A 64010-nucleotide genomic window follows, 5' to 3' on the forward strand; every position below is an offset into this window, starting at 1 on the left:
ATTAAGCAGCATCCATATCGTGTGAATCCCAGGAAGAGAGAAGAGATGAGGAATGAGGTAGATTATCTGATAAAACATGGACTGGCCGTACCCAGCTCGAGTCCATGGAGTTCACCATGTATCCTAGTGCCAAAACCTGATAGTTCAAGTAGATTCTGTACTGATTACAGGAAAGTGAACAGTGTCACCAAACCAGACTCTTTCCCGTTACCTAGAATGGAGGATTGTATAGATCGCGTTGGTGCCGCCTCCTTTGTGACCAAGTTAGATCTATTAAAGGGTTACTGGCAAGTGCCACTTACACAACGTGCCTCAGATATCTCCGCATTTGCAACACCAGATAATTTCCTACAATATACAGTAATGGCCTTTGGAATGCGAAACGCTCCCGCAACCTTTCAGAGGTTGATGCAGAAGGTATTGTCTGGTGTGGAAAATTGCGAAGCATATCTGGATGATGTGGTAATTTATTCCCGTACATGGAGTGATCACCTGAAAACGCTACGTGAAGTGTTTGCTCGTTTCGAAAAGGCGTCATTAACTTTGAACTTAAAAAAATGTGAATTCGGAAAAGCAGTGGTCACTTACCTAGGAAAACAGGTCGGACATGGACAGGTGCGTCCTGTTAATGCTGAAGTTGAAGCGATTATAAATTTCCCTGTACCCAAGAGTAAAAGGGAGTTGCGCCGTTTCCTCGGTATGGTCGGTTATTACCGAGGGTTTTGCAAAAATTTCTCCTCCGTTGTGTCCCCTCTGACAAATCTATTAAGTGGGTCCAAAACTTTTATTTGGAGTCATGAATGTGATGTCGCCTTTAATGCTGCTAAAGACCTCCTGTGTAGTGCTCCAGTCCTTTCGGCCCCTGACTTTTCGCGACCATTTAAACTGGAGGTAGATGCCAGTGGGTTAGGAGCAGGGGCAGTTTTATTGCAAGAAAGTGAAGCTGGAATAGACCACCCTGTGTGTTATTATTCAAGAAAATTTTCTAAAACACAGCAACGTTACAGCACCATTGAAAAAGAGGCCTTAGCGTTACTTCTTGCCCTTCAGCACTTTGAGGTGTATGTCGGTGGTAGTTCGCTACCTTTAACTGTTTATACCGACCACAACCCCTTAGTCTTCCTTCTGCGCATGGCCAACTCTAATCAAAGGCTAATGCGGTGGTCTTTGATGGTTCAAGGTTTCAACATTGATATACGCCACAAGAAGGGTAAAGAAAATGTTATTGCTGATGCCCTTTCTAGGGTGTAAGAAGTTTTGTTAACGTTTTTGTCAAAATGGGATTTTGACTTTTATGGGTGGGGGTGTTATGATGAGACGTATTGTGTATGCTCTCTCTCTCTCTCTCTCTCTCTCTCTCTCTCTCGCTCTGTCACTCATGCAGGTTGCACCTCCCTAATTGAACGTGTCGAGAATGTGCCCCGTGATTGGTCAACCTGGAACTGTGCATCTTTCAAAAAAGAGGAAGAGACGTGGATCTGGCAGAGAGAGAAAGGGGACTGTTGTTGATGGTTCATAGCGTTGTGGTTGAAACTGTTGTTGTGTTGCTGGAAAGATACAAATCTCCGTGCAGTGACTTAAACACTGTGTTATTCATTGTCCTTTTACTTTATCCCCATTTGTTGTTCTTTTTTTTTCTATTTTTTTTAAGTGTTCTGTGAACGCTTTTTCTTGTAACACTCAACGTGTCTGAGTGTTTCGTTTCTTATTATAATTGTAGTAAATGTCATTGCTTCAGCACGTAAGCCGTCGGAGTTGGGGTGCCACTTTTGCTTTACTGTGATTATACGTTTTCTCCTGTTTTTTGGCTAGTTAGGGAGTTAGTTCAGTCTGTATGTTTGTTTTCTCTTTTTTTTGATAGGATAATAAGTTTTCTCTAAAAAAAAGGTTAGATTGAATTTTGTTTGTTATTTTGGCTTTCCCAACCCTGAAGTTAACTTGTTTCTTTTTGACGTCTTGTGCTACTTTTTTTCAATTTGAACAACTTGTTTCAAAGTAATAAAAGAGAAAGAAACAAGAAGTCAGTTGTAGCGGGAGTTATTTATGTTATTCTCCTGGACCCTAGACCTGGTACGTAACAGCAGACACACCAATAAATAGCTACTCGCTCATACATATAAACTTCCATGCAGACACACCTATAAACATTCGCACATACATATAAACTCGATGCGCGCGCATACACATCCATAAAACACTCGCGCATACATATAAACTTCCATGCAGACACACCTATAAATAGCTACTCGCGCATACATATAAACTTCCATGCAGACACACCTATAAATAGCTACTCGCGTATACATATAAACTTCCATGCAGACACACCTATAAATAGCTACTCGCGCATACATATAAACCTCCATGCAGACACACCTATAAATAGCTACTCGCGCATACATATAAACTTCCATGCAGACACACCTATAAACATTCGCACATACATATAAACTCGATGCGCGCGCATACACATCCATAAAACACTCGCTCATACAAATAAACTTCCATGCAGACACACCTATAAATAGCTACTCGCGCATACATATAAACTTCCATGCAGACACACCTATAAACATTCGCCCATACATATAAACTCGATGCGCGCATACACATCCATAAAACACTCGCGCATACATATAAACTTCCATGCAGAAGCACCTATAAACATTCGCACATACATATAAACTCGATGCGCGCGCATACACATCCATAAAACACTCGCGCATACAAATAAACTTCCATGCAGACACATCTATAAATACTCGCGCATACATATAAACTTCCATTCAGACACACCTATAAATAGCTACTCGGGCATACATATAAACTTCCATGCAGACACACCTATAAACATTCGCACATACATATAAACTCGATGCGCGCGCATAGACATCCATAAAACACTCGCGCATACATATAAACTTCCATGCAGACACACCTATAAACATTCACACATACATATAAACTCGATGCGCGCGCATACACATCCATAAAACACTCCCGCATACATATAAACTTCCATGCAGACACACCTATAAATACTCGCGCATACATATAAACTTCCATGCAGACACACCTATAAATAGCTACTCGCGCATACATATAAACTTCCATGCAGACACACCTATAAATAGCTACTCGCGCATACATATAAACTTCCATGCAGACACACCTATAAACATTCCCACATACATATAAACTCGACGCGCGCATACACATCCATAAAACACTCGCGCATACAAATAAACTTCCATGCAGACACACCTATAAATACTCGCGCATACATATAAACTTTCATGCAGACACACCTATAAACATTCGCACATACATATAAACTCGATGCGCGCGCATACACATCCATAAAACACTCGCGCATACATATAAACTTCCATGCAGACACACCTATAAATAGCTACTCGCGCATACATATAAACTTCCATGCAGACACACCTATAAATAGCTACTCGCGCATACATATAAACTTCCATGCAGACACACCTATAAATAGCTACTCGCGCATACATATAAACTTCCATGCAGACACACCTATAAATAGCTACTCGCGCATACATATAAACTTCCATGCAGACACACCTATAAACATTCGCACATACATATAAACTCGATGCGCGCGCATACACATCCATAAAACACTCGCTCATACAAATAAACTTCCATGCAGACACACCTATAAATACTCGCGCATACATATAAACTTCCATGCAGACACACCTATAAACATTCGCACATACATATAAACTCGATGCGGGCGCATACACATCCATAAAACACTCGCGCATACATATAAACTTCCATGCAGACACACCTATAAATAGCTACTCGCGCATACATATAAACTTCCATGCAGACACACCTATAAACATTCGCACATACATATAAACTCGATGCGCGCGCATACACATCCATAAAACACTCCCGCATACATATAAACTTCCATGCAGACACACCTATAAATAGCTACTCGCGCATACATATAAACTTCCATGCAGACACACATATAAACAGTCGCACATACATATAAACTCGATGCGCGCGCATACACATCCATAAAACACTCGCACATACAAATAAACTTCCATGCAGACACACCTATAAATACTCGCGCATACATATAAACTTCCATGCAGACACACCTATAAACATTCGCACATACATATAAACTCGATGCGCGCGCATACACATCCATAAAACACTCGCGCATACATATAAACTTCCATGCAGACACACCTATAAACATTCGCACATACATATAAACTCGATGCGCGCGCATACACATCCATAAAACACTCCCGCATACATATAAACTTCCATGCAGACACACCTATAAATAGCTACTCGCGCATACATATAAACTTCCATGCAGACACACCTATAAATAGCTACTCGCGCATACATATAAACTTCCATGCAGACACACCTATAAATAGCTACTCGCGCATACATATAAACTTCCATGCAGACACACCTATAAACATTCCCACATACATATAAACTCGACGCGCGCGCATACACATCCATAAAACACTCGCGCATACATATAAACTTCCATGCAGACACACCTATAAATACTCGCGCATACATATAAACTTTCATGCAGACACACCTATAAACATTCGCACATACATATAAACTCGATGCGCGCGCATACACATCCATAAAACACTCGCGCATACATATAAACTTCCATGCAGACACACCTATAAATAGCTACTCGCGCATACATATAAACTTCCATGCAGACACACCTATAAACATTCGCACATACATATAAACTCGATGCGCGCGCATACACATCCATAAAACACTCGCGCATACATATAAACTTCCATGCAGACTAGGGTGACCACCAGTCCCGCATTTTGCGGGACAGTCCCGAAATTGGGAGCTTTGTACCGCTTCCTGCAAGAGGTAAGGTGCGTCCCGCATTTCAATTATGTATTCTGTATGTTTTTTTTTTTTCATCCCAGAAACTGAAATACCAAAATAAGAAATACATTAAAAACTGACTGGCATTTAAAACCCCATTTGCGCAGTCGTCATGTTCTAGCTAAGAAAATAACCAACCCACACAGTCGTAGACAGGGAGTTTTCCGCAGATGACGACTGCGTGGACGGCACAAAGGATGTGCGGACCTCATCAAGGGCTCGAGCACCACCGACGGAAATGGTGGAGCGCACACGGAAAAACACGATATTCTCCTTTCATTGAAAAAACAAAAACGGTTGCAGCTTTCAGACACGACTTTCTTCTCATTTTAATAGTTCATTTGAGGCGGTTTCTATGGCGTTATTTTAATGAAAAGTGTCCAGAGCGCATTCTTGTAATGCGAGAATGCAACAAATGTCTCTGTTTGCAGGATTCTCTTCACTTTCACACAAAACAGATGCGCGCTCTCTCTCGATCAGACATTAGGGCTACGTGTGCAAGCTCAAAACTTATACTCTCTCCTGGATTTAATGTTGCCAGAAGCGCAACTTGGAGTGTGGGCAATGGGCATCCATCGGCAGAAACATAAATCGGCACACAAGACAACGGATGTAATGTAAATCAGTATTTAAATAACATAACAGTAGTAAATGTATCTGTCTCACACGTGCCCCGCATTGTCCCGCAAAATCACATCTACTGTCCCGCAACAGATCTATTGCTAATTATCAGTTGCTAATGGCATGTTGCTCAAAATGTATAATATATTTATCTGTTCTATAATCTTACCTCTCAAAACATCTAGTCAATAGTTTATAAGTTATTATTGCAAATGCAAAATGGTTGATCTCCTGTCAAGCATATTTTCTTCACATTTCTATTAGACTTTTTATAAATTTGCCATGAATTGTTCAAGTGAATTCCTGACAAACCAGTTCTCTGAAATAGCTCAAAAGTACATCTCATCAACCTTCAATTGGAAAGCATATATAGACAGAGGACAACACAAGAGTTACAAATTCTGACAGTGGACTTTCTCATTTTTATTTTCACCTTTGTGCACATATTTCTTTTTCTTTTCTATTTCACAATGGCATTGTAATGTTGTTTAGTTTTTTTAGTCAAACCACTAGTAAAAGTGTAACTGTGAATCATATCCATTCTTTTTCAATCAATATCCCACATACAGTAATGTGTACATTTGTACTTTTGAAATATGGCATACATAAGAAGTGCAGCCTTCTGCATTTCACTAAAGTAACTGTCATCCAAACTGTTTCCATAGTTTGCATCAGGTATAGTGCACTGTTATATTGACAACAAGACTAAGCATTTGAGTATCTTGTTTGTGAACAACGACACAAGGACTTTTCATTCTGATGGCACCGATATGTTCATTGACATAAATACTTATTTTGAGAGATGAACTAAAGATTCTGAGTAAGTTACAGGCTTTTGCAGGAAATCCTTTGTGTGGTGCTGTTTGTACGAATTGTTTTGAGAAATGCACATACTTCTTAGCAAATATTACAGAAAGGACGATTCGAGAAATGCACCAAACCGACTGAGAAAATGTGTATTCAGGTTTGAAACAATGGATCCAGAGAGACGTGAAGGAAGAGGTCAAGGACACCACAGAGGAGGAGAAGTAGGGAGTACAGAAAGAAATGAAGGAAGAGGAAGAGTAGGAGGTGGAGGAGAAGTACGGAGAGGAAGATGAGGAAGAGGAGAAGGAGAAATATGTATGTATGTGAGAGGATTTTACCCCCGCTGCCTGGCCAGGACCAGTATAGTGATGTTGAAGAGGTTCTTTGGCCTGTCCCAGGCTACTGGGGCAGAATAATTATTTTTGTTGTCGTTTGCTGTATTGTACTGTACTCTACAGTACATTAAATTAAGAAATAAAACACTTGGGGTGTACCACAAGCAATACTTATTACCGTGTGTATGTGTTGTAGTGTGTGTGTTTTTGAGGGCTTGTGTGTCATGTCTGAGAGCAAAGTTTGGTTTTTCAGCAAGATTGAGTTGTTTTGAGTGGCAAAGAAGAGGCATAATTTCAAGAAATGTGTTTAAGCAATCGAGAAAAACTGTAATTACAAATAGTTTTTCTTGATTGCTAACACACAATTCATGAAACAATTCACCATTTTCTCACAACCATAAACACAATCTCAAAACGACACCAACTTGTGCAAACTTCTGGGTCAAAGTCAAACATTTTAGTCAAAAACATCTTCTCTTTTGTCAGAATCTAATCTTTGGGCTCAGATGACACACAAACCTGTCAAATACACAGACTAGAACACTAGTGAGATCAATTCAAAACACTGTTACAAAACCCTCCTTTTGGGAAACAGGAGACATCTTGCTATTCAACGACTATTACAGCATAAATAGAGCAGTGCAGATGCAGTAAAATTCAAGAAAAGTTTACTTTCATTACACGACTGTAAAGAGATCTTACAGTGGATGAATAGCACTAGAAGAGAACAGTACAAAAACCAAACAACAGAATATACAGTAAACACACAGGAATATACTGTCAGTTACTGTACAGCAATAAACAAATAAATAATCATATTGGCATCCTCTGCCAAGTTGCATTACAGTATTGGTAAAACCCTTATTTGATAGCAGTTTCTTAGTCTTCTGACAAAAGATGTTTCCTCCCCTAGACAGTCAACTCTCAGTTCTGCACAAATACATGTAAGAAGTACTTGGCTACAAATCAGTTCAACAGTTATGAGCTTGAGGCTGTGTGGTGCAGTATTTACAGTACAAAGAATAGCGAGAGTCCTCTCATCTGAAATACTGCTATATGTACTGCAAGTGTAATGTGTAAGTCGTGTAAAACCCTGTAGATGATCCTGCAGGCAGCTTTCCTTATGGTCAGTCCATGCACAAGAACATGCTCAACTATAGTGCTTTATATTCATCAGCAACAAAAGACCATTGACCTCATCCCCTTCATTTTTCTTTTATCCTCCTATTCCTCTTTGTATCCCATTACCAGGATTCATTTTCCAAAACACAATCACCTGTGTTCCTGTCACGGAACGCTGCGAGGAGTGCGTGGAAAGACGAGTCAGGGTCCAAATGCAGGTAAGGTACTTTTAATAAAAAAACAAAAAGCCAACACGGCAGAAAACTAAACAGAAAAGGTAAGAAAAAGGCAACACGGTGCATGCATCCCAGACCAAAACAAAGCAAAGCACAAGGAATGCAATTACTGCAACACATCACAAATCTCAATTAACGAACCCAGGCAGAGTGGTGGGAGAGGGGAGTATATAGTCTGTGGCAAATGGAGAACAGCTGGCAGTGTGAAGTGTACAGGTGTGTGCTATTATGTGAGATGAGTCCGGGAGGAAGGGAGATGGTGACCTCTAGTGGAGACGGGAAGAACTGCCGAGCACGGACTCGGGACAATATCATCCTGAGATTCTGAATGCTGTGTCATCAGTGTTGCTACTGAATGTTCACACGTGGATAAATGTGTGCTATTTGTGTTCATTTTGTGATTCATGAGGTAGTTATATTGTGTGAATGAGAACATGGTTAAACCTGTGCTAAATGATGCTGTTCTTGTGTAGAGCACAATTGAGCAAATTGGAACGTGTGTGAAAACAGGTGAAATGAGTTAAAAGAAACGTGTCTTTGTTTCGAAAACTGTATGAATGGTTTGGAATATTAAGTCAAATTAATCAGTTGTAGTGTGTTGGCAATCGAGAAAAACTGTGTTAATTAGATAATTTGTTATCTCTTTCTCCCTTTCCTATCAGGGGTCGCCACAACGGAGTGATCTGCACAGATGGTTTGACAATTAGATAATTTCTAATAAAATTATTCAATATTTTTTTTTATTGTTTGCAACAATTTGGTTTCCACAGTAAGTTGCTTTACATATTTTTTTTTTTTATGTTTATACTGTAGTATAAAATATCACAACAGATGCATGGGATACATAGATAAAATACAATTAATTAGTATAATTATATTTGTATAAATGTATTTATTTATATAAATAAATTATATATTACAGTTTTTGCCTATTGCTTACACACTAAAACCGAAGGCTTAGACCAAAGCCTCAATACCTAAACTTCTTGTAGCATACATTAAACACAGTGTCAACTTTGCACTTTGTTTGCAATTTTATAACACACTTATTGCGAAACACTACACACGTTTTCTTACATTAGACACTTTGTTCAAAAACAAAATCACCTGTTATCATTGGGAAAACACTCTGTTCAAAATGCAAAACTCATCTGTCAATTGTAGGCCCCTACATACACACCTGAAAACACTTGCACAGGAAACAGAACACCAATCGGTCTGAGCCTTAGCACTACAAATAGGCCTCAGGTAAGCCATTTTGAGAACTTGGCAAGCATGGAGGCAATGAGAGTCAGAGTAAGAGGAGGATAAAGAGAGAGAGGAGTCGGACGTGGAAGAGGACCAGTGTGGAGACGTGTATCAGATGGCATCAGGGCTACTCTGGTGGACCATGTGATAAATCATGGCCTGTCCATGAGGGAGGCTCGGCAAAGAGTCCACCCTAACCTCAGTCGCTACACAGTAGCAGCGATAATAAGGACATTCCGACTGGAGAACGGGTATATCGTCAAGTTTATTTTCCAGACTGTACCTACTGTATGTGTCACATGATTCTGTATCATATTACAGTATTACTGTACTATACAAAAATGGGTAGTGCTGTGAAGTATAAAGGAATACCATTGTGATGTTACAGTGCTGTACAGTGTACAGACCCTAACCATGACATCTTGTGGTGGCTTTTTCTACAGAATGGTTGGACGACCTTCTCAAGGTGGAAGGGAATGGCTCTTCACTCAACAACAAGAGCTTGCAATCATTGATATGGTGCGAGAAAATAATGCAATCCGACTTCGTGAGTTGCAACAACGCATAATTGCAAATAGAAATGTATTCAACAATATCAACAGGGTCAGCATTTCTACACCAAGTCGCAAACAGAAACATAAATTCAGAATGAAGCAGCTGTACAGGGTGCCATTTGAGAGGAACAGTGTCCGGGTCAAGGATCTGTGCCATGATTATGTGCAGGTATGTGTCACTTTACTTTACATACTATATACTATGATGTGGGAATGAGGGTTTATGCTGCCACCTGCCTTGCCTGTAGTTTTTGTCTATACTGACCCAACCCAGCCCCTACTTGTGTGAAAATATAGACGTTGTAGTTACTGTGTGTTTTCAGGAACACTATTCAATATTTTCTGTTACAGACAGTTCTGGATGTTGATGCCGGCGAACTGCCACATGAGTTCATCTATGTGGATGAGGCAGGCTTCAATCTGGACAAAACCAGGCGTCGGGGCCGTAACGTAGTTAGACAAAGGGCTGTTGTAAGTGTCCCTGGGCATCGTTTGGGAAATATCACCTTGTGTGCTGCAATTAGTGTCCAAAGAGTCCTGTATCACCATTCCACTCTAGGTCCCTACAATACAGGACAGATTATTGCATTTCTAGATGCACTACATGCAGTTGTGCAGGACAGACCACAGCAGCCCAGGTTTGTTGTCATCTGGGATAATGTTAGCTGTGGTCCGAGATTGGTTCAACGACCATAACCATTTCACACTTTTATGCCTGCCCCCTTACAGCCCCTTTCTAAATGCAATCGAGGAATTGTTTTCTGCGTGGCGGTGGAAAGTATATGATCGGCAACCACACGCCAGCATGACTCTTCTGCAAGCAATGGAAGAGGCATGCGGAGACAATGAGGTGGGATCAATCCAAGGGTGGATTCGGCACACAAGGCCATATTTTCCCCGATGCCTAGCCTGCGAGGACATCGCCTGTGATGTTGACGAGGTCTTGTGGCCAGATCCGAACAGAAGGAGGGATCCATAAGCCCTCCAGCCGCCCGCACGCGCACACACACACACACACACACACACAAAAGTATTTTTTTTTTTTTTTTTACCCCAATAGCAATTTATCCAGTAATTGTTTTGTTTTTTTACTTTTGTTTTGTTGCTAAATTTGATGATTTGTGACTCTATTTTTCTTTATTTCTGTAAGAATATTTGTTTTTTTTGTAAACTCTTGTTTGATTACTGCAGAAATTCTACTTTTGAGTTTTACAGAAGAATGAGTCTGAGAAAATGACAATAAAAATAGAAACACAAAGACCGCAGTGTTTTATATAAAGCCCATCAGTGTGTTGCTGGTGATATGAAAGAGTCATTCAAATGGTGCTTGTGTGTATGGTTTTGCTGCAAGAATTTCATTTTTAGAAAGCAGTGTTAAGTTTTGATTGCAGTAGATGCGAGTTGTTCATCTCCATGTGCTATGCCTGATTGGCTTGTGTGTAGAGTTTTGTCATGAGCCAAATTCTGCAAAAAGTGTGTAAGCAATAGGCAAAAACTGTATTATATTATTTATTTTCAGTTTTGGATTTTCCCTGTATTTCATGAATAACACTGACCACTTACCCCATATAGTGTGACAACATGCCCCTACAGGTCTTAATATGTGTTAAATTGTAGATCTTTTTCTCCTGGGCAATGAAAGTGACATTGTTCAATAGCTTTTTTGCAGTCTGAACATTAGGGTTTGTGACTAGTTAAAAGTCTGTATGCAAACCAGTGTTTTCCAGTATTAAATATGTGATTTTTTTTTTTTTTTTTGAGACTGTTCTTAATGCTTATATCTGGAACACATTTGTGAAAAGAGCGGAGGCCGTTTTTGTGTCTCCGTACATTTGAGAGCAGTGAGACCTTGACTAAACCGAGTTCACTGAGTAATTATTACATCTAAGCTTTAATTAAATGCCACAGTTAAACATTCAGCACAGGCTAAATCATAATGCAGATTTACAGTGAGCACTGAATCTCTTATTAATGTTACAAGATCATTTGAAATTCTAATCAAGGACTAATTATGAAGAGTGAAATAGTCATGAAAATCCTTCGGTATGTTCCATCCGTCTGAAAATAACAGGATGAGGACTGTACACCAAATGAATCCTTTTCCCTTCGTTTGATGTCTCACTGAAAAATAATCTTCAAGAAGAATGGCTTTGATGTTGACACGGGGAAGTTGTGGCCTAATGGTTAGAGAGTCGGACTCGTGATCCAAAGGTTGCGGGTTCGAGTCCCCGGCCGGCAGGGATTGTAGGTGGGGGGAGTGAATGTCCAGCGCTCTCTCCACCCTCAATACCACGACTGAGGTGCCCTTGAGCAAGGCACCGAACCCCCAACTGCTCCCCGGGCGCTGCAGCATAAATGCCCACTGAGAACAGTTCTTATGCTTTAAACTCAAAATAGTCATTCATATGCATATTTGACAGTGTTTTTAATTAAGTCCACATTTTTTAACAGACTCACTGATAATGTGATGCACATCTTCTCCAACTGGAACAAATTCCCCTTTTTATTATCATTTAATTTTATTTTTTATTATTTTTATTTTTATTATTTTATTTGTGATTTTATTAGTTTAATTAGGGTTTATTTAATATTTAAACATATTTTCCAGTGGGAACAAATACCACATTTTGCACAAAGGCCCCCTTTACATTTACATTTAGTCATTTAGCAGACACTTTTATCCAAAGAGACTTACATGAGGACAATGGAAGCAATATAAATAACTAAATAAATGTATTAATTTATTTTATTACCTTTATTATATTTATATTAATTTATCTTTATTATCATTCAATCAGTCAGTGTGTGTGTGTGTGTGTATTAATTCAGATGCAAAAGCCTCTAAATTCTGTCTGAAATTTTCTCCTAAAATTAGTTTTTTTTAGTGCTGGGCAAAGATTAATCGTGATTAATCGCATCCAAAATAAAAGTTTTTCTTTATATAATATATCTGTGTGTACTGTGTATATTTGTTATGTATATATAAATACACACACATGCATGTATATATTTAAGAAAAATATGTTATGTTTATATATTAAATTTATTTATATATAATATAAATTATATGAATATAAATATATACACGTAAATACATGTAAATATTTTCAAAATATATACTGTATGTGTGTGTCTTTACATATACATAATAAATATACACAGCACACACAGATATATTATATAAAGAAAAACTTTTATTTTGGATGCGATTAATCACGATTAATCTTTGCCCAGCACTAGTTTTTTTATAAGGCTGCTGTGTTTATGTTATTTCAAACTAAATAAAATAACCTATTCATTGCCATTAAAATGAATTTACTGAACCTACACAGGAGCCTGATAAAAATGCTAATTTGAAATGGCACTTTATTTTCTTTCTACAGTATATATATATATATATATATATTTACAATTATAAATGGCCATTGCATGCATGCAGGGATGTGTTCAGGCATGTGCGAGGGCGCCCTCTGCTGGATCGAGCTGCACATGCGCAGACCGCCGCTCCTCCTCAGCCAAGTAGGGCTCGCTGCATCCTGCGGTGGACATCCAACCCCGCCCACATCCAAGTGTGACATCATAAGCCATGCCACGTCAACACGTCACCTCTTGTGATTCCCAGTACAGGGGAAACCCGGAAGTAATGTTATGTCGAAGCAATTTACAGCCGTTTCTGGGATCTAAATAAAATACTGTTGCCTTTTCGTTTTACTAATACACGTTTTCTTATTTCTTTGAAGGCTAAAATGGCACAACTTAAGTCTAATATATTCAATATGTCTAGTGTACAGAGCTGATTTCTCATCACAACAGCCTGTGCATTAATTGATTAAATTAGGCTAATCGCAATAAAAAACCTCTACACCTTTCCTTATTCATATATATAATGTAAATTCTAATTTATTACTATCGATTTATCAAATTTAAAGGGGACAATTAGATTTTGTTACAATGTGTTCAACATCATATTCACAACACATTGTTATAATTTATAATTGTCATTTAAATTTCTAAAGATGTGTTGTTCCACTTATCATCAATGTTAGCATTTGACTGATAGGATTGCCAGTTCTCCGTATGCAGTAGTCTGGACACACATATGCTGAATAGAGATAGCTTGCTTTGATAGATTATAACGAGTAACATGGCATGGACTTTCAAGCCTTGCTCAGCAACACAATTAGATATGAATGTGTCCAGATCCTCCGGATACTCAAACAATCAGAATATTGTATTGTACAGATGTGCTATATACAAATTATGCAAGGGAATGTGGATAGATGTATGATATATTAAATCAAAAACATATATATATAATAAATATAAGTATGGATAATTTGGTATTGCACATGTTTTATTGCACAGTGGGGAGAACATTTAACTGTTTGTGAGGTTCCTGTGTCTGGTCGTTCTGGTGCTCAGAGCTCTGTAACGTCGACCAGACGGTAACAGTTCAAAGAGGGAGTGTGCTGGATGTGAGGGGTCCAGAGTGATTTTGCCAGCCCTTTTGCTCACTCTGGATAAGTACAGTTCTTGGAGAGTGGGGAGGGTTGTACCAATGATTCGCTCAGCAGTCCGGACTACCCTCCGTAGTCTTCTGAGGTCAGATTTGGTAGCTGAGCTGAACCAGACAGTTATTGAGGTGCAGAGGATGGATTCAATGATGGCAGAGTAGAACTGTTTCAGTAAGACCTGTGGCAGGTTGAACTTCCTCAGCTGGCGAAGAAAGTACAACCTCTGCTGGGCCTTTTTCACAATGGAGTCATATGTAAGTGAGTGTTTTGTGTTTTGTGTGTGTGTGCACATTCAGTAAACATTAATTTTATGTTGTAAAAATTAGTGCACTGATTTTTATGACATAAAATGAACTCTAACTGAATGTGCAATATTTTTAATAACCCTTTTTTTATAATACATAACACTCTTACCTATACACTCTCTGTCCCTCTCACATATGTGTTTATCTCTCCACACACATGATATTTAATGACACTGATCACAGAACCCTTGCACAGTATCTTGGTTGAGGAACCACATCATGTCTTGCTGGATAACACACACACAAACACAAATTTGCATACATATATATATGTTAGTGATATCTAAGTAATAACGTGCCTGTGTACAGTTGAAAACACATAAGCATGCTGAACTGTAGTTTACACACATGCACACATTCAAGTTGTCAACGTTTTAAGTCTTCCTAAAGATTTTTTTTTTTACTTACCGACACAGCAAACGGTTTGCAAACAATTCGACTTACCTTCTTGTCCATGCTTCTTCCTGTTTCAAAATAATAAGAATGTGACGAATGGACACAGGCGTGGCTTGTGACGTCATGCTTGAATGTGGGCGGGGTTGGATGTCCACCGCAGGCTGCAGCGAGCCAGCGCGAGCTTCTCTTCAGTCTGGAAAATACAACACGATGATTTGTTTTTAGTATCGATATGTTTTCATTACAGTTTGATTTGAGATTCGGAAGGGTTTGTGATCATCTGCGTGTGTTTGCTCCGTTCTGTGGACGTGTTTGGACTCGACAGTGACGCAGTTTTACAGTAAATGTTGTGGATCAATGTCAATCCTTGACTGATAATCAACTGGTAAGAGCTTTATCTTCGAGTTTATTGTTTATTACATACACTTGAGTTGAAAAGCCTGTCTGTTTTATTAAAATGTTGTCGACAGACAGCCTCCATGAAGTTCAGTGACTCAGTGGATTATTAATAGAAGCTCAGAGTTAAACATGAGATTCACTTCATATGCTGTTTATAACACTCACATTATTCATTCAGCCTAAGTTCAGATATACTGTCGAAAACTAGCATGTTTACTAGTTTACATACATGTACATCAGCATAGTTTCATATCGTGGAGGATATTTGTGTGCTTCTTTATTCTTTACAATAATATTACTATTAATAATTATTATAGTTTCAAAGGACTTGCTGAGCAGATCAAACAACCCAAAAAATCTCTATTGTTTATATAATAAATATTATATAATTTAAAAATATATTTACATATAATTATATTTAATTTTGATATGTAAAATAGTAATTTATAAGAAAAAAATGAAATATATTTATAGTAATTATTTATGAAAAATTAGGCGTTTATTAATGGTAAAAATATGTTTATGTTTGATTGTACAGTGTTTAATACAGAGATGCTCAAAACTTTTAATATGAAGGAATAATGTAAATGTTTTTTATTGTTTATTTTTAATAGTTTTTATTGTTATTTGTATAGTATTTTTAATTGATTTCATCAGATTCACAAATATATATATATGTACACACACACACACATAAATACAAATATATATATATATATATTCAAATATAAATTAGAAATTAATGAATGCTTCAATGGCATGTGTTCTTCCTATTTTGGCTTTGGTTTGAGCATGTGTAGTTTAATAATAATAAATGACCTTCTTTTTTTCTAATATATTTTGGTGCAAATAGAAGTCTTTTTTTTCTTTTAGGCTGTTATACAGGTGAGAACCTCTACCAATGTTTCACCTGAAAACATTTACATTTATTTACATTTACAAGTATGCATTCAGCAGGTGCTTTTATTCAAGTGACTCAAACATCTCATATTTGCATTTTAATTAAATGTTAAAAATCAATGCACAATTATATATGAAGAGTTTATTTGCAAAAACCGATAACGCCAAACTCATTTTATTTTCAGAAATCATGTTTTTTTTTATTGTGCGTTCCAAGTAATATCAATCAAACTGCAGCTGGGTTGTTTTGATTAAGTAATAATAACTTAAACAAGTACAGGTAACTTACAAAATTAAAGTTAATCGAAATTATGTTTATATATATATACATATATTAAAAGTTTGTTTTAAAGCAAAAGCAGATAACTCCACATTTCATGTTTTAGAGTTTAAAAAACACTCATTAATCTTTGTAATCTCCTCAGATGATAATGTAGATGCCTGACAAATGTTGTTGTTGTTGTGATCATAGATTTATGGCTGACTTGTTATAGCAGCTCTTTTGATTGCTTCTGTTGTCCTCATTTGTAAGTCGCTTTGGATAAAAGCCTCTGCTAAATGACTAAATGTAAGTGTTGTTTGTGATTGTGTTCAGCAGGAGTTGTTGTTATGGAGGCGGTTCTGAAGCGACTGCAGACGCTGACCGCGGATCAGCTGAGAGACGAGCTCACCGGCGCCGGACTCAGATGCGGCCCGGTCACGGCCACCACCAGGAGCGTCTTCGAGAAGAAGCTGGCTCGAGCTCTTCTGGGGGAGGCTGCGGTGCATTCTGGGAGCTCACTTCCTGCGGAGGAGCTCCAGCAGCCAATCAGTGAGCAGAACCGAGAGGAAGTGACTGGTGAAGCTGAAACCCCAGAGCCGCAGCCGGAGAGTCCGTGTGTTTATTATGGCGTGTGTCCTGACCCAGACGACCCAGCGGTTGAAGAAGGTCTGTGGAAAGAGTACTAAAAAATCATGCTTAAGTAAAAGTATTGCTACTTAAAGCTACGGTCCAAAACTTTTTTGTGGTTAAAAATGATCCGAAATCAATTTTGGAGCAAGTACATAACCAGCCAGTGTTAAAAACTATCGCCTTACTTTAGCCTGATTCACAACGGTAAGCTTATAATTAGTGCTGTCAAATGATTAATCGCGATTAATCGCATCCAAAATACAAGTATTTGTTTACATAATATATGTACTGTGTATATTTATTACGTATATATAATTAGACACACATGCATGTATATATTTAAGAAAAATATGTAATGTTTATATATTAACTATACACAGTACACACACATATATATATTATGTAAGCAAAACTTTTATTTTGGATGCAATTAATCGCGATTAATCATTTGACAGCACCACTTATAATAATGTTTTCTAATTTAAACCCGTGTCATTTCGTCACGTAGGTGTGAGCGATATGGCAAAAATATCATATTCACGATTGTATCACGACTCTTTGTCATGTTGGTTTTACTATTTTGCCATTTGTCTGAGCAATACCCTATTATAAAGACAAAGGCTTTCATGGTAACAAAATATAAAAAAAGAATGGCAGATATTTAGGCCAAAATAGGCGAAGAAAAAAATCCTTGTCATTATTATATCTTTGCTTTTAATAAATAAGAACAAAGATGTACATTACAAATACACATAATATACAATTTTCATTCAAAGTCCATGGCCCTCAGAATATTTTGTTGTATGAATATCTGAACATGCAATAAATAAAAATAAAAATCAGACCCTCTACTTTCAAAAAAAAAAAACGAAAAATTGGGTTTTATTGTAGCTTAAAGCATTGTTTTTTTTTAAATTAACACTTGAATTTAAGCATAATTTTACATAATTTTGAGCAAAAAGCAGCGAAAATCGCATTTTTATCAAATACTACATCTGGATCATATTCAGTAATATTATCAAAGCAAAGATACAGTAGATTACTTCCATCAGTATCCCAAAGCTTGCACAGTTTCTAAATTGACATTTATTCATTTAGCTGACGCTTTTATCCAAAGCGACTTACAATTGCTATATATGTCAGAGGTCGCACGCCTCTGGAGCAACTAGGGGTTAAGTGTCTTGCTCAGGGACACATTGGTGTCTCACAGTGGATTCGAACCCGGGTCTCTCACACCAAAGGCATGTGTCTTATCCACTGCGCCATCACCACCCTATTACACCCTATACATTTCACTCTGTAGCATCAGGCAGTTTTCATTTATATGCTGTTAGTGTTGACGATCGCATTATTTTTCATATGCATATGCATACATATGAGATCCCTCATTTCTGCGTCTTCGTGGTCTGTGTTTTTGATCAACACTTTCTAGACTCATTCAGGAGATGTGTAATAGCGCCCCCTAGCGTATAGCAGTTAAAACACACAAACCCGGGAAATTTTGTGTTTGCCATGGAAATAGTTAAATGCACTGGTTAAGTGGAATTAATCGTTAAATGGAGCTTTAGCATTCAACTGAACTGTGTGCATGCATTTTAGAAACTTACATTGTTCTTGCTCCATCCATGCAATAACTGAATAATAAATGGTGATGGCGCAGTGGATAAGACACATGCCTTTGGTGTGAGAGACCCGGGTTCGAATCCACTGTGAGACACCAATGTGTCCCTGAGCAAGACACTTAACCCCTAGTTGCTCCAGAGGCGTGCGACCTCTGACATATATAGCAATTGTAAGTCGCTTTGGATAAAAGCGTCAGCTAAATGAATAAATGTAAATGTAGCGAAGTTGAATACTTAATTTTTATTCAACTCAGGTAAAAGTACCACAATTTAATTATACTCAAAGTAGAAAAAAATGAAAAATGTACTCAAGTGCTGTAACGAAAGTGTTTGTAATGAGTTTGTGCTTCTGAGAGCGTTTCATCATGACCAGTGCTGATGTGTGATTGTTTCAGGATCGCCACATGTGTACGTCGATAAGATGAAGGCGCTGAAGGCCGTGATGAAGCTGAAAGGAGCTCGATTCAAAGCCTTCGCCAGTAAAGAAGACGCGGAGAACTTCGCTAAAGGTTTCTGTGTGTCGCCGCTCAAGCTGTCTCTGGAGAAAACCAGCGCAGGTCAGTCCAACGCTCACATACACATTACAGTGATTTCTATTTGAGACAAAATCGTGATTCTCAGTTTATCCAGAATTGTGCGGCTCTAATTCACATACAGACATACTGTCAAATGTGTTTTCAGTTCAATTTTTCTTCCCATTTACAAATTTTTATGTTTGACCTTTTCTGGATTCAGTTTTTTTTTATTCAGATTCTTCTGGATGAAATTTTTTTTTGTACCATGTACTTTTCCTGGAGTTTGTTCTTGTTTTCCATTTTCATTTTTCTGGATATTGTTTTTTTTCATCATCATCTCTCTCTCTCTGCCTACTTTTTTTTTGGATTCCATTTTTGTTTTCAGTTCGAATTTTTCTGGATTCCGGGTTTTTTCTTTTTTGCCATATACCTTTTCTGGATTCCATTTTCCCCTGTATGAACTTTTTAATATATTTTTTATGAAACATTTTATTCTGAATTCCTTTTTTCCCCCTCATTTACTTTTTATGGATTCCTTTTTTCCCCCTCTGGATTTATTTATTTACTTAGTCGGTCTGGTTTCCATTTTTCTTAAGTTTTACTTTTTCTGTTTAAATGGTTACATAAAATTTAAGTGATCAAAAACCTGTCTCATTAATTAAACTCATAACACTTACACAATTTAAAGGGACAATTCCTCCAAAAATCCTAGGTGTATAAGACTTTCTTCTTTCAGACGATCAGAGTTATATTAAAAAAGTCCTGGCTCTTCCAAGCTTTATAATGGCAGTGAATGGGGGCCGAGATTTTAAAGCAAAATAAAGTCCATAAATCCATCATAAAAAGTGCACGTGGCTCCGGGAGGTTTTGAAAGGAAAATATCCATATTTAAAACTTTATAAACTGCAGTCTCTAGTTGTTCATGAGAGTCGCGTTCCTGCAGGCTCCACTGAGAATATACAGTAAATTACATTTTTATGACTGGATTCTGCAACTCTGTCCGTGTTTTCTGCAGGAATGAGATCATAGGGCTCTAGACATGTTGCCTCTTAAAGGGATAGTTCACCCAAAAATGAAAGTTCTGTCATTAATTACTCCCCCTCATGTCGTTCCAAACCCGTAAAACCTTCATTCATCTTCAGAACACAAATTAAGATATATCTAATGCTGTCAAATCATTAATCGCCATTAATCGCATCCAAAATAAAAGGTTTTGTTTTCATGATATATGTGTGTGTACTGTGTATATTTATTATGTATATATAAATACACACACATGCATGTATATATTTAAGAAAAATATAATATCAGCCTTACAGAGTGCCAAGAAGCTCTTTCAGAAAGGCAGTTTGGAAAAAAAACGCATGATACTTTCTTTGTCTGGAGCTGACGTTCGTACACAAAGCGTTGGTCTTAATTCCTAAACATTTAGGGGACGTTACCGATTTTTTCTGGGATATTTCCTTCGAACATTAAATTTAACCACAGTGTCCTCGGCTCAGATGAGGGGAGATTATGGAGACTCCTATATTCATCAGTGCATCCCAAAACACAACACAACCTCTTTGGAGCTGACATTGTATATATCTCCAGTAATGGTGGACCGCAGCTTCTCACTCAGGGCTGTGTTTATACTAATAGGACAGAGAGCGTCACAAATGAGCGGGACTTTTCCGCCTCGGTGACGTGAACAGAGGGAGAATCTCAAACAGCTCGTTTGGAGAGACTGTTTATGATTTATTGGTTTTATAAAAAATGAGTTGGTGGATTTTTAACATTATAGGCTGGTTGTTTTCACACACTGCAGCCACACAACTGTGTTTAAACACCTTATAAAAGTTGCATAATAGGTGCCCTTTAAGAAGAAACCGATAATGACCGATAATATTGGTTGAACAGATTTTAGGCTTAAATTCATCCAGTGTGGTTATTGACCGAAGACACAGGGGCAATGCGTTCCAAAGTTTAGGAGCCATAACAAAGATCTCCCTCCCATAGATGAAAGCCGAGATCTCGGAACACAAAGGAGTTCTCCTCCAGATGATCAAAGCAGACGAGAAGGAATATATGGAGAAAGTAGGTCAGAGAGATAAGTAGGTGCAAGACCGTGGAGTGACTATAAAGAAGTGATACGAGAGGACACAGGTAGCCAGAGGAGGTTATAAAGAATAGGAGTGATATGAGCAGACCGTTTGGTGTACGTTAATATTCTTGCAGCAGAATTTGAATATATTGCAAATGGGAGATGGAGCCTGCTGGTAATCCAGAAAATGATAAATGCATATACTAGTGATTCAGCATCTTTTGGGCTCATGAAGGAACGGAGTTTGGCAATTACACCGTAGTTGAAAAAATCCAGCTTTGGAGAGTTTGCTAATATAAGCGTCTAGATTTAGTTAAGAGTCAAGAATGATACCTAAGTTTTTGACGGTGGCAGTTGAAAGAATTGATGTAGCTTCAAAGAACAACATGTGTTGTTTACACTTTGATCTGAACGTAAACAGTGTATCTGCGTACATATGTTGCATATGTTGTTTGGATACGCTCCAAAATGGCACTATAATTGTTGAATAAAGTCGTTTTTGTTTTCTGTGCGCACAAAAAGTATTCTCGTAGCTTTGTAAAATTACGGTTGAACCCCTGATGTCACATGGACTATTTTAATGATGTCCTTGTTGCGTTTCTGAGCCTTGATCATGTTGTCTATGGAGGGTCAGAGAGCTCTTGGATTTGATCAAAATATCTTAATTTGTGTTCCGAAGATGAACGAAGGTCTTACAGGTTTGGAACGACACGAGGGGGAGTAATTAATAACAGAATTTTTTTTTTGGGTGAACTATCCCTTTAAGATGGCTTGTTGTTGATGGATTCTGTGTTCAGAGCGCTCGGTGAGTTCAGACGCTGTGAACCTGGAGAAGGCTAATGAGTTTAAGAGTCCTCGAACCCAAGACCTGACGGCCAAACTGCGCAAAACCGTGGAGCGAGGAGACGAGGAGGCGTTCAGAGAGCTGGTCTGGGGAAATCCACGATATCTCATCGGATCCGGGGACAATCCCACTATCGTGCAGGTGCGCTTTCCATTTACAGTTGCTAAGATTTTTAATGTTTCTGTAAGAAGTGTCCTCTGCTCACCAAGACTGCTTTTATTTGATCAAAAATACAGTAAAAATAGTTAAATATTTTTATGATGTAAACAGCAGCTTTCTATGTGAATATGTGTTAAACTATAATTTATTTCTGTGATCAAAGTTGAATTTTCAGCACAATTTCTCCAGTCTTCAGTGTCACATGATCCTTCAGAAATCATAATAATATACTGATTTTCTGCAACTTTTATTATTAGCAGTAGTAGTAATGATGATTATTAATAGTTTACTTTATATATAACTATTGTTATATTAATATTACAATTACAAATTAATGTTTTTAATTTAAAAATATAATATAATATATTATATCATATTTTTTAATAAATTAAGTTATTGCTATCAAAATAATTATAATTACAATTTCTATTTCCACAAAAATTATAATAATGATAAAACATTATTAACAATTTTAATTATTATTATTATTAATAGTAGTAGTAGTAGTACTAGTAATAATTAATAGTTTGCATTATGTATGACTATTATTACATTAACATTATTATATGTAATATTTTTAAATAAATTAAATAATTTATATTTAAAATTATTATAATTACAATTTTTTTTGGCATGCCAAATATAATGATTATTTTAATAAAAACAATTGTATAAATTAATATCAAATTTTATTAGTAGTATTTCTGATTATTATCAATGTTGAAAACAGTTGCTGCTTAATATTTTTGTGCAAACTGTGATTCAAAAGAACAGCATTTATTTGAAATAGAAATCTTTTGAAACATTTCACAAACACATTTTGTGCAGTTTTCATTTTTGGTTGAACTGTTCCTTTAACACCAAGCATAATTTCCTCGTGGTTCATGTCTTGTGTGCAGGAGGGATGCAGATATAACGTCTTGCATGTGGCGGCTAAAGAGAACCAGGCGGGCATCGCTCGTCTGCTGCTGGAGACACTGGAGGACCCCGAGTTCATGCGGCTCATGTATCCTAACGATAACGAGCTCATGCTGCAGCAGCGCATTCAATACATCGTAGATCTGTACCTCAACACGCCTGACAAAGCTGTGAGTGTGCTTATAATTACATTCAATTACTGGTATTAAACTTAGAAGTGCTATTTATGTTGGCACACAAAGTATAATAATGATCATTTTAATAATAACAATTATAAAGCTAACAACAACTTTGATTTGTATTATTATTATTATTAGTAGTAGTAGTAGTAGTAATGATGATAATTAATAGTTTACGTTATATATAACTATTATTATATTAATATAACAAAAAATGAATGCTTTTAATTAAAAAATATAATATTTTTAAATTATTGCTATCAAAATTATTATAATTTGTTTATAAATTATTATAAAAACAATTTCTATTCCCACAAAAAGTCTAATAATGATAATTTTAATAATAACAATTTTAAAATTAATAACCATTTTAATTATTATTAGCAGTAGTAGTAGTACTGAAAATAATTAATAGTTTACATTATAACTATTATTACATTAACATTATTATATAATATATAGTTATTGTTTTTTATTTAAAATGTAACATTTTTAAATAAATTAAATTATTTCTATTAAAATTATTATAATTACAATTTCTATCGGCACGCAAAGTATGCTAATGATAATTTTAATTAGAATTAGTGATATTAAGTAATAGTTTACTTTATATGTAGCTATGAATATTATAATAGTAAATTACATGTTTTTTTTATTTACAAATGTAACATTTTAAAATAAATTAAATTGACTATTGTGTTACAATTTCTATCGGGACACAAGGTATAATAATGATCATTTTAAGAAGAACAATTAATATCACATTTATTTTATTATTAGTATTAGTGATAATAATTGACGTCATATTTTTAAATAAATGAAATCATCGCTATAATTTCTATTGGCAAACAAAATATAATAATGATCATTTTAATAATAATAACAAACAAGCATACTAAGGAGTTATTATTATATTAAGAAAATTAATTGGTATTTAAATATTATAATAACAATAAAAAAAATAACATTATTACTGTGTTATTATTTGTAATATTACTGTTGTTATTATTATTATCATTAGTTGTAGTAGTCATAGTAATAATATCTGAACCAAGCAGTGAATGCCGTGCATGCACATATATTATATATATATCAGACCTGCACATTTATCATATATATATATGTATATATATATATATCAGACCTGTTCTACACCTGATTTTCTTGGCAGAGCAACGAGACGCCGCTGCACTTCGCGTGTAAGTTTGGATGTCCGGAGGTGGTGGATGTTCTGTGTTCACATCCGAGCATCGACAAACACTGCAGCAACAAATATGGCCAGAAACCGTCCGCTGTAAGAAACTGACCCGTCTTAAACATGTCTTACTCTCATTCATGAAATAACGGCTGGTGTTTGTTCTGCAGGTGATCTGTGAGCGCAAAAACAAGAGCAAGGAGGTGAAGCAGAAGATCATGGAGTATTTGGAAGGTTTGTTTCCATCATGTTGCTCGAGCAGTGTTGGGGAAAGTTACTTTTAAAAGTAATGTATTACAATGTTACGTTATGCCCTAAAAAAGTAACTAACTATGTTACTATTAGTTACCTTTTATGGAAAGTAATGCGTTATGTTACTTTTGAGTTACTTTTTAAATCTGGGCAGGGCTTGCTTGTTTGTTTTTAATATATAAAGTTCTTCTTGTACAAATATAAAAGCCCTTTCACACTAAAAGTGAAGTGAATCCGCCTCAGTCTGAAGGAAATATAGATTCAGGTCTGTACAGTAGAGGACGCAGCTCAAACTAATCACATGAAGAATATGACGCAGGAGAAGAAAGTTCAACATTATTCAGCAATAACTACAATCAAACACAAATTTAATTTTAGCTTAGTGTGGTTGAATTGGATCATAGAAGGTTAGTAGCAAAGACATTGGTTAATAAAATGGGATTAAATACATATTATATTTGTCTTTTTTAACATATTTAATTTGTATAATATTCAGAGTTTGCATTTGACTGTTTTTATTGATTTTGAGGAACACTGAATGTGTTTTAGTGCAGGTGAGATGAGTAAATACATGCTGATATTTAGTGTTGAACTACAGTAAGATCATGTTCACACACAACACTCTGCACTTACTCCTGATTTCTCTCAACATGGCAACACAAGAGCTGAAAAAAAAAAGATATATATACACACACACACACTCACACACACACACACACACACACATACACACACACACACACACACTCACACACACATACACACACACACACACACACACACACACTCACACACACATACACACACACACACACACATACATACATAAATCTCAAAGTAATCTCATAAAATACATCATAAATCAAGTAAAGAAAAATCAATTGCAAAAAAGGAGAAAATCCAGTTCTCCATGTAATCCTGGAAATTGTGTTGCTTTCAAAGTGTAAATCCAGAAAGATTCTCTCTGTTGTAATCTTTTTTTATCCTACCTCCTCTTCTTATTGACCTCAGAATATGCTCTTTACCCACTATTTTCAATGTACTGGGGTCACCATGATTTTTATCTCTATAATGTAAGGCCATGGGATATTGAGGATTACAGGTTTGTATAGCATTCTTTTGTTCTGCTAATCTCATCTTTCATTTCCTTTTAGTCATCTCTATATAGAAACAACCACATGGACACTCTAACCTATACACCACTAATGAAGTATTGCGAATTGCAAATGAATTTACCTTAAACTCACGGCCTGATATTAACCATGTTCTCACAATGATTGCAATTACCACATCTGTAATTTCCCACATTTGAACATAACCAGGTGTTTGGTCTTATAGAGGAACGATGACTTCTCACCAGTTTAGATTTAATAGTTAGAGCTCTTATATTTAAAGGTGAGGATCACTTTCAATATCAATTCTGATATCAATTTTATTTGCCTCTGTACTGTATTGTGTAACAACATTTTTGTCTTTGTCTCAATAACTCATCTCTACTTATGCTTTTAGCTTTATCAAATGCTTTCTAAATCACACTGTTTTTATTTCTCCGTTCTTTAAATCTCTGAATCATATCTTCAGCCTTGATGTCGAAATCCTCCTCCTTGTCACAAATTCTTTTTAACTTCTGAAACTGTCTAAAAGGGATGTTATTAGTCAACCATGAGGGATGAAATCTGTCTGCTCTTAGGATAGTATTCCTGTCCGTTTCTTTTCTGAACATAGTTGTATTCAGTTTTCCTTTTTTATCCTTAATCCTTAAGTGTAATTTATTTGAAAAAGAAACTCAGATACTTCCTTCTAAATTAAAAAGTAATGCGTTATTTTACTAGTTACTTACTTAAAAACTAATCTGAATACGTAACCCCCAACACTGCGCTCGAGTGCTGGGAACGCATTACAAGTAAGGCGAGTTACGTAATCAGATTACTTTTTTAAAGTAACTAGTAAAATAACACACTACTTGTTCACTTTTTCAAATAAATAGCACCAGTTACTGTGTTTCTGATGTATTGTCCGACAGCTCTGGTGTTGCCATGTTGAGAGAAATCAGGAGTAAGTGCAGAGTGTTGTGTGTGAACATGATCTTACTGTAGTTCAACACTAAATATCAGCATGTATTTACTCATCTCACCTGCACTAAAACACATTCAGTGTTTCTCAAAATCAATAAAAACAGTCAAATGCAAACTCAGAATATTATACAAACCTGCAAAAATTAAAATAAGATATAATTTATGTATTTAATCCCATTTTATTAACCAATGTCTTTGCTACTAACCTTCTATGATCCAATTCAACCACACTAAGCAAAAATGACACATTTGTGTTTGATTGTAGTTATTGCTGAATAGTGTTGAACTTTCTTCTCCTGCGTCATATTCTTCATGTGATTAGTTTGAGCAGCGCCCTCTACTGTACAGACATGAATCTACATTTCCTTCAGCCTGAGGCGGATTCACTTCACTTTTAGTGTGAACGGGCTTTTATATTTGTACAAGAAGAACTTTATATATTAAAAACAAACAAGCAAACCCTGCCCAGATTTTAAAAGTAACTCAAAAGTAACATAATGCATTACTTTTCATAAAAAGTAACTAAGTAACATAATTAGTTACTTTTTTAGGGTGTAATGCAATATTGTAATGCATTACTTTTAAAAGTAACTTTCCCCAACACTGGTTGTTGGCGTTTTTGTCACAGACAGATTTTACGTGCCATTGCTGCGGGCCACAGATAACACGCTGCATCCGGTGATCGGCTCCCCCTGGTGTCTCGGGTCACCGGAGTCCTGCGGTCAGTTATACAGGCCTGACCGGATGATGGACAGCCCCAAAGACCCAATAATGACCCTCACGGCTTTTGCTGGGCCTTTGACTTCATCAAAGGTGCTTTATACCTCTTTGAATCTCACTTGTAATTGCATAAATGAGCAGCGACAGACATTAACATGTTCATAATTATAATAATCACAGTCATTTTTTAAACTAATTTCTGTAATATAGTGTTTTTTAAATTAAATAAAAAATGTTTATGTAAAAATATATTTTAAATAAATTAAATCATTGTTATTAAAATGTAAAAGTTTGTAAATAAAAATGCATAACATTAATAATGAATAAAATATGATTATTAAATAATGTAATTTAAATATAACAGTATTCTTATCATTATTTCAAACCAGCATAATAGAGAATCATCATTATACTTAAAAAAAATTAATTGTTGTTATTAAAATATTATAATGACAATTTTTGTTGCCATGGAAGTTATATGAATAATAATTTAATAACATTAAAATAATAATAATAAAAATGTTGTTATTTTTAAATTGATGTTGTTTTTATTACTAGTATTATTAAGATTAGTAGTAACAATAATACAATTATTTTTAGATAATATTATTGTTATTATTACAAATAAGCATGCTAAATTATTTTTTTAATTATTTTAAAAAACGTGATTTATTGTTTTAAAAATTATTATATTATATTATATTCAGTTAGAACAAAATGATATATAAATATAAATTATAAATTAAGTAATTAAAATTAATAACATTCATTTCATTATTATCATTAAAAATTGTAAATATTTTTAGATATAAAGTTATTGTCATTATTGCAAACAAGTATAAAAGTTATTGTTTTATAATTAAGATACGCATTGTTATTAGAATTATTATATTACAATTTCCGTCAACACACAAAATACAACAATAATAATTTAAATGACAATTTTAAAATCAATATTATTTTTATTACTAATAGCAATGACAATAGTCATCATCATAATATATAATATAATATTTAATAATTAATCATTTATTTAGGACCACAATTCCTTTGCAAAGGAACAAGAGAAACAAAGAACAACAAACGAATAGGACAAGTGTAAACGTAGAGCTGGAGAACATGTGCAAAAACCCCAAACAAATGCACCATTCACTCACAGAATGGCAAATAACAAACAGCCAGATCTGCGAAGCAGCTAAACTCAGACGGTGTTTTCCTTCAGGCCGAGGAGTTTCACAGACTGTGGAAGACGCCGCGGCGGGAACGAGCCGGATATTTCCATCAGATCCTGAAGACGGATTCTGAGCGCGGCGCAGAGAGAGTCGGCCGGTGAGCACGCTCATTTAATTAATAACACTAAACTCCAGGGATGTAATGATATAAAATCTCACGATACCATATTATTGAGATTAAATAAAGAATTGGGGAAAAAATTAACATTTTGTACATTTTGAAGTTAAATTATTCTATTTAATGCACTTTGAGAGTTCACATTTAAAAGCTCCATCCCATGTTTCTTAACTAAGAAAACTTTTTTAAACTAAAAAAAAAAGTAAGTGAATTGACTTGTAGTTAAACTTTAAATAGGACTCAACCCTCTTTTTATTTGTGGTCTACTGTCTCGGTCTAAATTACATTCACACTGCTGTTTTAGGAAGACAAACAAATTAGAGTATAATAATAATAACAACCATAATAGCTATATATTGTAAAACAATTGCACTGTAAAATAAATGAAAATGTATATTATTTTTGCTTTACACAACAGTAGGAAAATTACTAAATTTATTTTCTACTAATTTCTACACTTAAAGAGATCTTTTGAATCTGGACTGCATTTAAACCGCTAGCTGTCAGTAATTCATATACGGCACTTTTAAGCTTTTATTTTGACGGAAAACTCCAGCTTCAGTGAAAACGGGCTGATTTATACTTCTGTATCGGACATACGCCGTAGGCTGTGCGCCGGTTTCATTTATACTTCTGATAGCAGCATCAGCCGTGACGGCGGCAAATAAATATCTAAGAACAGATCATTTATTTAAAACTACAAGATGGCATTCTTTCAATCTCCACAAGGCAGGACAACATTGATTGTCGCGGACAACAAAGTGATGCATAATGCTATAATAATGCTGCATAATGCTACTTATAATAAATGATAGGACACTTGTTCTTTGCTTTGTTTTATTTCGAATAAGAAGGTGTAATATTAAAATATATTAAAGTGCAAAAAACAAACTCAAATACATACTAAAGCAGACCAATCTGCGTAGAATTCATAGCTTTCAGTCACGTGACCGTCTCGAAGACCTGGAGGGAAAAACATCCACAGAACCACAGCCTGTCAATTCTCCACAAATATTTATTCACCTCTCAAAAGAATAAAACTAAGGTATGTGAACAAAATGCAAGTTTTGGCCATTAGCGATCCATATTAAGCAGCAATATTTAAATCATTAAACAGTGCGACAAAAACGTTGTAAAAACACTTAAAGTGCCTTAATATATTTAAAACAGTAATATTAAAAGATCAAGTTCAGTAATCACCATATTAATGATGCATAGTTTACACAGGCAATAGGGTTATAATGATTCGATTCACAATTTTTTTTTTATCAGATTTAAGACCAATTATAAATTAAATGTGTCCTTTTATTATTGCTTGGACAAAATGCTGCACATTTCTTTGTTAAACTGAAATATAACTCTAATATACTAATATAGCTCTTGCATATTATTGCTGTTTTATAAAAGCCTCTGCTGAATAACAATTTAAATATAATGTAAATGTAAATAACAAAACTAAATAGAAATTCTAAAACAAGCCCCAAATCAAATAAATAAGTAACACAAATAGAAGAAATCTCTTCATATAAAGAAAATTTTCCATTTAAAATTAGAGGCAACCGCTGCATTTTAATCATCATCCAAACAAAGATGCTTATTTATTTACTTATTTCTAATTACTGTAGTAAATATTACATAAAGTAGGAATGTCATTTCAGCAATTGTTTAAATACATAAATTACATATCAGCCAATGCATGTGTTATTTACTTATTGTTTTAATAAAAATAATGTGATATATCATATCAGCTTTATATCAGACATCAGCCGTCCTGCTCTCTAAGATACTGACCGTCAAAAAACATAATCGTTAGACAACGAATGTGAATGTGACCCTCCTGACTGATCATTACACTCATGTATATTATTATTATGATTTTTTTATGAGTATTTTACTTCCTTTTCTGTAAAGCACTTTGAATTAGCATTGTGTTTGAAATGTGCTATAAATAAACTTGCCTTGCCTAACGATTCATATCGTCATGTAACCACGATAATATCGAGACAGTTTTGCTATTGATAATATCTCTTGCATCCCTACTAAACTCCATTAAGTTCATTAATGTCTGCAGAGAGCTGGCTCGTGAGATGGGACTCCCTTGGGCCGAATACTGGGCTTTCCTCCGCTGCTTCATCGATCTGAGCAGCAGCGATGGGCTGGAGATGCTGGAGGAGCACCTGAGCTTCACAGACAACCGTTCCTCCGCAGGTCACTTTCTGAGCGCATCTTCCTGAGCTTACTCAGGGTTTTACTTGGATTGGACCGCACAGCATTTTCACCCTTGTCCCGCGCGTCACATATTGAGAAAATGCCCCACATTTTCACCAGTCTGTTGGTTTATAATGGTCATATCAAGAAAACGTGCATGCGATCTTTTGCCTTTGTCTGAAAGCTTTTTATTTATTCTTTTTGTGCTGTGCTGTCACCTGGGTCAATATCACCATAGAGTGCCACCATAGAAAGCGAATGTTCCCATTCGCTTGGTCATAAATAGTAGACACTCAAGTACTATAGAAACATATTAGCTGAGCTCCCACACATTTGTTTTAGATAATTATGGGCCATTACTCGAAGCATAAACCATAAGATGTGTCCACCCTGTTATGGACATATATATTACTGTTAAATATGTTTTCATTGCAAAATTAAGATGCACATTATATTTTCTGAAAGGCATGATGTCCCTTTCCTAAACAGGGTTATTAAAAAAATAATATAATTATTATCAATCACATTGATATGCCCCCCATTCATTTGAGTTTTTAGCAATATTAACTACAAATGAATGCTATGTCCACCTGTCATGTTTGTGTCCACTCTATCAACAGGCATTTTGAGCTTCAATTAGTATATTAGCTCACAAAAAACTGTGACTAGCTAAATATTTAGTCTGGTTGTTGAAGAGAATTTGGTATATTTAAACTTACATATTTTGAAAATACTGTATTCTAATCACTTCTGGCATATTGTATGCCGACAGGGTGGACAAAGCAAGACAAAGAGAACAAATCAAATCTGTTTCCTTATACCAGCAGAATCAACTTAAAACATTTCATTTTTAATAAGACAAATGTATTGTCTTATTAATAAAGCATCACTGTGAAAGGTCTACTTTTATTTGTGTACACTCGCGTTGTGCTTTTGTAAAATAAAGAAAATAAGATGTTGCTTTCTGCCATTTGTGTTTCCTTTCAGTGAACAAATGAAGCGTGTCACAGAAATGAACTGAAACTCAGCATACTGTATATACGTTTATATATTTATTTATAAACTTAACACTTTTTTCTTAAAAATGTTGTTGGGTGTGGTTGTTGTGTATTGTGTGTGGTTTTATATCACAGCAGCTTTGAGTCCAAGACAAATTTCCTGCAAAGGACAGTAAAGTATAACTAGCTCTAATGTCTTGTTTTCCTGTGTCAAAGGCCGCTCTGATGGATCGTCTGCGGCGTTTCTTGATTCAGATGAACTGCATCCGTTCCCTGTGCGAGATCTGCTGCAGGAGTTTGAGAAGGTTCTGCTGGAGCGGAGCGCTGACTCGGGCTGCGCAGCTGATGAAGACGGCTCCAGCTGCGGCTCAGACGAGTATTTCACCGCCGACGAGGACTCGGTCCAGCCGGACTCCTCCAGCTCCTCCTTTAAATCCACACACAGCACCACGGATCTGAGCCACAGAGCTCATGTGTTTATAGCAGGGTGAGAAAGAACACTTTGACCTGTCCAAAAAATTATTCAAATTTCGAATATTCGTCAAATTAAAAAAAGAAAATCCACATTCGAATGCAAAAATTTAACCCACTGGATGCAGCACTGTTCATTCAAAATTACTGCAGAAAAAGAGAACATCAATGCAGAGAAGATGTTGTTTACGTCAAAACTGAAACAAGCCGTTCACACAGAACACACATTTATCACATTTCCTATAGAGACATCCATCACCGTTGCACTCGCAACGCATGTAAAATTAGTTCAACTTTTAAAAAACATGTCTCCAGACTTTATGGCGGTTTTTCCCCATCCCTCTGCATCTCATGCTTTTAAATTAAAAAAGTGCTCTTTGTGATTGTTTTTTCAGTCCTTTGTATTAAACTAAACACACATACATGATGCTGTTTTGTTTCTAATTGTTTAAGCAACTTAATTATATATGGTTTATAAACATTATGCACTTTTTTCCACATATATTCATGTTATTTTAATGCTTTGAGGAAACGTGCATTAGTAATATTTTGCTCGATGCGCCCTCTTGTGGCCTCAGGAGAGAAACCAAAAGCTTTTTGAACTGAAATTATGCCTTTTAAATTCTAATATTATTAGAATATTGATAATATTTAAGTACAAAATTCGAATGTAGTTTTTCAGCCAGTTTGACAGCCTTAGTACACACTGCTCAGACTCATTCATGAAAATGCATTTTCTAGGCTCCTTTTCTGATTCTTTGCTTCTCTTTTGGCCAGTATTTCCCCGACCAAGCTGGACAGTGATGTTCTTGTTGCACTGAATGATGTGGAGATCGAGCCGCTCTCACATCCCAGCGTCATCCGGTGGAGAAACATGATCTTGTCCTATTCTCCATCACAACGACAGAGGTAGTGCTGAGTCCAGAAGACTCTTATTCAAGTTCAGATGCATTGTGTGGCCTTCTTGAGCATCAGTAAATGTTTGCACCTTTTGTAATAGTTGTGTATGAGTCCCTCAGTTGCCTTCAGTGTTAAACGATGGATTTCAAAATCATAGTCACTGCTGGAAAGGGTTCAAATATGCAGAAGATGCTGGAAAACCAAAGAATGTGCAGGAGCTGGGGGATTTTTCTGAAGAACAGCAGGAAGTTGAACTGCTCAGGACCAACGAGGGACTCATGAACAACTATCACAAAATATAAAAACAGTCGAGGATCATCCAGGAAATGACATACAGTGTTAAGATTCAGTTATTATTTTGTCTTGTTGGAGTATATGTAAACATCTGTTATGTGAAATAGCTTATTCAGGACAACACTAAATCAAAAATAGCATGCAATTTTCATGATCCCTCTTATTTAGTAAAATTATTAATATTCTGCAAGGGGTATGTAGTCTTATGAGAACAACTGTATATTTATGAGATATATATATAATCTATAATGCACTGAAGTATGTTTCCTTGTTACATGATGTGATTTTCAGCTGGCCGTCCCCCTCACAGATGAACAGAGACACAGCCGTCAGACTGAACTGGTTAACCGTCTCGCCCAAGTTCAGAGGTCCTGGTCAATTTAACCCTCAGCGGTTCACGTTGAGCCCGCAGATCAAACCCTACAGTCTTCTTTAATCAGAGCTTCAGCTCAGAAACTCTCAGCAGAAGTGTTTTTATTACAAGTTAAACTATGTTTTATGCAATTTTCTATTTTTGCACAGCAATTGTGTTGCCTTTAATAATTACACTAATTTTCCTGCATGATAATATTTGTGAATGTGGGGGGGGGAGCTGCATCTGAAGTTTGATATATGTAATATATAATTATAATGCATTGAAGTATGTTTCCTTTATGTTACATAAAGATTTGTTAAGAAAACAGTTTTGTTGCATCTGGTATGTTTTCTCAGTCCACACAAAGGTGCAAACTAAGTGACAGAGCTGTGCACATGTAAGCATTGCAGTGTTGATCACATGCAACACGTTTGTTTTACTCTGTACCAGCAGATGGTGCTGGTCAAATCTGTCAACAATCACCTCTGACTGGGTTTACAGGTTCTATTGTTGCAACATTCTCCTCAGATGACTTCAGATCGTGTGTGTGTGTGTGTGTGTGTGTGTGTATGTGTGTGTGTGTGTGTGTGTGTGTGTGTGAGAGAGAGAGAGAGAGAGAGAGAGAGAGAGAGAGTGTGTGTGTGTGTGTGAGAGAGAGAGAGAGTGATTGTGTGTGTGTGTGTGTGTGTGTGTGAGAGAGAGAGAGAGAGTGATTGTGTGTGTGAGAGCGCGAGACTGTGTGTGTGTGTGTGTGAGAGAGAGAGAGAGTGACTGTGTGTGTGTGTCTGAGTGTGTGTGTGTGTGTGTGTGACTCTGTGACTGTTTGACTGTGTGTGAGTGACTGACTGTGCGCGTGTGTGTGTGTGTGAGAGAGAGTGAGTGTGTGTGTGACTGTGTGTGTGTGTGTGTGTGTGTGTGTGTGAGAGAGAGAGAGAGAGAGAGAGTGACTGTGTGTGAGTGTGTGATTGAGTGTGAGTGTGTGAGAGCGCGAGACTGTGTGTGTGTGTGTGTGTGTGTGTGTGTGTGTGTGTGTGTGTGTGTGTGTGTGACTGTGACTGTTTGACTGTGTGTGAGTGACTGACTGTGCGCGTGTGTGTGTGTGTGTGTGTGTGTGTGTGACTGTGTGTGCGTGTGAATGAGTGTGACTGTGTGTGTGTGTGTGTGTGTGTGTGTGTGTGTGAATGTGTGTGTGTGTGTGAATGTGTGTGTGTGTGTGTGTGTGCGTGCGTGTGAATGTGTGTGACTGTGTGTGTGTGTGTGCGTGCACTCGCTGTTCTAATGCCCCGCCCACTGTAGGCCACACCCACTGCCCTAAAATGACAGATATAAGCCACACCTGCTTCCTCTACTTTATATTTAAGCCCCTCCTGCTCCGCCCCTCATCAGCCCCCCCTGTACAAATACTCTGAACTCAGTGACACACTCCCAGTGCTCTGATCTGAGACGTGTGCTTGCTGCTGCTGCTGCTGCTGAGGGTCTGTTGTGTGTTTGAGAGTGTGATTGTTGGGTGATTGATGGCTGTTGCAGACGCAGGATGCGCAGGAGCAGCGCTTATATCCCAGTGTCCACTGCTGCCGCTGTGCTGGTCACTACATCCACGCTGTTCATCGTCTTCACGTAAGTCACCGCTGACCATCATTCACTTTAATTCAGTTCCTAGGGTCAACTTCTACAGAATGTTTTCATCACACTGTATAATAACTTTTCGTGTAATACTTTACCTGAAGCCTTGATATATAATGCATTATAAAAAATATTTAATGCATTATGCCTTGAAGTGCAATACATTGTAAGATCTCATGAATAATTGTATACTGTATATTATAAGAACATATAGAAAGTATAATGCGTTAAAACACATGACAAACAACTAGTTTTAGATGCAGCAAGAGGTCTGCAAGTATTATAATGCAACATATTTATGGAAAGATATAATGTATTACAATTTACATTATGAATAACTTTATAATGCTTTAACTCTTTTCTAACTTTATTTAGCTTAATATTCATTTACTACATGTACAAATATATTCATACATTTTTTAGAGTTTATTGTAGGTCAACTCACCTACAATGGAATATAGTGTATAATATTAATCATGTTTTTGAGCTTTTTTACACTCTCATTCATATTGATTGAAGATTTAATCCATTTTCCTCATTTCAGTTTTGTCCAGTAGTGAATATAACTAACTATTGTTTAATAGAGTATTTTACTGTGTATTTTGAACAGAACAATATATTGAGTGAACTGATCTGCTGAAAATGATCCTCCTAACTAGTATTTTTGTCTTGTTTTCAAGTACAAATATCTAAAAAAAATTGAATAAAGCTTAAAACAAGCAAAAATATCTGCCAATGGGGTAAGAAATATAATCTTGTGTAGCCTTTGAATTAAGATTATTTTTCTTACCCCATTGGCAGATATTTTTGCTTGTTTTAAGCTAAATTTAGATATTTTTTTAGTAAACGACTATTTTACTTGTCAAGTAAATGCATCTTGATTCATGAACGTTTAGATATTTATTCTAGAAAACAAGACAAAATCATGTTTACAGTGTGAACTCCATATCAAGACGTGACTTGAATCCAGTGCTGAAAGCAGGCCAGTGCACCGCTGCAAACAGCTGCTCATGCGCTGATATCCCTCTGTTATTATTCTCCTCTGCATTCTGAACGCTCTGCATGGATTCTCTCCTGAGATGTGAAAGCATGCACGTTTCTTCTGCTTTATCTGTGTATGCATCGGCCGCTGCTGATGCTGTGTTGGTCCCAGATTTGAGCCGATGGGATGTTGAGGATTAGGATTTTGATTCCCCATCCCGGAGAAGTCGGGGTGTCGATCAGGCGTGTGACCCCTGATGAGTTTAAGCTCCACATCTGGGAAGTTTGGTGAGATTAAGCCAAACTCTGACAATTAAAGACTTTATTGCAGAAAATATAGTGTAAAAGGACAGAAATGTATCCATTTATTTATTTATTGTTTGTTTCAAAAATGACTAGTAAAAATTTTTTTAGGATTTCATTTGTTGTTGTTTTTCACTCAGACATTGTTACAAATCATTACAAAGAATTACAAGTAACGCGTTAAAATTCTGAAGTAGAAAGACAAACAATATTTTCTTGTAAAGCATTCTCCCAGGGTTATTATAGTTAACTACAAATATAACCAACTATATGACATTTTGGTTTTTTGAAATGATGTAAACTTAACTATTATGAAAAAATTTTAAAACATTTTTTTATTTTAGTTAGTTTCCAAGGCAACGTTTCTGATTTTTGTTTGATTTAACTTGACATACTAAAAATAAAATTGAAATAGAAATTAATAATAATACAAAATATACATATATAGGCAAAGTTACTACAACTTCAAGAAAAATTATGAAAATAACTGTACAAAAAACATTCAAATATTAATAAGTATTAGAATTATTTATAAGCGATATTAAAATAACACTGTGTACTCCAATAATCTTTGTTTTATTTACAGCTTTATATTTTATAAATATATTTTTTACAGTCTAGAAATATTTTTGGACCAGGGTTATTCAAGTGAATTAAAATTGAAACTAAAATTAAAACCATTTAAAACTTTTTCATTATTTGTAATAAAATTCAAGATTCAAGAGTTTTATTTGTCACATACACAATTATACAGAGTATAACCAGCAGTGAAATGTAGGTCAGGTCCCCTTTAAGAACAGTGCAATTATATAGAATACAAATATTAAGTAGAAAAAAATAATAAAATGAAAGATAAAAAAATATAAATATAAATGTGCAGGTCAGTATGTTGTTGGCATAAATAGTAATATAACAGGAATGTGCAAAAAAGTTGTACAGGGTATTTAAATAGCAGCAATATGAGGTAGAAAAAATTATGAATAGCTTATTGATATATGATATTTACATGGAGTCATGTGATGTTATGACACAGAGTTAGAGTTTAGGAGCCTGATGCACCTGATGATCAGAGCTGCAAGTTAATTTAGAAATATGTTTGGAACATTTTATGTTTGTTAAATTCAAGTTTTTGTTTTTTAAAGGAACGACCAAGCGGCAGACGGTGATGTTGAGCATATGTTTGATCAGTTTAGACGACTTCTCAAATCAACTCAACTTAGTCTATACACAAAAAACACCATGCATTTCACAATATTCATTGAAACATTTAACCTATATACATGTGTGCTATATTACACAGTAAAAAATAAATAGTTGAGAATACGTAAAAAAGTAAGGCAACTTACTGCAGTAAGACTTTGAGTTCTCTCAATAATAGTATTTTAGTTCTTCTCAATAAACATACTTTGATAAATAAAGATACATTTGTTAGTTCATGCAATGCTGATTGTCTTATTTTGCTAATAGAAAAATTAGAAGAAAAAAAGAATGTTTAAAAACTCACCATATTATCAATTTTGTTTATTTACGAATGACAAACCTTAATGAATAACTTATTCTACAGCATTGTATTTGCTTGTAAAACAGCTTACAAGACTAAGATTTCCAGGAAAGGAATATAAGTGAAACAACAACAAAACAAATAATCCTATAACATTAACATTAATTTATTCATGCTGCAATGCATGCTGGGAACTCACAAAGCCGTAACATTCCAACAATATTAAATTCTTTGTTTGTTTTTGACTAGTTGGGACAACATTTGGTGTAATTTTGTTGGTCTGACAAGGGTTTTTAATGAAGTTTCATGAAAATAGCATTTTTTAATATTTGACAGCTGCATTTTTTACAGTGTAGGCGCATATACAATAGTTTGTGATCACTTGCATTTTTTTTCTTAATAACAGTGGAAACTTAAAAATACGCCGTCATTTTATTTATTTTATTTGTGTGCGCTCACAATATCAACGAAACGTGCTTTTGTAAAATAAGGAAAACATCTTTGAGTCCTCTTTGTGACACTGACTCAGAAAACACTGGTTTCTTAACAAATAATTCAAATATATATATATTTTTTTTTACTTTTTTTGTTGTTTATTTGTTTGTTTATTTGGGCCGCTGTGCCAAAATTTGCATTCAGTATAGCCACGTTGAAAAAGAACGAAATAAATGAGATTAACATCATAATATTTTAGGAATAAAGTCAAAATTAGGATAATAAAATCATGTTATATTGTGTGAAGTTAATGTGAATATTCAAAAAAAAAGTGTGGCATCCAACCTGTCATTCTTCACATTTAACATGAAAAACTGCAATAAAGCATTGACTTCTATTGACGTTTTTAACTGCGATTGAGCAATTTCATTCGTTTGTATTAAATTGTTCTGATTTTTGTGTTTCTGATTATCTCACAACAAATTAATGAGCGTAAAAACACATTTATTGTTTGTATTTTGTCATAAAATTGAAAGAAGGCTGGGAATTTGTAGTAACAAAGCTGCGATTATTGGGTGGCTTGCGTGCTACAAATAATGAATGGACTTGAAAACATTAAATATTATTTACAGGCATTTACCGTAAATACAATAGGGCCTAAGTTAAGTTAGCTTTAAGTTAAGCTTTGACTGAGACTGATTTGTTCTTCAGTTTTCTGACTGATTTTTATTTTTTTTTTGTATCACTTTTGAGTGAATAATCTTCATTCATTCGATGTATTTATGCTCTAAATGCTCCAGGAAGGCGTGCAGATTTCCCAGCATGCAGTGTGATTTATTACTGTAATCTGAGAGACTAATGAGAGTGTGGCGCTGCATCTGTTCAGTGTTAACTGCACACCGTTAACTAACCTACAGATAAGCTCTGAATCATTTTCAGTCCCAGAATGCACTACACCTCCAGTTTGTTTGTGCCTGTAATAAGCGACTATGGATAAAAGTGTCTGTGTGTTATTAAAACGGATCAGAAACAGATGTTTGCTAACTTTAGTTTGAGACGCCGCTCGATCTGCTAATGCAAGAATCACAGCACAGGGTCTTATTAGTTTTATCAGCATTTCTGTCATTATTTGTATTATATAGTGTGTTATGTATGTATTAATAGTTCTATATGTTGTGTTATGAGATGTTGTAGCTTCACTGGAATGAATGATTAACACATTCTGTATTAGTAAGCTATGCATTATAATAATGGTAATATCTGCCATATATGTACTGCTTCTGGACTGAATATTTGTGTGTGTTTGTCATCAGTGTGTGCAGATGGTCAAAAATCAATGAGACATCGGCTGTAATCCTCTCATAAATCTTAGAGAAAAGCCTTTGTCCTCCATACAAATCATTTGTTCCTGACCTATATCCAGATGAACTCACTTTCCCTGAGCTTATCTGTTATATATGTCATTTTAGAAAAAGAAAATGTATTTTACATAAGACTTTTTCACTGATTTAACAAGTTCGTGTCACTTTATATTATTTCCCTGCCTAAATGTCGTTTGTTTTTTAATTCATTTGTTGAGAATCTGTTTAAATCATTTTTGCTGTATGGCAGTAAAAAATACAATAATGCAAAATTTTAAAATTTTAATTAGCTTAAATAAAAGGCATCAATAAATATTATGATGTATAGTACTTTACAATTAAAATAATATATTATGTAAATATGAATGTAAATATAAGATAAAAGGTAATTTATCTCACAATTCTGACTTTTTTTCCTCTCAATACTGAGTTTATATCTCAGTTTATAATTTTTTGTCCTTGCAGTTCAGACAAAAATGTCAGAATTGTGAGATATAAACTTTTTGTTACAGTACATGATGGAAACTAAAAACAGAATTGTGAGAAAGATATAAGATATAAACTATTTAATTCATAGGGGGAAAAGGAAAAAAGTGAAAATTGTGATATAAAAACAAAATCTCAGAATTATATTTGTCACAGAATAAAATAAATAAATAAAATGGGAACTGCAACTTTTTTTTATCTTGGAGCTATTTTCTGAGCTGTTTTTCTTCTCACAATTCAGTTTTTTTGCTTCCACTACTGAATTTAAAAAACAACAACAAAAAATTTGACTGTTTTTTTCACAATTCTGCCTTTTTTTCCTCACAATTTTGAGTTTACTTCACATGATTTAGACTTTTTTGGAGTCCCAACAACAACTCAGAATATCAAATGTGCTTAACTGTCATGAAAATAATAATTACAGTAATGTTGAACATTTTTCTGAGAAATATAAAAAAAATGGTTCAAATAAAAACAGGTTTGTGAGCATTGATGGTTGTACACAGCCTTAGATTTGTGTTACTTTTACTGTACCGGTCATTCTACTTTTTATTTTTTATTGTATTTGAAAAGCCTAAGCATGGACTGGGGCTGCAAATTAGCCATTGGCTAGAAGCCTGTATGTAGTAGAGCATCTGTAATGTTTTTCTGCATTGTCCCTGTTTAAGGGGTCATATGATGCGACTTCATGTTTTCCTTTCTCTTTGGAGTGTTACAAGCTGATTGTACATAGAAAAGATCCCTGAAGTTGCAAAGACTAAAGTCTCAAAACCAAAGAGATATTCTGTGTGCTATATATTGTGTGCTGCGCATTTTACAGAGGACTATTTCCTGAACCTGGGAGAGTAGCCTACAATGCTGGCTTACACAAAGGCTGTTTCTATAAAGTGGGGCAACTCCAACTTTACAAGAACAGTCTGGCGCTTCTGAATCTCAGCCTGTAAGTATGTTTCTGCTACTGACTATCCAAACATGAGTTTTGAGCACTCAGTGTAGAGTAGTGCTTGTTGTTTGTCGTTTCTCCGATCAGAAATGCAGTATATGTCATTATAATCAGTAATTATGTCCCCACTGGATGCAACAAATGCCTCGTTTATAATGGATTTCATTGTTTTTGTGTTGTTGTGCCGGGATGCGGTGAGGGGCGTAACATTTCAGTCTCGCAGTATTCGGCCAATCACAACGCACTTGATAGCTGGCCAATCAGAGCACAGCTCGCTTCTCAGAACGATGAGCTTTGTAAAAATGCAGTTCAGAAAGGCGGAGAGGAGCAACAATAATGTACAGTATGTGGAAAATATAGTGTGTTTTTTGAACCTTAAACCACATAAACATTGCATTACACCAAATACACAAAATAATGTTCTTTTTAGCAACATCATATGACCCCTTTAAACAACTACATACAAATGAAAGCAATAATGGTCCTAATACTGCACATTTTGCACTGCATTTTTGGAGTAAAATGTGAGGTGTTTTTGACCGATTCGCTCATACAGAGTGATTTCTGAGCAGGTCTGTCTGGTCTGGAGGTTGTTCAGTATATGGTGTGCAGACGGGTTTGTTCATATGGATCCAGCAGTTTTGTCAGACGGCTCTGTGATCCTGTAATCTGGGATTAATGACGTCCAGACCCTCCTTCCCCCCCATCACTCCTGCTGACACACATACAGATACAGAAATATATCAGAAAACCACAGAATTCAGAAACAAATCCACATCCTCAATAGTATGCTGCAGTCTCCGGATTTATTCAATGAAAACCTGAGTTTAATCTGCGTTTATGACCTCTGCATTTAATCTCACTCTCCGGATGTAATCATCCCCTGCTTTTCGACTGATCCACACTTTCATTTTTTGGCTTTGTGAAGCTGATGGTCCTCAGGGCCGACGAGCCTCTCAGATGTTAGAGATGGAGCTTCAGAAAGGCAAAATACGTCTGATTCGACTCAGCTGAAAGCTTAGCTTATGAATTATTCATCCTGAACTACATTTGATCTAAACGATGAAGCGATGAAAGCAGATTTGAATTGATTATTGGTGCATTGATATGAAGTCAACATTATTTCATGTGATTGTTCTTAAATGTAGAAATTAATTCTTGAAGTCAATATTTGCAACCCGTTTTATTTGCATAATGTGAAAAAAAAGAAGGAATTTTCAATGCAATTTAAAGTTAAATTTATCAGGAATTGACTGAGCATAAATTAACCCTGTAATGCCTGACACATGAAATAATAATAGTTGTATATATATGTGTGTGTGTGTGTATGTATGTATATATATATATATATATATATATATGTATGACAATGATCCAAAACACACCAGCAAATCCACCTCTGAATGGCTGAAGAAGAACAAAATGTAGACTTTGGAGTGGCCTAGTCAAAGTCCTGACCTGAATCCTATTGAGATGCTGTGGCATGACCTTAAAAAGGCGGTTCATGCTGGAAAACCCTCCAATGAGGCTGAAATTGAATTACAACAATTCTGCCAAGATGAGTGGGCCAAAACTCCTCCACAGCGCTGTAACAGACTCATTGCAAGTTATCACAAACGCTTGATTGCAGTTGTGGCTGCTAAGGGTGGCCCAACCAGTTATTAGGTTTAGGGAGCAAGAACTTTTTCACACCACTGTATATATACATATATATATATATATATATATATATATATATATATATATATATATATATACACACACACACAAACATATAGGCCTATATATATCTATATATTTACTACATATATATATATATATATATATATATATATATACATATTGAGAGATGAAGAAATAAACGCTCCTCAGAAGATCCTGATGATCAGATTTGAGACGCACTGATTTCTCTAAAAAAAATGATTGATGGAGAATCAAGTAAAGCTGAGCTGCTTCAGTCCAGTAAGAGTTCATCTGGAAATATGACTGCAGTTATTCTGACCTTTACTTGATCAAAATCAGTCAAGATGTGACAGCAGACGCTGGATGTTTGTACAATTACACTAAAAGAGCTTTTACTGGATAAAAACCTCTAAACTGTCAGAAGACATTGAGGAGACTGAATGTTGTGATAATTTGGAGATCTTCAGTGTTTCTGTATCTGATCCTCTCAGGTGTCCGTGGCTCGTGCTGAACGTGTCTCCTGTTTTCCTGCCATGCATCGGGATCATCTTCCTCTTCGTTATTGCCAACTTCATCATGGCGACGTTCATGGATGCCGGCGTGTTCCCGAGGGGTCAGTGGAGCCAAACACATGATTCTTCTCTAAACTAGTCTGCAGATACACACAGAACACTCAGCACCTCTCACATCACAGCCGTAATCACACATTCTGACACTTTCCTCTCACAATTATGAATTTACATTTTGCAATACTTGTTTTTTTTTGCCACTGAATGTAAAGAAAGGTAATTTTCATGTTATTAGCATGATTATGTTGTTAACATCTTTTAACATGTTTTAGCATGTTGCTAGCATGATTTAAAACGTTGATAGCATGTTTAAGCATGTCGTTAGCATGACTTAGCTTGTTGTTAACATTTTAGCACATGGCTAGCAAGAATTAGCATGTTGCTAGTATTTTTCTAACATTTGTAGCATGTTGTTAGCTATCTCACAATTCTGACTTTAGTCCATACAAATGTGCTAGTTTTTATTTTGTAGTTGTAAGTTATAAATTCATTATTGAAGTTGGAACTTTTTTCTTTTTACTTTTCTCTCAGAATTTTAATTTCAATTTTTTTAATTTTTTTTACGTATTGCAAAAATAAAGCAATTGCAACTTTTTATCTCACAATTCTGAGTTATTTTTCTCACAACTGGAAATGTTCTATTTCATAGTTTTATTTTATATTGGGAATTTATATTTCATTTCATTATATTTGATATTTAATTTTATATTTAATTTGTTTTCTCAGAATTGCACGTTTATATCTCGCAATTTCAAGTTATCAGCTCGCAATTCTGTTTTTTGTTTCCACCATGTAGGCGAATTAAAAAATATATATATTTTTTTAAATTTATAAAATATAATAACTGTGAACTTTTCCTCTCAGAATTTATATCTCCGAATTCTGAGTTTACATCTAACAATTCTGACTTTTTTTGTTGCAATTCTGTTTCCTTTTTCTTGCCATGGTGTAAAAAAAATTATAAAGCTAATTGCGATTTATTTCACAATTCTGATCTCTAATCTCACAATTGCGAGATAAAAAGTTGCAATTACCCTTTTTTGCTGGTTTATTCCTAGCTTCCATAATAATCACTCGCTTGCGTTAAGCATGCCGGTGCTGGCCTGACGCTCTGTGTTTTCTCCGCAGCGGACGAGGACGAGGACAAGGACGAGGACTTCCGCGCGCCGCTCTATAAGAACGTGGAGGTGCGCGGCGTGCAGGTGCGCATGAAGTGGTGCGCGTCGTGTCACTTCTATCGGCCGCCGCGCTGCTCGCACTGCAGCATCTGCGATCACTGCGTGGAGGTGAGACCAGTGCCATAACATCTGCTGCAAAATCATGCATAAAAATAAGATATATTAGGGCCGTTAATTGTGCGTTTATTTATTTATTTTAACGTAGAGCTGCACGATTAATCGTTAGAAGATCGTGATCTTGATTCAAACCCATTTTTAAATGACAGCGATTCCCTTGTGTCTATTAACCCTTAAGCATCCTTCGGGACAAATTTGGGCAAAATCATTTTATTCGTTTAAAAACATAATATTTTCCTTAATCTGAGTGGTACGAGACTTAAATTTGCCACCTGAACACACACACAAAAATATTTTACTCGAGTCAACAAAGTTAAATGGTTGGGGGGAAAAAACTCCTTAATGTGTTCTTCGTGGACAAAAATGGGCACCCATAGGAAATGAATGGGAAATACTAAAATTCAGAGCATTTTTTATGTTACATTTGCAAAATATTTTATTAGCCTACTGTATAATTACCATGAAATAATGATTCAGATTACATCACCTTCATAAATTGAACAAAAACAGAAAAAAAAAAACTAAAACACAATCATGCACATTCTTTATTCATCATTTTAGTGGTAAAAAATTTTGTTGAAATTTTTGTTTATGTTGAAAAGTTAAATCAACATCTTGTTCCGACCAAAGTGACTTGAATGCACCAATAATTAAAAAATCGGAGTTGGGAGAAAATTGGATGTGTGTTAGTCAGGCTTGTGTCATGTGTGTCAGGTTTTAAAGAGACAGCACTGCTTCTAAAGTCAAAGAAAAGAAAAAGAAATCACTCACTACTCTGCTCGCTGAGTCACTTTCATAGCTTGAATAAAGATTAATCCATATTGAGTTTTTAGTTTAGTTTGTAATGTGAAGATTGTGTTTAGTTTACTATTTTTCAAAGCCTATTAAATGTTAAAAATAATGGCTTTCAATTATACTGTAATGTTGAAAAATATATTTAACATAATATATTTCATACACAATGGTAATGCAAAGTGCTTTACATAAAAGGAAGTAAAATAATCATAAAAACAATAAAACAAGGAATTCAAAAACTTGAAATTGATTGAAAATGAATTTAGAACAGTTAGAAATAAAAATGATTATACATCAAATACAGTGCAGTCAGTTCGGTAGCAGTATTGGTATCAATTATATTTTTCTTCATTAATAATAGGCTTCCAACAATACCATTAAATGCATATTTAATGCAATTAATTGTGATTAGCTACAGAAAATGTGCAGTTGATTAGTTCATTTTTTTTAATGGATTGAGAGCACTGATATGTAATCTCTTCAGGACTTTGACCATCACTGTCCCTGGGTGAACAACTGCATCGGGAGACGCAACTATCGCTTCTTCTTCCTCTTCCTGCTGTCTCTGACTCTTCACATGGTGGGCGTGTTTTCCGGAGGTCTTCTGTTTGTTCTGGATCATCTGGAGAACCTGTGGGAACTGCATGCCACCGTCACGTATCCTTCAGCCCTGTGCGGTCCCAAATAAGGAATCTGGGTGTCATTTTTGACTCGGCTCTAACGTTTGAGCATCAGATTAAATGTGTGGTGAAACGTTGCATCTTTCAGTTGAGGACTATTGCAAAAGTTTTTTATCTGTTTTGACTGTTGTTGATCTTGAGATGCATGATCTTCGTGCATTTTTCATGCATTTTGGACTATTGTAATGCACTTTATTTGGGAGTAAGTCAATCTCTTATTTCAGAATGCAGCCGTGAGCATATTACTCCGATCTTGGAAAAGCTGCATTAGCTTCCGGTTAAATATCGGATTCAGTATAAGGTGTTGCTTTTTAAAGCTGTCCATGATATGGCCCCAGAATATATCACGAACCTGATTCATATGAACTCTGGTAGACACTTAACTGCTCTCAGTTACGAAAACTCGGCTGAGAACTAAAGGGGATCAGGCATTTTCAGTCACTGGCCCAACACTTAAAAATAAAGGTTCCAAAATGGTGTTTTTGCAGTTTTGGTTCCACAAAGAACCATTTTGAAGAACATTTTAAAAATCTAAAGAACCTTTTCTGCATTTGAAAGGTTCCATGTATGTTCAAGGTTCTTCATGGAACCATCAATGCCAGAAGCTTTATTTTTAAGAATGAAGATAGTGGAATAGCCTTCCACCTGAAATCAGATCTGCTCTCCCAGTTGACGTTTTTAATTCTAGCTTGAAAACATTTTTGTTTTCTATGGCTTTTAATTGTTGATTTTTGGAAGATGTAAATTGTTTAAATTTTATTGTTGATTTTTGTTTTAGTATTCTTGTATGATTGTGCTGATGTACAGTCCTTTAGTCTACTTTGTAGTGGAAATAAAGTAGGCTTGAGACTTGAGCTCTGTGATTGTGGCATAGAAAAGCAAAAATGATCACACAAACGCTCCTGCTGCCCCGTCTGCCATTGGTCAGTCAGACAGATAGTCCCGCCCCAGACTCACGTGATTGGTTGAGTCAGAATCTGACATGTAACAAAACACACCACAGTGTTTCACTTTTCAGGAAGCAAATCTGAACCAGTGTTATTTGTTTTGTTTTTTTTAGTTTTTATTAATATTTTGAATTAGCTCTTATTTTTTTTATTATGTAGTAAATTATTTTTATTAGTTATTTATGATTTTATTTTTAGTAAATTTGTTTTCATGTACATTTGTTTCATATATTACTGTTTGTTTAATTTATTACCATTTCATTTTTAGTTTAGTTTTAATTTGTGTTTCCAGGTTTCCACTTTCATGTAAAATTTTTTCACATATTGCTATATATATAATATATGATTTCATTTTTAGGTCAGTTTTAGTTTCCAGTTGTTGTTTAATTTTTAGTAGTTTTGTTATGTGCTTTTGTCATTTGAATTATTAGTTTTATTTATTATTACTAATGATTCATTTCAGTTCAGCTTTAGTTTTTATTTCTGGTTTTAGTTTAGATTTTAGCACTTTTGTTTTGTCGTTGTAATTTTTTTTATAGATGACAGTTTAGGATAAATTTTTTTATTGTCAAGTCAAGTCACCTTTATTTATATAGCGCTTTTAACAATACAGATTGTGTCAAAGCACTTAACAGTATCACATTGGAGGATAGAGTGTCAGTAACGTATAATAATAAGATTAAACACTCAATTTTCAGTTAAAGGCATTTCATTATTGAATTCAGTGATGTTATTGTCTAGCTCAGTTTAGTTTAAATAGTATCTGTGAATTCAAATTGATGATAATCGCTAGAAATGAAGTGTCCCCAACTGAGCAAGCCAGAGGCGACAGCGGCAAGGAACCAAAACTCCCTCTGAGACAGAATGGAGAAAAAAACCTTGGGAGAAACCAGGCTCAGTCGGGGGGCCAGTTCTCCTCTGGCCAGGATATCATTGTTTATTTATTGTTTAATTATTATTTTAATAAAAAATGTAAATGTATAAATGTATTATATTTCTATTTTTATATTGTTGCAATTTCTAACAATAATAGTATTATGTAGTTAGGTATTTGATTATATTTTTAGTTATTTTGTTTTATTTTTAGATTTATTGTATTTTAGTCGAGGTCTTCACTGGGGATATGTCCCCGGGGCTCATCCAGGTGTCCGGCCTCCGCCGATGATCAAGGCCGCAGACATCATCTCCTGGCGCCGATCCACCATCTGATCTGGACACGGACTGAGAAACAGAATGAGAAAGAAACAGACAAATATTAGCGTAGATGCCATTCTTCTTATGATGTAACGAGTACATTGTGTGTTATGAGGAGTGTTCCTGGTTCCGGTTGATCTAATTAATGCAGCCTAACAATCCTTTAATGGATTTGAATAATAGAAGTGTATTAGTGTGTTATGTGTAAGCCAGGTTAAAGAAATGTGTCTTTAATCTAGATTTAAACTGACAGAGTGTGTCTGCCTCCGGAACAGTATTAGATAGATTGTTCCAGAGTTTGGGTGCTAAATAGGAAAAGGATCTGCCGCCCGCAGTCGATTTTGATATTCGAGGTATTATCAAACGGCCAGAGTTTTGAGATCGCAGCAGACGTGGAGGACTATAATGTGATAAGAGCTCGCTCAAATACTGAGGAGCTAAGCCATTCAGGGCTTTATAAGTAATTAACAAGATTTTAAAATCTATACGATGTTTGATAGGGAGCCAGTGCAGTGTTGACAGAACCGTGCTATTATGGTCATACTTCCCGGTTCTAGTAAGGACTCTAGCTGCTGCATTTTGGACCAACTGTAGTTTGTTGATCAAGCGTGCAGAACAACCACCCAGTAAAGCATTACAATAGTCTAACCTTGAGGCCATAAATGCATGAACTAGCATTTCTGCATTTGACGTTGAGAGCATAGGTTGCAATTTAGATATGTTTTTGAGATGGAAAAACGCAGTTTTACAGATGTTAGAAACGTGATCTTTCAAATGAAAGATTGCTATCAAACAGCACACCTAGGCTCCTAACTGATGAAAAAGAATTGACAGAGCAGCCGCCAAGTGTTAGATAGTGTTCTAGGTTATTACATGTGGGGTTTTTAGGTCCGATAATTAACACCTCTGTTTTTTCAGAATTTAGCACTAAGTTACTCGTCATCCAGTTTTTTATATTGACTATGCATTCCATTAGTTTCTCAATTTGGTGTGTTTCACTGGGCCGCTAAGAACTATAGAGCTGAGTATCATCAGCATAACAGTGAAAGCTAACACCATGTCTGCTGATAATATCTCCCAAGGGTAACATGTAAAGCGTGAAAAGTAACGGCCCTAGTACTGAGCCTTGAGGTACTCCATACTGCACTTGTGCTCGATATGATACCTCTTCATTCACTGCTACGAACTGATGGAGGTCAGATAAGTACGATTTGAACCATGCTAATGCACTTCCACTAATGCCAACAAAGTGTTCTAGTAAATTGAAAAGAATGTTGTGGTCGATAGTGTCGAACGCAGCGCTAAGGTCCAGTAGAACTAATAAAGAGATACAACCACAATCAGATAATAGAAGCAGGTCATTTGTAACTCTAATGAGAGCAGTCTGAGTACTATGATACGGTCTAAATACTGACTGGAATTCCTCACAGATAACATTTTTCTTCAAGAATGAATATAATTGTGAGGATACTACCTTTTCTAATATCTTTGACAGAAAAGGGAGATTTGAGATCGGTCTGTAATTAACTAGATCCTTGGGGTCAAGTTGTGTTTTCAAGTTTTAGTTTAATTTGTAATAATTTTATGTGCTTTTGTCATTTTTTAATGTATTCCTAAATACTTTATTTTTATTGCAGTTTTAGTTTTAGTTCAGTTTTAGTTTAATTTTTAGGAATTTTTTGTGCTTTTGTCAGTTTTATTTTATTTTTTTAAATGAATACAACTTAATATTAATTTATTTTTATTTCAGCTTTAGTGTTTGTTTTCAGTTTTTGTTGAATTTTTAGCCATTTTGATTTTTTTAATAAATATATATTACTATTTGGGTTTAATTTTTTTCTCAGATTAGTTTTTTTGCTTGTGTAAAGCAGTGGTCAGTACCTTGACAATGTGTTTTAAAGGCTGGCAGTCATGAGTGTTTCGGCTCTGTTCTTCATTCCCGTCTTGGGTCTGTCGTGTTTTCATCTGGTGCTGGTGGCGAGAGGACGCACCACAAACGAACAGGTAAGATCATGTTTGACCTGCATCAGATTCTGCTGGAAGCTGAATTTATTCTCACTAAACTGCATCACAGGTGACGGGGAAGTTCCAGGGAGGAGTGAATCCGTTCACACGCGGCTGCTGTCAGAACGTGCAGTTTGTGCTCTTCAGTCCCATCACGCCGAGGTGAGCGTGCTTCTGCACGTGTAAAACAAGCACTTACATCAATCAAAATCGTGATGTAGTTCCAAACCTGTATGCTGCTATTATTTCTGTGGAACACAAAAATAAAAATGTTACAATTGCATGCAACAATAGCTCACAGTTATGACATCTCGAGCTTTAAATATGACAGAAGACACCCAAAAGTTCAGAAGTTCCATGCAACAATAATTTGTGCATTTGGAAGATGCTTTTATCCAAAGGTGTACATTTAATCATGTTATTCTCTTGCAAACAATTTTAATTAATTAAAATAGTGCTGGCAAATGATTAATCACGATTAATCTCATCCAAAATAAAAGTTTTTGTTTACATATTAAATATACACAGCATATATATTATGTATATATAAATACAAACACATGCATATATATATATATATATATATATATATATATATATATATATTGAATGCACAGAGATACCATGACGAGATCCTGAGGCCCATTGTTGTGCCATTCATCCACCTGTGCAATAATCAGGCTGTCTAATCAGCATCTTGATATGCCACACCTGTGAGGTGGATGGATTATCTTGACAAAGGAGAAATAGGCCTTTTGTGTACATAGAAAAAGTCTTAGATCTTTGAGTTCAGCACTGCCTTAACCCTCTTGGGCATGGAGTTCACCAGAGCTTAACAGGTTGCCACTGGAGTCCTCTTCCACTCCTCCATGACGACATCACGGAGCTGGTGGATGTTAGAGACCTTGCACTCCTCCAGCCAGGGGCGTAGAATTAGGGGGGGGGACGCTAGGGACATGTCCCTACCAATATCCAGCCACTACCAAACTGTCCCTAGCAATAATTTTGATCAAACAATTAAATATATGTATATGTTTTTGTCATTTCAGATGCATCTGAAACGTCATATCATTGATATTACCTAACAAGTTAAAGTAAATACATTAGAAAACTGCACGCTTTCAAGGACGTGCATTTAATCCATGTGCAGAATGTAGTCACACACCGGACGAGAAGCACAGCAGCGTTTAGAGCAACTCACAGGTTTTGCACCCAATTCAAGAAAGCAGTCCAAAACAGTTAATATAAAAGCCCATTTCAGGAATGAACAAAGTTGCATCGATGAGTTTGAAGTATGGTGTTTGTTTGAACAATTAGCTCCCTATAAAAAGCATACAGACAGAAAGACAAATGTTGTGCGTAAAGATACACAATCTTTCAGCCTAGGATAAAGTCATGAACATCAACAATAATTCGGGACAAATATAATGTGAATTATATGTCGAAAGTAAACCTACACCCTTGCCTCCACCTTCCGTTTGAGGATGCCCCACAGATTACCTTTACCCTCAGCTTCTTTAGCAAGGCAGTGGTCATCTTGGAGGTGTGTTTGGGGTCATTATCTTATCTACTCTTATCTACCTTATCTACTGCCCTGCGGCCCAGTCTCTGCTTCAGTATGTCACAGTACATGTTGGCATTCATGGTTCCCTTAATGAACTGTAGCTCCCCAGTGCCGGCAGCACTCATGCAGCCCCAGACCATGACACTCCCACCACCATGCTTGACTGTAGCCAAGACACAGGACATGGTTCCAGTAATCCAGTTCTGAGAGCAATATCACCAAATTTAACAGCTGCTCCCCATTCACACCTGAGACCTTGTGACACTAACGAGTCACATGACACCAGGGAGAGAAAATGGCTAATTGGGCCCAATTTGGACATTTTCACTTAGGGGTGTACTCACTTTTGTCCCCAGCGGTTTAGACATTAATGTCTGTGTGTTGAGTTATTTTGAGGGGACAGCAAATTTACACTGTTATACAAGCTGTACACTCACTACTTTACATTGTAGCAAAGTGTCATTTCTTCAGTGTTGTCACATCAAAAGATATAATAAAATATTTACAAAAATGTGAGGGGTGTACTCACTTCTGTGAGATACTGTATACATAATAAATATACACAGTACACATACATATATTATGTAAACAAAAACTTTTATTTTGGATGCGATTAATCACGATTAAAGTAAATCACTAATTTAAAGAGTGAATTTATTTAAGTTATTTTAATGCACACCGAATATAATTTTTACATAGTGTTTTATATTTATATATATGATATGTAATCTCTTCAGGACTTTGACCATCATATCTTAAAAATGTAATTTTTTTTCTGTTATTTCTTTCTGAAGAACTCAAAAGAGAAATGATGACATGATGATGAGTAAATGATAACAGAATGTTAATTTGCGATGTTAATTTTGCTCTTTAAATATCAGGTACACTGGGAAACTCAGTGACAGATTGCCGCTTCGCATTCAGCCTCCTTTCCATCACCCAGAATCCCACAAGCTGAGCCCTGTGAAGAGCGCCGACGGCAGCCAAATACTCCCGGTCAAGGTACTTATGTCCATAGATACTTCATTTGTGATGCATCAAGGCTGTGAATAAATAAATGAGGTTAAACATCAAACCTGACCTGCATTCAGCATCATTAATCTTAAACTGTGTAACTTTGTAAAACCACTCAGTTATATGGAAAAATGTACTAACATACTGAAACCTAAAGAAATTATTTTTCGAATGTTTTCAGCATAATGGTAATATTTGTCTTAATCCAGCAGCGATCCAGTAAATATTTTTAAACAGGTTTTATGGTTTCTTTCTGAAACAAGTCTGATTCATTTTATCGTGTCATTTTTGGACGATTCAAAATGATTCACCGAGTCTGTATGCTTCATTTTTTATAGCAAACTATTTAGTTAAATGAGTTTTATATACATCAGGTTTTGGTGACAAATAATTACTGCTCTGATTTAAAAAAATTATAATTAGAATCGTTATATATTTAAAGAGATATTGACAGCTTAAATAGCTTCTACTTTTATTACTTAGTAATATATCAAACTACGTTTTCAAAAAGCATAGCTTGACTACATTTAAATCATGAGTAGTTTGTACGTGTTATTTTAGTATAGAGATAATATTATAGATTGTTTCAATATTTTGCATTTTTATATTTTCTGTTTACATTTTAATTTTAGTGAAAATGTTAGTAATTTTGTGTGTTTTTGTCATTTTTATTGTTGAGATTTTAAATATAAATGTATATAGTTTTTATTCATTGTTTTAGCTATAGTTATTTTGGTACATCAAGTTAAACTAAATGACAGTGCAAAATGTTGCCTTGGCAACTTGCTGAAATAAAACAAGTTGAACTTTTATAAATATTTTACATGATCAATATTATTTTAGTATCATTGATATATTGTTCTAAAATATTTATTTTATAATCAATATAATTTTTTATTCTATTTTAAATTAGTATATATATATATATATATATATATATATATACACACACATACATACAGTATATATATATAAATATATATTTGTAATTTTTATTACTTTGTTTTTAAATGTGTACAGTTGGTTTTTTTATTTCAGTTTTTGTTATTTTAGTACATCAAGCTTAAACTAAATGAATTTTAGTTTAAGTTCACTATCGATGATATATGGGTAATATTTTGTGTGATTTTGATGTGTTTGTGTCAGTCTCTAGAGGAAATATATGCTCCAGACAGCAAACATCTGACCAATCCACCTCCACTGCCCCCTAAACCAGATCCAGTCCTGCTGAAGAACCATTTGGCAGCATTGGAAGGTGGGTGGATGTGTGGCAGAATCATGTTTCTGGACCGTCGGAAGCACTAAATGTGTTCATGTCTCCTCTGTGTGTCTTATAACAGAGAGTTTGCTCCAGTCCAGAGCTTTAATGCCTTCAGGACACAATATGGATCCACTTAAAACTTCAGAGTCGCCCACCAAAGTGCTCTACCAAGTGCCCAGAGATCAGGTGAGAAGACAGTTTTACGCTTTGACAAGGCTGACGTTGTTGAAATTGTTTGGCCAGAGGAGAGCTGCCTCTCCCCATGTAGCCTTGTTTCACCCAAGGATTTTATTCTCCTGTTATCACCAAAATTAGTTTTTCATTTCTTGCCACCGTCTTCTCCAGGAGCTCACTGGGGGAATAAAGCACTATGTGTTGAGTTTCTAGCAGCGGCCTGTTTAAACTAGAGCTTGCTAATTACTTAAATGTTAAACTCACATCAGACTCTTTGAAAACTCTTGATTACAACAAAGCTGAGCGACATTTAAAACTCATAATGGAATGAAACTAAAAGATTCCAAATCACATGAGCCAATATTTTATCCACAATAGAACCTAGAGAACATAACAAATGTTTAAACTGAGAAATTGTACACTTTTATCCACTAAATGAGCTCATTTCAAATTTTATGCCTGCTACAGGTCTCAAAAAAGTTGGCACGGGGGCAACAAAGGGCTGAAAAAGCAAGAAATTTTGAAAAGATTCAGCTGGGAGAACATCTAGCAACTAATTAAGTTAATTGACATCAGGTCTGTAACATGATTAGCTATAAAAGGGATGTCTTAGAGAGGCAGAGTCTCTCAGAAGTAAAGATGGGCAGAGGCTCTCCAATCTGTGAAAGTGTGCGTAAAAAGATTGTGGAATACTAACGTTCCTCAATGTCACATTGCAAAGGCTTTGCAAATCTCATCACCTACAGTGCATAACATCATCAAAAGATTCAGAGAAACTGGAGAAATCTCTGTGCTTAAGGGACAATACCGAAGACCTTTGTTGGATGCCCGTAGTCTTCGGGCCCTCAGACGATACTGCATCACTCATCGGCATGATTGACATTATTAAATGGGCCCAGGAATACTTCCAGAATCGGTAAACACAATCCGCCGTACCATCTGCAGATGCCAACTAAAGCTCTATCATGCAAAAAGGAAGCCATATGTGAACATGGTCCAGAAGAGCCGTCGTGTCCTGTGGGCCAAGGCTCATTTAAAATGGACTGTTTCAAAGTGGAAAAGTGTTCTATGGTCAGACGAGTCCAAATTTGTCATTCTTGTTGGAAATCAGGGACGCCGTGTCCTCCGGGCTAAAAAGGAGCAGTGTTGGGAGTAACGCATTGCAAAAGTAGTGCATTACAGTAACTGATTAATTTTTGCTGTAACGCAGTAGTGTAATGCATTACTAATACATTTTTAGTAATATTTTACTTGGTACATGTTCAGTAACACTTGCGTTACAACACACTTTCAGCCCCAATTTTTTTTATTTTTTTTTATTTAAAGTCGGCTCCGACTTTTTTATGTCCCTAGGGCCGGGCTTTGGGCCAATATTCACGTCATAGTTCAGACGCGGGTTGGTCCTCGGGCCTGTTTTAGGCTTGTCCTTATCTTTATATTTTAGACATCCATCAATTATTGATGGAAAAAAAATTGCTGCGCTGGTGGAAATAACATGAATCCGTGCTGCCGCGACTGTCAAGAGCGGCTCGACGGTGTTTAGTGTCCCGCAGCAGCAGCGAGCCGTAAGCACAGCTGAAGAGTTCTGGATTCAAATACACAAAATAAAGCAAAAGCCCCAGCAAAAGTAATTACCATGAATGTGTCCGGGGGAAATAGTAAGAATTTGCCATCTCCTCGTTAGACGCGCCTTTAGAGAGAAGTGCATCTTCACGGATAACGATTATATTAAATAGTTTTTGTTTTTGTTTGTTTTTAAAGTAGCAATTTAAAGCTTTCTATAGATATATTTATCATGTCTGTGTGGCATGTATTCGCTGTTTTTCGGTTCATTTTTGTGAAGCGCTCCTGTTCAAGATAAAAGCATTACGTTTTGTTGACATTGTGAGTGCACACAAATAAAATTACGGCGTAAGTTGTTTCCATTGAAAACAAATTGTAATTGATTGTGCTGGTGCCTCCATGTCCTGCGCTTTAGCTTCCACTCTCTGCACAAACTGGATGCAGCGCACATTTATCTAGGTTTAACGTTTAAACATAGTTGTATGCTTGAACTGTTTTAGTATATCTATAGATTTTATTTTAGGCAAGTCGTGATGATTTGAGAAGGCTACATTTACCAAACATAAGCTATGATCAGCCTGCCGGTCTGCTGCTGGCCGCTTGGTCATTACTTTAAGAAAGAAAAAACTAATTTAATGAACAAAAAATGCTCCAAATGGTTTTTCTAAATTAACTTAATAAAAAGCCGGAACGAAATATAAACACTTTGTCATTAGGGCAGGGCTCTATTACATTTAGTCATTTTAGAATGTTAAGTTCTACTTCTGTAGATATTTTGGTGAAAGTAACTCAAACGTAATACAGGAGTCATGCAACGCATTACAATTCTGAGACAGTAATATTGTAAGGTAAGGAATTACCTTACAATAACAGTAAACAGTAAACAGAAAATAACAGTAACAAGTAATCTGTAATGTATTACAGTTTGGAAGTAACTTGCACAACACTGAAAAGGAGGCAGACCTTCCAGCGTGTTATCAGCATTCAGTTCAAAAGCCAGCGTCTCTGATGGTATGGGGGTGAATAAGTGCACACGGTATGGGCAGCTTGCATGTTTTGGAAGGTACTATGAATGCTGAAAGGTATATAAAGGTTCTAGAGCAACATATGCTCCCCTCCAGACGACGTGTATTTCAGCAGCACAATGCAAAACCACATACTGCAGCTATTACAACAGCATGGCTTCGTAGTAGAAGAGTCCAGGTGCTGAATTGGCCTGCAGTCCAGATCTTTCACCTATAGAGAACATTTGGCGCATCATTAAACGAAAAATGTCAAAGACGACCACAAACTCTTCAGCAGCTGGAAACCTATATCTGGCAAGAATGGGACCAAATTCCAACACCAAAACTCCACAAACTCATAACCTCGATGCCCAGACATCTTCAAACTGTTTTGAAAAGAAGAGGAGATGCTATACCATGGTAAACATGCCCCCGTCCCAACTATTTTGAGACCTGTAGCAGGCATTCAATTTGAAATGAGCTCGTTTTGTGCATAAAATTTTAAAATTTCTCAGTTCTCAGTTTGAACGTTTGTTAAGTTCTATTATGAATAAAATATTGGCTCATGTGATTTTTCATTTTATTCAAATTTTAAAAATGTCCCAACATTTCTGGAATTCAGGTTGTAGATGTAAGTCCAGAGGAATCCATCATGTGGCTTTAAAAAAAATAGAGGGAGCAGTCGTGGCCTAATGGTTAGAGAGTCGGACTTGTAACCCGAAGGTTGTCTCAGGTTACGTCCTTTCCTTTCTTTTATAGACATAACAGTATGACTTTCTGTAAAGCTGATTTGAAACGATTGTGAAAAGCTTTATACAAATAAGTTTGACTTCTAAAACCTGTAATACTACACGATTTTTGCCCCGATTTTCCACCGATTTACAGTCTGGAGAAGTTGACGCTAGTTGCCAAAAGTCAAAGTCAGTCTGCAGATTTGAGTTGACAGATTTCATAGGATATCACGTAGTGTATGATGGTCACAGACTCACAGATGTTTTAGCTTCAGACTCTGATTCCAACCCGTCGGAGGATATCAAACATGTTTGATATTTTCAGCCGATTTTAGAATTCTTATTGTTTTCATCTGTCAGTTGTCTCCTAGCAACAAGGCGCACATTTCTGCGTGAGTTTGTTGTGATCGGAACAACTTTAAAGTCTGCTAGTGTATGATCCTCAGTTGTGTAGTGTATGATGTCCAGTTTTAGTTTGTCACTATTTTATAAAGTTGGCAAGTGTATGATGCCCAGTGTTTTAAAAATCTGTTCACATTTTAAAAGTCATGTAGTGTATTCCAGCCTTAAGTACGATAACTATAAAGATAACGATAAAGATATAGTTCTAAATATCTGTCTCATTATTAAAGAATAGCAGAGTCCACACTACAGCTAAAACGATAAAGTCACAGAGAAACGATATCATTTGAATCACTTTCAGAATTATTTTCTTCCAGCTGATGAACGATACAAGCATTGACCATCTTTATAGTTGTGCTGTAATTTATAGTAATTTCTTTATAGTAATTTATAGTATAAGTTTGTTTATATAATATATGTGTGTGTACTGTGTATATTTATTATGTATATTTAAAGACAGTATAGTAAAAAATACTATAGAAAAATAATCACGTTTAACCTTTGAATTAAGATGATTTTTCTTACCCCATTGGCAGATATTTTTGCTTGTTTTAAGTTTTTTTTTTTAAACAATACTTAATATATTTTTATTTTACTTGTCAAGTAAATGCATCTTGATTCAAGAATGTTTAGATATTTATACTAGAAAACAAGACAAAAATACTAAAAGTAAGAGAATAATTTTTTGCAGTGCTGTGCAACAATTAATTGCGATTAATCGCATCCAAAATAAAAGTTTTTGTTGACATAATATATGTGTGCATACTGTGTATAATTATATAGTAGTTATCTTTCATATTATAGTTCTCTTTATAGGTATCGATCGTGGTGTGAACGGGCTTTAAAGATGCCTTGCTTTGGATGTTTTCCTGGAAACTGGCTGCACGTTCTTCTAAATGTTCCTCTGTCTGTCGCTGTAGATGGGGTCGAGGATTTCCCCGCTGGTTCCCCAGGAACACGCATCTGAACCCATCCTGCTGGCGTCCAAGAATCACTCAAACGCTCTGGCTCTGAACTCACGCTCGCTGAGTCTCAAACACTCCAGCCGCCGTGGATCCCAGCATGCAGAAATCCCCCAGAGTGTCCTCAGCGGCCGGATGGGAAGCCTGTCCTACGATAGCCTGCTGCGTCCAGCGGGTGTCCAGATGGCATTTTTACCCATGGATCGCGGCTCCGTTGATGTGCAATGGCTTCCGGCGAACAACTGTAGCCCGGTGTTCATGCATATCAACCGAGAGCCGTCGCCTGTTTGCTATGACAGCCTCCCCAAACAACTCATGAGCTCCATCCAGGAGCGCCGCGAGCCGGACGACAGAGACAAATCCGCTCCGGTGTCTCTCAGTTCGGACGAAAGAGACAAATCTGCTCCGGTGTCATATGGTTTCAACGAAAGAGATAAATCTGCCCCAGTGTCTCTTGGTTTGGACGAAAGAGATAAATCTGCTCCGGTGTCTCTCAGATCAGACACCAGCATCTACGACACTCCCAGAAGACGCAGCCTGGCGAAGGATTTCCGCGGCCCGACTCCTCCGGTGTACGGCTCGAGGGAGTTCCTCCTGAGCAGCGCGGCGTATGGATACGGGAGTCGCTCGCATCTGTCCACTTCCTCGTCTTCCTCGCTCACCCGTGTGCCTCGGACTGCCAGCTCGCCGCGGCACTTTAACCGCTCTCTATCGCCCTCTATCTATCAGTCCCTGGATCGACAGTCACAGCTCCCTTCATCCACATTCCCTGCTCCGCTTCCCACCTCCTCCTACGGGCCGCAGAAAGCACTGGCTTACATCAGAGGAGGAGAAAACCCCGAACCTGAACTATGAGACTTGTCTGTTTAGAGACTTAATGGAAAACCTGGAAATATCAGGGGATTTTAAAGGGATGGTTAACCTAATGCTGGGCAACGATTAATCGTGATTAATTGCATCCAAAATAAAAAAAAAATTTGTATATAATATATGTGTACTGTGTATATTTATATATATATATATATATATATATATATATATAAAATAAACACAGTTCACACATATATTATATAAACAAAAACTTTTATTTTGGGTGTGATTAATCGCAATTCATCGTTGCCCAGCATTACTGAAAATGAAAGATATTTTGAAGAATGTGTTTAACCAAAGAGTCACTGGCCCCCATTGACTTCCATAGTATGGAAAAAAAATACTATGGACATCAATGGCTACCAACATTCTTCAAAATATCATCTTTTGTGTTTAACAGCTGAATCTAACTCATACAGGTTTGCAACAACTTTAGGGAGAGTAAATGATAACATTTTTCATTTTTGGGTGAAGTCTCGCTTTAACAGTGATCATCCAGAATAGAACATTTTCAATTAGTCAAAATGTCTTGGTCAAAATCCTGTAGGATGTTGATCCAATATCCTAATCCTTGTAATGTAAAATGTAAGGGAAACAGGTCAATTTAACTCAAAGGGAATAATTTCAAATTTTATAGGGAATTTGAACAGACTCACTGTTTCACGGCCGATCACTGAGTCGGCAGCGATTCACTGAACGAGTATAACATCAACTCTGCACTGGATATTACAATCCAAAATATTGTGAAAACACTATTAAATAGCACAGTAACAAGATCGGCAGATTAAGACATTAACTTGTAAGCACAAAACACAAGATACTTCTCTTTTCAATATAAATAAGGCTTTATTTGATAAATCTAAGAGATGTAAACTAATCTAACACATGAACACAAGCATTCAAACGTTGCAGAAAGAGAGAAAGTGAAGAAAGGATGAGTTTAAGAGAATGAAAATGTGAAATCCCAAGTTTACAGCAATATGTGCTGTTGTATAGACCTGAACAACCATCAATCACTTAATTAACCCTCGAGTTTCTCAATGAGGCTAAAATTTATATTAAATGCACCAGCTCAGTTAGAATCTGGAGTTGTTTTACTTGCATTGCCTTTGTGTTAAGGGATTCCCTTTTGTGCAGGAAAGGGGGTTTCCCGAGGTTGCTGATTGGCTGACAGTTCAGTGGTTGTTCGTAGTAAAGTCTTGGACATTGGCTGAAGATGGTTTCAGTGTCCGTTGCTAGTTGAAGTGGGTGCAGTCGGAGCTGGACCTTGTGGCAAACTTAACTTTTCAACACGAAACTCAACGGAAAGAAAAGAAACTAAAGTAAAACAATATTAAATGATGTAATGAGACTAGGTGGTTTTCTTCTCATCGTGGTAGCAGCTGGCGTGCAGGCCGAAGCATGCTGGAATGATGCTCAAAGAGCAGCGTCAAAACGCAGAGACAAAAGCAAACAGAGAAGAGAGAAGAACGAGGTTTGATGGTGTCCTGAGTTTTTAAACTTGGCTTTTGGACACCACCCAACTGAGGTGTTGACCAATTAGATATTTTAGATATTATATAGGTTTCTTCCCCCATCATAAATCATGTATCAGTCACATGATCCGAATTTTACACGCTCTTGCAAAGTATACTTTTGGATGTGATTTCTATAACCAGAATACGAAACATTTGACAAAGAATTAATTGAAAGAAATGTTTTAAGCAAGAAGATTCAAACACACACATACTCAACATGAATATGAAGTCTTAGGCCATTCAATAGTTATTAAAAATACATTATGTGATTATAACATGTTAGTCAAATGTGTGGGTTACATACATGATATGGAGTTATGCATAGAAATCATTAGTTGCTCATGAATCCATTTAAGATGATTTTAGGTGCATATGGAAAAGACAGTCTCTGTGTAGAACAAAAAGGTCATGGTCTGTGAACAAAGGAATTTCAGTCTGGTCTGTGTCTGTCTTGGGTGGAGAAACCCACCCAACGAAGTCTCTGCTAATGATTTCCCTCATGTGACTGTCATGATGTGCATCTCTTTCAGTGTTGGGTAAGTTACTTTCAAAAAGTAATTAATTACAGTTACTAATTACTTCATCAATATTGTATTTAAATTACTTTACTAATTACTCTATCTGAAAAGTAACTTAGTTACTCAATAAGTAACTTAATTATTGAAATCGCTAATTAGGCTACATCTTAAAATCCCTATAAACCTTAATAGAAATTAAACTCTATATTCTTTCAATTCGAGTCAAACATAGAATAGTTTAGCCTTTTAGCTTTAAAACAACTGTAATACTTAAACATTTTTATGAAAAAAATGTAACCACCTTTGGTTAACAAATAGAAACACTCTGCAAAATATCTGAATAACAAAAAGGCTTAAAAGTTAAACAATACATTTCAGTTTGGCAAGAGGTTCAGGAAAAGCCCAACTAGTAAAATCTGTACAGGTTTATGTCAAAATAACACGTTAACTAATGTAGGAAAGAATAAATTACAGAAATGATCTTCTCTGCTGAATAATGTCAGATCGCGCTGTTCTTATGAGGTAAATTTCTCATAGCAGGTCTTCTTTCAAAAATGATGAATATTAGATGATTTTTTTTTTCTTAATATTTTACTTTTTTTTTGTATCTAGGTGAGGGCATATGCGCGCAGGTGACTGCATATAATGAGCTTAGACACGGGAAAGACTGTACCTTGCTTTAGTTTCATACGGATTGCATAAGCAGAAACATTAGTTTTTAATTTGAATTCGTTCAAGTGTCAAGTAGACACTTCAAGATTTTTAGATTCTATTGATTTTAGCCTTATATGTATCTGAGTCAGAGCCGGCGCCAGGGCACCTCCATCAGAGGGGCATTTGAATTTCTGGGGGGGGGCACAAATCACGTTTTGTGTGTGTGTGTGGCGGGTGGTGGTGGTGGCTGGGGGGGTTCGGGGTGGGATGGGAAGCGTGCAATCTGTGATTGCGTGCAGTTTCTGACGCTCGCTAAAGCGTGCAATCGCTTTCTTATGTGCGCTGTTTTACCAGTTTCACTTTCGCTTTCGAAACGATCACGTTCAGCAAGAAGGGGAGAGGATGGAAAGTGGGGGGGCACCGTAACTCTGCCCGCGAATGCCCCCTCTTGGTGCCGGCCCTGATTTGAGTATTTAAGGTTTCTCTGTGAATCAGGAAAATCTGAAAGTGAACGCACCCGCACGCGGAGGGTTAAAGCCGCTGCATTCAATATCTTTAGACG

At 36.0% G+C, this 64010-nt stretch overlaps 2 protein-coding genes across 3 annotated transcripts; both read left to right on the top strand.

Moving 5' to 3' along the window:
• Window positions 1-15195: 15195 nt before the first annotated feature.
• On the top strand, window positions 15196-34732 carry LOC306865574 (ankyrin repeat and LEM domain-containing protein 2). 2 transcript variants are annotated; one of them, XM_079410272.1, is made up of 13 exons: window positions 15196-15470; window positions 16983-17312; window positions 19294-19455; window positions 22294-22481; window positions 23399-23587; window positions 24768-24890; window positions 24962-25025; window positions 27747-27931; window positions 29061-29167; window positions 31260-31396; window positions 32611-32881; window positions 33643-33774; window positions 34351-34732. In XM_079410272.1, exons 2-13 carry the CDS (start codon window positions 16994-16996, stop codon window positions 34493-34495), a joined length of 2022 nt encoding a protein of 673 aa, XP_079266398.1. In that variant the 5' UTR covers window positions 15196-15470; window positions 16983-16993; the 3' UTR covers window positions 34496-34732. The 2 variants fall into 2 exon arrangements, with proteins under 2 accessions (XP_079266398.1, XP_079266397.1); XM_079410271.1 differs by having other exon boundaries at window positions 15215-15470; window positions 16980-17312.
• Window positions 34733-35847: 1115 nt separating this feature from the next.
• Window positions 35848-60744, top strand: LOC306866266 (palmitoyltransferase ZDHHC8B-like; the record flags this gene model as incomplete). Its single annotated transcript, XM_079411359.1, has 11 exons — window positions 35848-36031; window positions 44222-44343; window positions 45428-45585; window positions 46874-47046; window positions 51112-51214; window positions 51285-51376; window positions 53660-53780; window positions 54939-55047; window positions 55133-55239; window positions 59848-60260; window positions 60387-60744. The coding sequence occupies exons 1-11, from the start codon at window positions 35949-35951 to the stop codon at window positions 60742-60744; spliced, it is 1839 nt and encodes a 612-aa protein (XP_079267485.1). The 5' UTR covers window positions 35848-35948.
• Between the last annotated feature and the right edge of the window lie 3266 nt (window positions 60745-64010).

This window comes from Barbus barbus (assembly GCF_936440315.1).
Source record: "Barbus barbus genome assembly, chromosome: 47".
In the NCBI taxonomy this organism is placed as follows: Eukaryota; Metazoa; Chordata; class Actinopteri; order Cypriniformes; family Cyprinidae; genus Barbus; species Barbus barbus.

Excerpts from the sequence above, each read along its gene's own strand:
- LOC306865574 (XM_079410272.1), top strand. The coding sequence starts at position 16,994 with ATGGAGGCGGTTCTGAAGCGACTGCAGACGCTGACCGCGGATCAGCTG. Across the intron at positions 19,456-22,293 it reads TCTGGAGAAAACCAGCGCAG|AGCGCTCGGTGAGTTCAGAC; the intron begins GTCAGTCCAACG and ends TTCTGTGTTCAG. Across the intron at positions 22,482-23,398 it reads ACAATCCCACTATCGTGCAG|GAGGGATGCAGATATAACGT; the intron begins GTGCGCTTTCCA and ends TCTTGTGTGCAG.